The sequence below is a fragment of the Ursus americanus genome, chromosome 1 (assembly GCF_024610735.1).
Source record: "Ursus americanus isolate L20-20 chromosome 1, mUrsAme1.1.p, whole genome shotgun sequence".
Lineage (NCBI taxonomy): Eukaryota > Metazoa > Chordata > Mammalia > Carnivora > Ursidae > Ursus > Ursus americanus.
In genome coordinates this window covers 43032348-43104436 of record NC_142127.1, presented here as the reverse complement: position 1 = coordinate 43104436, position 72089 = coordinate 43032348, and positions in this window count along the sequence as shown.

Sequence of the window (72089 nt, the reverse complement as noted above, 5' to 3'; positions counted from 1 at the left end):
TGGTCAGCTACGTTTGAGCATGCAGACGAGGGCACAGCCTAGGGGAGGGAACAGGAGCAAAATAGAAATGTGTTAGCCCAGGTCCTCCTGAAGGCACACACTGAGAGGGGATTAGATGTGCAAGAGATTTACTGAAGGAAACCCTTCTGAAGGAAAAAGGGATTCTGAAGGAATGAGAAATGGGCAGGGAAAGTGAGACTTCGTATGAGAGATGGCAGGCACATTCTTAGAAAGTTTCAGTAGAGGTTACAAGGAATCATCTCGCTAACGTTGCCTGTTAGACCCATGCTCTGCAGGAGAGGGTTTGGGCTGGTACTTCAGTTGTACACAGTCGTTGGTTGACAGCATCCTGGGGTAAATGTGGCCTCCATGGTGGCTGATCCAGAGGGTCACAGCTGGAGTTGTTGGTCAACGATGCTTCTTGCTTCAGGATCTCTGAGTTGTGCAGTTTCACGGCTACTGTAAGAAGGATTTGGGGTCCCTGACTAGCTAAAGGAGCAGAACTGCTTTCCTATTCTGAAACATTTCCCTCCCTCTTTGACTGCCTTGTTAGAAGAAATCAATTTCTATTTTTTTTAAAGCTAGCGTATTTTGGGAACTCTTTGTTACAGCTGCTTCTCCTTGTCCTCCTCATACATGTATCTACTATTTTTTTAAAAGATTTTTTAAATTTATTTATTTGACAGAGATAGAGACAGCCAGCGAGAGAGGGAACACAAGCAGGGGGAGTGGGAGAGGAAGAAGCAGGCTCACAGCAGAGGAGCCCGATGTGGGGCTCAATCCCACAACGCCGGGATCACGCCCTGAGCCGAAGGCAGACGCTTAACCCCTGTGCCACCCAGGCGCCCCTATGTACTATATTTAATTTGTGAAACAGAAAATGAATTCTTGTTCTCATGTTCTTTAAATTGGGTAAGTTAGCCTTGTGTTTTGCTTTGTTTTTTTTTTACTAGAAAATGTGCTTTTGTCCAATTTTGAGGAGAACTTAGGTAATGTCTAACAATTGCACATTAGAAAATTCATTTTAAGTGCTTCCTTGATTCATTATAACAGTTACTTTTATAGTAGAAATGTGCTTGTTGCTTACCTAGCATCAAAGCCCCTCCCCAACAGTGAATAACACATAGATCTTCCTTTGGGTGAGGTAGAAACTGATTGAAGCTAATGCTGTCCAATAGAAATATAATGCAAGCCATTACATGATTTTAAATGTTTAGGTATTAATATTTGAAAATGCAAAAAGAAACAGGAGATAAATTTTATATGTTTTATTTAGCTCAGTAAATCTAAATGATTATCAGTTCAATATGTAGCCAATATAAAAATATTAATGAAGGGGCACCTGGGTGGCTGAGTCAGTTAAGTAACTGACTCTTGGTTTTAGCTTAGACCCTGATCTTATGGGTTGTGAGATCCAGCCCTGTATTGGACTCCATGCTTGCTGGGGAGAATGTTCGAAGATTCTCTTCCTCTGCCCCTCCCCCACTCTCTCTGTCTCTCTCTCTCTCTCTAAAACAAATACATCTTTTTCAAAAGTATTAATGAAATGTTTTACGTCCTTTTGTTGGTATGAAATCCTCAAAATCTGGTATGTCCTTTACACACCCATCACACCTCATTGGATGCTAATTATCATCTGAAATACTATTTCTGTGTTTAGATTTCAAAAAGGTTGTAGTAAAAAGTAAATTTACATACTGATGTTGCTCCAAATATACTTAAAATACACTGAATTTAATATGTTTTTAAATTAAAAAAAAAGTAAGATGCAATAAAATGAAAAAACAATCAGTCCTCCATCACACTTGCACAAGTGGATAGTGGCTTCCATGTTGGATAGTAAAGATAAATTAAGCCAATTAAGGTAATCCCATCCCCTTTGCCTGAGTGGTTATTTTAAGGCAGACCTCTACATTAATGGGTTAGACAGTCAGTGCGTGGCATTTCCTTGCTTTGGAATTATTTTATGGTTGTCTTTTGAAATTGAACTCAGGATGTCTGCTCTGTAGTTGGTCATGTGATACCGTCCCTGCTGCAAACTACTCAATTCTGCCTGCCATTATAATGCAGAAGCAGCCACAGATGATTAGTGGATGAATGAGGATGGTTGTGTTATGATAAATTTTTATTTATGGACATTGGAAAAATTAAGATTTTGTACAATTTTCATATGCTACAAAATATTACTCTTCTTGTGATTTTTCCCAACTATTTAAAAATGTTAAAACTATTTTTAGCTTCTGGACTATCCAAAAATGGGCACTGATCCAGCCTTTTCCTGTGGGTCTGATTTGTAGAACCTTGCTTTATTGTCTTAGAGATGGAAAAAGAGGCAAATATCTTGCAATCTTGAGAGGATGCAACGTGGAGATAAAGCTAATAGTCAGAAATGGGCCAAGGTGGGAGACTTGCAGACAAATGAACTTAGAACCTTTATTGGACTGTGTCTGAAGACCACTTTCCTTTCTATTCTTCTTAGTTATGTTAGTCAATAAAGAGCCTTTATTTAAGTCAGTTTAATTTGGATTTTCTGCTACTTGAACTATAAATAGTCCTGCCTTATGCGAAACAATTTCCTATTTTACTTTTAAGTGAAACTCTAAACAGGTATTTATTATACTTAAGGAACTTAATATTATTTGATGTACTTAGGATTTTTAAAGTGTTACGGTACCACCAAACTTCTGAATGATATGGTAGTATGTGCATAATATGTATGCTGTATGCTGTGGCATATAATGTATGAGATGCCATTTACTCTACTGAGAGTGAAGACTAGTGAAATAATGAGCTTAGTCATAGCCTGAGTCTTCTTAAAACTAACCTGTAAGTTTTAAAGACATATCTCCAAAATTAGACAATTTAATTAAAAGTCATTTTTAAAAATTCAGATAAATAATTGAGACTCAGAGGAGTTAAGTGAATTGCTGAGATGACATTGCTTTCTGTGGCTGATTGGGTTTTGAACCACCATCTGCTTGTCCCCTGAAGCCCAGACTCTTTTTAATGTACTGTGCTGTCACATAAATGAGTAACTTCTGAGATGGATCTAAGCTTTTTATTTTTAATTTACTAATTTATTACAGTAATACAAAAAATGAATAACTGGATTCAAATTTGAGGTAGAGAAGAATAAATTCTACTTCAAACCAAACTGATGAATTTTAGAGTACAGAATTATGTGTTGAGCTATTGTTCAAAAGGTCAGAGGAAATTGAAAAATTGTCAAGATACATGTTAAAAATTTATTAGAATAATGATGACTTTCTCCCTTACCAATGCTTATCAAAATTAAAACAGTATATTAATTTTCAAAGTTTTATATCAAATTAAAAATAGGTTGAATGAGTCAAATGATCTAATCAACATTTGCATGAATTCCACTCTATAAATTCTTGATAAAAGTTATAAGCATATTTTTGTCCTTTAAGATTTATTTAGTACAGTAATTTTGCTGCTTTTTTTCTGATTTAAAATAAAATGACTTCTACTCTCACAATATATTTCATATACTATTAAATATTTTTATGTTTTTATTTGAACACTAGCCATAGAATGAATATTCTAAGTCATACAAACTGTAATAGTAATGCTAATATATCTTTTTATTTTCTCATTTGAAATAAAATTTTTACGGTTATCTAATAAAATCTTGAATATACTGAATATTTGAGTTTTCATAGAGATCAGCCCTGGAACTAAAATCATATCTATTTTCTTGGTAACAGAACTCACTATCTAATTCAGTTCTTACATATATTATATCTCCATACATACTTACTGAGTCTTTAACCGTAATCCTAGTAAAAGCAACTGTGAATGTTTGGGTTGCTAAACTGAAGGAATATTTTGCATTATGTTGAAACGATGTATCAGTTAAGGTGAATGTCCACTGTGACTTGTAATGTCTGTTCAACAATACAACCAGTTCATGTATCCAGACAACTTTAATTTTAAAAATCTTACTTATTTATTTCATATTTTATACCCAATTTAACATAATGAATTTCACAATTGTCAACTAGTTTCAAATTGTCACAGTTCAAGTTATATCCCAGTTACCGTACCGGTCCATAATGCATAGCAGACCATGGTCCAGAATTCTGGATAAGAATCCAAGCCAGTCAGATGCCACTTTATGTTTTTCAGCAACATGAGGGTATGCTCTACATGGCCTTCTGCTTACAAGTTTTATTTATTTGCCAAAATGAAGGGAGCAAAATAATCCCATGTATACTGAAACCATTAAACCATTGAAATAAAATTTGTGTCTTGAGGGGAGTCACCTTCATTCACTGTTCATTTGCTCCATGTTTCAATGAATGATCTAAATAGTACTGTAAAATTAAATTTTTATTTAGTGCTGATGAAATATTTATTTATTAAAAATGTAGTCATCTGCAATCAAATTTTTACTTCAGTCTCTATATTTGGAATCTGCTGATAGTTACTGGAAGCTGTTTGGGGATTGGAACACTCAGCACTATTGTATTGTGATCAATAATTAAATTTAGTGCTGACATGCATCTAGTTTATGCAGCAGTCTCTGACAATCCCATCTTGCAAAATTAATCCTTTCCAATTTATTTAATAGAGGACATGAACAATAAAATAATTCAGATGAGTACCAATGTAGGATTATTTCTGGTCAATATTACTTTATTATAAATTGGGTCCACATACTCATTAGTAAATTAACTGTCAAATCTGAAAACAGCCTTTTTTTGTTTAAAGGTAATTATTGGTACTGAAGACAAGAAGGCACTTAACCTTGCTGTACAGTTGTCCTTACCACAGTGTTTTTTATTCCAGGCTATAACTAACCCATCAAAGCTGCAGAGGGAAAATAATTAGTGATATTAAATGGATAGAATTTTAACTATTACAAAGCCATCACTGTTTAGAACAGAGAGTAGAACCAGACAATGATATAGGCTTTTATAATTATTTGAAGTCTGGGTTTATTCTGGAGATATTTTAGCTTTTGCCACCTGAAAACTCGAAAGAAAAAGAATAACATTGTTATAGAAAGAATTTTAAGAAACATAGGTTAGAAGTGGCTGATTCTGTTCATAAAAATCTTATAAAAATTGCTTCTAGTTTTCTGTGAGGTTTGACAGTTTGCAAGTTCTTTGGAGAATATGTCTTTAGGAAAATAAAGTCTCTCTCATGTGATGTTTTCTCAGTTTCCTAATTTTTCACCAGATTAATTAACCAGTTCAAGCACTGCTTTTATTCTCTAAGTTATTTTAAGGAAGTACCTTACACATTTGTGTAAGCTACTAATTTTTCTACTTTGCTTTATTATATGCACACAAATGTAGAAGACAGATATCATCCTAGCGTATCAGTGCAGGGAAGCACAATGAACATAACTGGATTTTAACTACTGCTCTTGTAAACAGACTTAAAAATGCAAAACATATGGCATCTACAGCATAACTGGGATGGATACTCTCTTTCATTATACATGTTTCTCTATGAGGCAAGTAAGAGGTGTTATTTTTCCATGTTTGGACGAAATACAAATGCGATGGAGAAGTGCTGAGTCTTGCCGTATTGACCGCTGCTACACCTATCAAAGAATTGAAACAGAGTGAAGAGAAAGTGGCATATATTCGTTCTATTGATGTTGCATGTTATCAATAATCTGCACCTCAAGTCCCCAAATCACATTTGTTAACTGTTTCATCTATTTATTAAATGGTTCAGAATTCACAAAGAATGCCAATGTGCTATTTGTATCTTGGAAATACACTACACCTACATCTTGATCACTGAGCTTGTATTCACACTAGAAAGTTAATGAGCTAAATGATAAATAATGAAAAGTTAGCTTGTGAAATAGTACACTGTTGACTGGAATACAATGGTTCAAGTTTATTCGTCTTACCCATTCATTCTCAGAAATAAGATGAAAAGAAGATACCCTAAGAGTGCCTTGTAGTTATCAAAATCATTTTTATGACCGAATGATGCTTTAAAATATCTTCATTATTGTACTACTAAGTAAGTGGCTGCATATTTGAGGTCTTTAAGAATTACCATTATTTTATTATGATGGCTCATGCAGAACACTGCTGAGTGATCAAGGGCTTGGAAACATTTTGTTTAATATACCCTTGCATAGTTCATAATGTACATTTTACTTCCCTTCTTTATCCGAGCTCAGGCTTCCCTTGTCACTTTTGTGATGTGGTGGCTACAATGCTAGAGAGAGAATCAGCTGCTCACCACACTTCAAGAAGTCATGCAGACTGCAATTCTTTGTGCTAATACGTGTTCTTTTCTTCTCTTTGGTTCTGTGCGCTATGTGCTAGCTTACACCACACCTCCTGCTTCTGACTCATTTCCCCTGTGATTTCTAATACCATCTCAGCTCATTCTTTTGCGAGAATGAGAAAAAAGTCATCTGCTCACCAGGCTTAAAATTAATTTCACTATTTATTTGTGATGCTTGCTCAATCACCGTCGGCATCATCAACATTGTAATACTTATTAACTAGTTCCTTGCTCATGACAATCTTATATCGTTCTCCAAATCAGTGAAACAGCCTCTGATCTCTACAAATTTGCCACTTAAAAGATCAATGTGCATAAATAATGACTTATACCATTGCAATTTGCTGAGAATTTGGTGTAAAAGGAAAACCTAGAACATAGGCTTTGTGACAAATGAAAGGGAGAGACATATCTGTGGAAAATGTAGGGGAGGCATATATGGCCTCCTCTCCCATTCAGTCAGGGAAGGTTTCACTGGACTTGGTCACAGACAATCATGTGTAGAGCAGTGGCTCTGTCCAGCCTGGAGCTGCGGAACCCTCTGGGAATACTCAAGAAGGGAAGGGTGTTGGCTTGGTAATTACTGTTGACTCCTTTTCTTTACTGGCTAGGTTTTCACTTGCACCATTCGGGGATGATGAGAATCCGCTCTGTGTGAGCAAATCAGGAAGGTCAAGCATTTTTAGGGTCGGGTTTGTGCAGAACATAAAAGCAACATTACATTCAGTCATAGGGTATAATAAAGTTTTGTGAAGTTCGGTTGTTAATTACCAAGCTGTACAACTAGAGTTTGGATGCTCAGGAGAAGTATCAAAGACAGTCATTCTAGAGAAACCATTTCATGCAGCCTAAAAGCCAAAATCTGTACGGGGCGGGGGGAGTTTTCCCATTCTCATGCTGGCATTTCTTAGTGGTCCTCAGTGCTCCTTGCCTCGCTGGCTCTGCCCCAGCTGCACCAGGCCCCTCACTCTCCTGGTCACCCCAGGCATGCTCCCATCTCAGAGCCCTGCAGAGACAGAGTGGTTTACTCTTTCACCCTCCACAAGTCCTGTTCTATTTTTCCTCGATAGCACCTTTTATATAAACTGTATTACATATAGTTTATAGACAATAGTTTATATATAGTATGAGAGATGTAATTACATATTTGTATTAAATATCAACCCCATGAGATTTGAGATTTCTGCAGTGGCGGGCCAGTACATATTTAACAATCAGCTCTCAGGGCAGGGGGAGCACTGATATGTAATATAAGCCAGTACCTGTGGTATGAATGTTCCCATCATGCCCATTTCAAGCTGCCGGGTTTTAATGAGCAGCTTGCAAAATGGCTCAAAATGTAAAAATAAGCTCTTGCAAACTGGTGCAAGCTGGCTTTAGCATACTATTGGATTTTTGTCTGTTTTGCTCTCGGGTGTATTCCTAGTACACAGAACAGTGCCTACCTCTTTATAGATGTTTGATATTGTTGAATGATTGAGTGGAACCTAGGAATTGATCTAAAAGCGACCAGCAGAAAGCATAAATCTGGCCATGATAGTTCTGCTTAAAATCCTTTTGAGTATAACAGTACGATGTCAGCAGGTTGCATAGAGCCCGCAAGATTTGGGGGTTGCCTACTTCTGCAGCTGTCATCACCAGTCCCTATGTTACATTTTATGAAATTGCTAAAGAGAAAACGGTGATCATTCCCTGTCCATCCTACATGGCTTCATTCCTCTGCAACTCTGCACATGCTTCTCCTAAAACCCGAAAGAGCTTCAATTGCCCTCATAAACAACTGAAATTCTTGCAAACGTACGTGGGTGTCACATTCTCAGTAAAGCTTTCCAGAATGCTCTCTACTCTTTTCAGTGTGCAGAGAGAATCAAACAGTTCCTCATCACTATTCTATTCTTTATGCATATGTCTTCCTGCAGTTCCCAATTATTTCCTCTGCACAGATATTTTTTCCTTTTTGTATTAGATTGAGTTTGAATGTTCATCTTTGCACCTTAAAGGTGTCCAAATTATAAAAGTAATACATTCTCTCTTTCAAAAAGTGCAAAAAAAGAGAGGCATATATAAATTAAAAAGCAGAAATTTCCCTTAAATCCTGTATACATTCACATCCAGGGTTAATGACTGCAAAACAGTTTGGTATCTGGATTATATCTCCAATATTCAAGAAATGATATTCCACTGTAATTCCATAAATTTGCATATATCTCTGTCACTAGACTGTGAGCATCTTGAGAACAGGTTGCATCTTTCCCATTTCCTGAGGCCCTAACACAGCACTTGGCACACAGGAAGTCAAAATAAATGCCTGGTAATGAGACCAGGACAGCCATGCTTGTTAAGACCGCTGCTGCAGAGAAGAGTCTGACTGTTGATGTGTAGAGGTTATTCTGGAACGATTGTAGAATGACCTTCAGTAGCCAGTCTTAATTTTTTTCCAGACCATAAAAGATACAGCTATAATAATACTGACTTTTAACTGTCTTCTAGGCTCTCATTAGTGGAGATCTTGTCCGAGAACAGTTTTTAAGTGTTGTTGATGAAGTGGGTTCAGAACCCGGATGTGAAGTCTATAATGCAATGAAAGTATGTGATTCTTACACTTGCTAAAATGTTTATGGAGGGTTGCTGGGTAAAGGTACCTCATTATACAGAAACTGTGTATCACAATTACTGGCTGCATAATGCATACATGAAATCAGTGATTAGACATGCATAATCTTAAGATTTAATTTACAGAATTTAATGTCTGTGGAGAGACAGAAGCTAGACTCGGGGCTTGAATAGCTGGATTTGAATCATAGTTATAATCCTTAATAGTCATAGGAGCTTGGGCCGGTCCTTTATCTCCTGAAGCTACACATTCTTACTTTTGGAAAAGGAAGACCATCTCCCTCAAAGTGTAAGACAAGTACTATTCCTTTAGTTTAGGTTTTTCCCCCACAATTACCTAGTACTGTCTATATGCCAGACACCGTAAGCATTTTATAAACATTACCTCATTGATTCGTCTGGATAATCCTCTGAGGCCTGTACAGTCACCATCGAGTCACTTTACAGATGAGGAAACTAGAACATATTAATAACTTGCCCAGAGCCACACAGCAGAAGCCCCAAGCCAGCCTTTGGACCGAGGCTGTCTGTGTTCTGAACTACCCTGTGATCATATTTTTGCAAGTATTTTATAAGATATAAAGAGCTTTGTAAATGAAAAGTGTGTTATTTCAAATTAATTTTTCAGTATCAGTGTTTACTTCCTTTAAGTTGCTTTTTTTTTCCCCCTTTGCTAATAAGCTGTAGGGCCAAACATGAAAATAACCCTAGCTACTGTGATTTAATATTTTGTGACAATATTGTTGTTATTACAAATAATAAAATGTTATGCGAAAAGCAGAATTTATCTTTGCCCAGAAGTAAAGGGCAGAGGGTAAGTAGGGGTCAGTGTGGAGAAAAGTCCAAGCTGATTCATAAACCTTTAATAACATTATGCTCTCAAGCTCTTGCACCAAGCTTGGGATTGGGAATTATTTGATAGTTACTAGAGCTGCTCATTTCCAAATTCCATTTGTGTATAAACTGAAATAAAACAGGCATGCTGCAAATTTGGCCTGCATCACACTTATTGTCTGTGTTTCCCTGAGCATCTTATATTTGAGAATTTAAACGTTTGGAGAATTAGCAAAAAAATTTTGCTGATATTTAAGACTTAGAAATAATCTTACTTAGTGACTTAACATGATCTGCTGGGAGGACTTTATCTAACAGATCGCAACCAGGTAAGTCAATAGGTACACATTTCAGGCAGTTCTTTTTTTTTTTTTTATTTTAATGATTTTTTATTGTATTATGTTAGTCACCATACAGTACATCCCCGGTTTCCGATGTAAAGTTCGATGATTCATTAGTTGCGTATAACACCCAGTGCACCATGTAATATGTGCCCTCCTCACTACCCATCACCAGTCTATCCCATTCCCCCACTCCCCTCCCCTCTGAAGCCCTCAGTTTGTTTCTCAGAGTCCACAGTCTCTCATGGTTCATTCCCCCTTCTGTTTACCCCCCTTTCTTTATCCCTTTCTTAGTTCTTATTTTTTAAAGATTTATTTTTTTGAAGGAGAGAGAGAGGGAGAAAAAGAGAGAGAGAGAGAGCATGAGGGGCAGAGGGAGAGGGAGAGAGAATCCCAAGCAGACTTTGCACAGAGTGTGGAACCCTACTTGGGGCTCAGTCTCACAACACTGAGATCATGACCTGAGCCAAAATCAAGAGTCAGACATTTAACTGACTGTACCACCCAGGTGCCCCAGAAAGTTCTTATAAGAATATCCAAGTAAATAGTAAGATGACAAAAAAGTAGTTTAACATAGAGAAATACAAGATAAAATGTTGAGAATAAAATAATCCAAACTAGATTTATAGAATCCTGGGCTTATAATGAGAGTCAAAAATTACTAAATTCTGTGAAAAATCAAGTTTAATATGTTGCTATGATTAAAAAGTCTAACAGAATGTTAACCATAATATAGAAGGGCACTGGAAACAACAAAAGAAGTCCAATCGCACAAGATCCTGGGACTTAACATCTAAGGTACTACTTGAAATTGTTGTCATTATATCTCTAGAAAGACTTAATAGAATCCTAAAAGGCACAGGGAAGAGTAGCAGAAATTATCAATGGAAGTGAGCCACTGAGGCTGTGGGTGTAGGCCACCTAAAGCGGATTAGCACACAGTAATCATTGCAAAAAGGCTAAAAAGTGATTGAAAACTACAAACCCATTTAAGGAAGAGGGAGAGCAAGGAGTGTACCCCTTGAAGCTTAAGAAAAATAAATTTAGGAAAGATAAAAGGAAGGATAAACACATAGGTTGAGAAGAAATTTAAGGAACTTATTGTCCAGATGCTCAAAATTCAAAATAGATTTAGAGTAATCTTTTTTTAAATTTTGTTTGAAGATTTTATTTATTTATTTTGGAGAAAGAGAACGTGAGCTGGAGAGAGAGAGAGAGAGGGAGAGAAAATCTCAAGCAGATTCTGTGCTGAGTGCAGAGCCTGATGCAAGTCTCCATCTCAAGACCCTGAGACCATGCCCTGAGCCGAAACCAAGAGTCCACCCCTTAACCGACTGAGCCACCCAGGCTCCCACCATGTAGATTAACCCTTAAGTGAGAAGCCTAAATTGGATTGCTGTAAGAAATGAAAGTATGGAAAAGAGGTATTTTTTAAATTTTGTAGAAAATGGGTATAACATATTTGTACATGATATCTCAATTTCTGTGTAAGAAAAATAACCATGGGTCTAATTTAATTAGGACAGGCTGGAGTTCTTTCATTATACCAAATTGTTAAAATATTTTTATTCTTTTCTTTTGGTACATATGGTCTTTATTGATTGGACCCCAGGGCTATTTTGTATTACAGTTGGTTTGAACTAGATTTTTATGGCTAGGATAGATTTATGACATAAAATTAAAACAAAACACAAGCACACACACACACAAATCTTGACAGTTGATACTATGAGATACAAGAAATGTTCCTCAATTTTGAGGTGAGGCAAATTTTATGGTCAGGAGTTAAAATAGAAAGCATTCGAATGAGAAAAATAATTTATTAGGGAGAGAAAGTGCACTGGCTTTGGAGTCATAAAGACTTACATTTTAATTTGTCATGTACTTCTTACATATTTGAGCTTGGGCAAGTTAATTAACATTCTTGAGCCTCTATTTTCTGATCCATGAAATAAGATGATTATTAGGATTAAATGAGAGAATCTATATAAAACACCTACCCCAGTGTCTGCTGCAGAGTAAACACTCAATAAATATTGGTTCGTAATCATATTAATGACACTAAGCATAAAAATAACATCAAACAGATAGACATTTGAGAAGAGAGTGGCAAAGAGTACTCCTGAGTGCTCTGAGTACATGAGTTGTATTCAGAGAAGGGGCCTTAGACATTGTCTGTATTTGAATATATCACTTTATAATCAAGGAAAATGGAGTCCATAGAAGTTGAGAACTTTTCTTCCCCTTTCGTTAGGCATTCACTCAATGTCAGTGGTAAAAGCTGGGAATCCAGAGACTTAGGTTTTCTAAATTGTTCTCTGAACACAACCTGCAGATGCAGTTGATGCATAGAAATATAATTTTAGAAAGAAAGCAGATTTGGTGTGCTTGTGCTACTATTAATTGTTATGTCTTTCTTAAAAAGATTTATTTATTTATTCGACAGAGAAAGAGAGAGAGCATAAGCAGGGGGAGCAGCAGGCAGAGGAAGAAGGAGAATCAGGCTCCCCGCTGAGTAGAGAGCCCAACGCGGGGCTCAACAGGGCTCGATCCCAGGACCCCGGAATCATGACCTGAGCCAAAGGCAGACACTTAACCGACTGAGCCACCCAGGCGCCCCTAATTGTTATTTCTTAATCACATATCATGTTCCAGTTGCTTTTTGCATGTGATTTTTTTTTTTTTAATCCTCACAATGACCTATTGAGACAGACAGTTGCTTTCCCCATTGTACAGATGGGGGGACTGAAGTGTAGTTCAGGTTTAGTGGTTTGCTCAAGTCTTACTTCTAGTAAGTAGTAGAACAAGATTTTGAGTCTAAATCTGATTGACTTAATGATGCTCTTAACCCATGTTCTACACTATTAGAAAGGAAAGAGATCATCTTGGGAAAATGTCATTTTTTCAGGGTTATCCATACAGCCAACACTTAGAGCCAGGTCCAAATAGATGATGTAGGCATTCTCTGTCAGACAGGGACTCCGTTTCCATTTTATTACAGTGTAGTGAAAATATCTGAGTAGAGCCGTGCACTTTATTGCCATCTGCCTCTTTCCCTCTCTGTAAAGTATGGGTAATTATACTTTAGCAAGATGTTTAGGAACTTAATTAATATTATTGGTAAGTGATCTTTAGATTAACGACCCAATTTTGTTCGTAATAAACACATCTGGACCTGTTTTGCTGAGCTTACATGATTCTTAAAAGAAGAGATCTTATTCATAATAACCTATTTATTTTTAGTCATCATCATAATTAAATATTTGTTTTTGCACTGACTGTGTAAACATCTAAGCTAGGTACTGGCAGTTCTAACACATCATTCTTGTCTTCAACGAGCTTATATTTAGGGAGATGAGACCTTCCAATATGTAAATAATAATTTTAAATAACAATTGACAACATTCAGATAATTGCAATCATAAATGAAATGTGAGTTGTTAAGATGGCACCAGCACAACACCTACATTGGCTGAGGGAAGGAATACGCTAATTAACAGCTTATCAAAAACAAATTGATATTTTTGCCGAATAAGTGTACAACACCATACATTTTTGTATTATTGAAAACAGTATTTTATTAAATATGTTATTTTCAAAAGCAACAATACATTTTATATTTTATTGAATTCTATACATTTAAAAACTTTTATTTTTAATTGAAGTATAGTTGACATATGATATTAGATTAGTTTCAGGTGTACAACAGAGTGTTTTGACAATTACATACATTATGAAATGCTCACCACAAGCGTAGTAACCACCTGTCACTGTACAAAGTTATTAAAATATCGTTGACTCTATTTCCTATGCTGTAATTTTCATCCCTGTAACTTACTTATTTTGTAATTAGAAGTTTGTACCTCTTGGGGCACCTGGGTGGCTCAGTCAGTTAAGCATCTGCCTTTGGCTCAGGTCATGATCCCAGGGTCCTTGGAAGGAGCCCCATGTTGGGCTCCCTGCTCAGTGGGGAGTCTGCTTCTCCCTCCCCCTCTTCCCTTCCCCCTGTTCATAACCTCCATCTCTCAAAGTCTTTAAAAATATATTTAAAAAAGAAGTTTGTACCTCTTAACACCATATACTTATTGTTAAAAGAAAATATAACTCTGTCTTAGGATGTTCTATTTTATTGAAACCATAGGATATTTTTAAATAAAATCCACCAACCTGGAATGTCACTTCAAGGCAAGGTCATTCACTGTAAAATGGGTGATACATCAACCAATAAGATTTTTGTGTTTTGCAGTGAGGTAGCGGGAAGAAATTGAGAACAGGAGGAATTATTCCTAAAGTGTGTGATATTCATAAACAATAGTTGTGATCTTGTTTCAGGTTAGAAACTTTAAAAAAGAGAGAGATTATCAACAAGAGAAATGAGTCTGATACATAACCAGTGCAAAATTTTAACAGAATCTGGGGCACCTGGGTGGCGCAGTCATTAAGCGTCTGCTTTCGGCTCAGGGCGTGATCCCGGTGTTCTGGGATCGAGCCCCACATCAGGCTCCTCCGCTAGGGGCCTGCTTCTTCCTCTCTCACTCCCCCTGCTTGTGTTCCCCTTCTCGCTGGCTGTCTCTCTCTGTCAAATAAATAAATAAAATCTTTTAAAAAAAATTTAGCAGAATCTGAGAATGTGTAGTCCCAAATATTTGTTTTCCAAAATTTTAAAATAAATTCTCTCCAAGGATGATTTTACTATAAACAAGTTATTAGGTTTTGCACTATTACTCTAATTTGGGATCCTATTTATAATAGAAAAACCTTAAAAAATAATTTGTTCAATTAACCCAATTCTGATATATGTGGGACAAAATAGCAACCTAGATTATACATTTAATTCTGCATTCTTGAAGGTGGCAGTTAGGCCTTATACTTAGACCTTCATTTATTACCATTGTCTTCTAACTAATTCAAAGAAGTAACATAATTTGAAGATCACGATCTCTTGTGCATTGCTGCCAAATTACATCTCTTAGTTGGCAACCATTGTACTTATCGTTTCCAACATGAAAATGTGCTATTAATTAGATCACTGAATCAACTCCCCTGTTGAGAAAGAAAATGATCCCCAGGGAATACAAAGAAAACTAACCTGTCACTGGAGCACATTTAATATGGGAATCCATTTAGAAGGAAACTATAGACCAACCCCACCCTGGCTGCCCTTTCCTGGAATTCCTTAGAAATGGAAGGCTGCCTTTTTAAAGAAAGATCTAGATGTACTCATGCTTGAAGGGACCACGAGAGACAGTGCATTTTTTACAATTTACGTATTTCCATTTTGGTATAATGTGCATTTAGCACGCCATTGTTCTTGTTTGCCTGTCTCCCCAGCTGGGGATGTGTGTTCTAAGAAGGCGAGGGCCAAATCGTATTAATCCCTGTATCTCAGCACTTGGCACGATTTCTAGCATATTGCAGGGATTTAATAAATGTTTGTCATTAATGCCTTACTTCCTTATAACTTTTAATGTGCTATGTTCCTGTCTAAATAAACCATTGCTTAGGAATGGTTTTTGTATGTGATGTGAGATAATGCATACTGCCCATGACTATACTCTCACTTTTCTGATTCTCAGATTATGTAATTTTCCATATCTATATAGAATGTATTTTTAATTTGTATTCTATATTATATGGTTTATAATACATAGAGTGAATGACTACATGCTTTAAAAACAATCTTTAATCCAAGATTTCCTCAAGAGCTACCCCCTCTTTAATGTCATCTATAATACCAAAGTCAAGATATGATTAGATCATCCAAAGGCAACTTTTCCTCAACCACAGATTTGCCAAATATGCCTCTCTTAATTTTACTCATAGAGTACGCCTGTTGTTATAGAAAAGAAAATGGGAGTTCTCTGTGCCTTACAGGAAGGGTTAAAGCACAGTCATTAAAATTTAAAAATAAGAGCAATGGCTAAAATCCAAGCCAATAAAAAAGTTACATGCTCTGCATGATTTTTAATGGCGATATAGTAACAAGGAGGCTATTCAATTATGGTAATTTTAATATATTTGGTGTCCAATCTCTTTTGCTTCTCTTATTATCAGAGACTGTTATCAATTTAACATAGTATTTTTTCCATTTCAAAAATTTCAAATATATTTATCTCTTCAAAACTTCAAATGAATACTGAGTATTATTTTAATTACCAGTGGAGATCTATTAACTTTACTTTCTCATGTCATGGTATCCTTGATCTAGAAGGCTTGACATTATCAACTAGTTGGAGACCACTGCTTTTGGGTAAATCATGGTTATGTCAGTTTTAGAGATAGGACACTAAAGCCCAGAAAGATAACAGAGCTGGGAAAAGAAGAGAAATTAGATCTCATGGGGAACTTTCTCCCACTCTTCTCTACCTGAAAGTCTCTTCATTACCTATCTTACCTTCCTCTGAAGCCTCAAATACTCTTTTTTAAATCTGTTCAGATCCCTGTGATATTTGGTGTGAGGCGGTGTCTATCTAATGCCACTTCTATGGCTTAGGTCTTCAATCTTCTTTTTAATTAAACCAGAAGACAGAAAGAGAGAATGGAGTTTATGTTTCACAATTTATATTCCATTGTCAAAGATTCAGAGACACCTGCAACCAAGGTCCTAGACATTTTAAGTTACTAATTTTATAATACCTTACATACTGATAGTCAAATGAAGATGAATAATACTGGTGATAATTCCAATATTAACCATCATTTTGTAGGTATATATCACTTATAACATTGGAGAGAAAAAATAAAGAATTGAAAGTACTCATAAATTCTCTTGGAAGCTTCATGTAATTTTTTACCTTGATTGAAACATGATGCCACTTCAGAATGGCATTAAAATATTTTTCTCTTGGATAAATATAGGGAATACAGGGAATAAAATCTTCATAGTCTATACATACTGGTGATGGTGATGTCTGTCATGGCGAAAACAACGTACCTGAGATGGTTTCATGTAAGCCTATGATGAATGGCCACTGAGGTCCATAGGAAGGATAAAGTCTCTCCCAACATTAAGGAAAAGGTAGCAGGTTTGGGTGCGTGAGTGTCTTCACATGTACAAGCACACACCCACCCACTGAAAAATGCTATGTTCCACATGTCCTCATTAGACTGTTTTGTCTAGAAAATAACCGAAAAGGTAATAAGTTCTCGGCAGAATACCCATGTTCTTGGCTCCGACCTTTAGATTAGTGGGTCCAGATATGTCTAGGCTTAGAGTAATTAAGTAGAATTAAACAAAGTCAAAGAGAGGGAAGTATCATCCAGGATGTCTACATAAGGAAAAGCACTTAGACCGAGGCCAGAAGCCTGAATCCTCTTACCCTATCAGCAAGTCCATACAGAATGTCATATTATAATTATGGGAAATATGAAGTCAGAGCAAAGGGATTTGGTTGGATACTTCCCTTTGTGTGATCATGACATGCCAAAGACAATCACAATTAGATAATGCTGAAAATATGCTGACATATTCTTGATATTTTTTCAAGGATCCATGTTAGTTATCCCCTTATGTTAAAAATAATGCTTTCTTCCACATAGCAGACACTGTCTCTGCCCTGCTTATATCCTAGGATCTTAAATCTTTAGGAGTCCTTACTGACTCCAATTATAAGTATGTTGGAGACTTGTTGTGATGCTTTACCCCAGGCAAGCTGGAAGTCCCAGGGAATCCCAACCAATGACTGATATAATTGGTGTATAAATACTGTAGCTTCTCTGTCCCACATGTTTGATAACTCTAAGAGGTAGGGGTGTGTGCGTGTGTGTGTGTGTGTGTGTGTGTGTGTGTGTGGTGTTTATGTTGGTTACTATGGCTTTCTGTTAGGTTTAAGCTTTAGTTGCTCACTGTTTTAGCTGGTGGTGACTGTTTCGTGGTGGTCCATTTATTGGCTGTCTTCCTGTCTGGCCTCACTCCTCCCTCTTCCTGCCATCAGTTCCTACCTTTTCCAAATAAAATATTTGCACTCCAGTCTTTGCTCAGAGTCTACTTCCAAGCAATCTAAAACCCTTTGGAAAGGTAAGACATATATTAAAACATATAATGATTTGGATACCCAATTGGTCATATTTTTCTAAGAGTATACCTTGGTCACCTCAACTTGCCATTTGTAAATATAATCCTTAGAGTAGATTTACTTCTACAAATGAGTGATCTATTTTATGACTTATTGATTTTCCTAAATAAATACTTAGATAATGACATTCATTCTAATTCTGATGAAGTTTCACTGCCAATCCCTACATTTACTGCATCTCTCATACTATGTTCTTTTTTTTCAAGTATTTATACTCAGTGTCCAGGTGTGAGCCCACTTAGTTTTCCCTTTTCTAGGAGGCATAAGTCCTATACCCCTTTGGTAAGCTTCAATACCTTTGTGAATAGCTTTCTACCTAATATTTGTGATAATTACAACATGAGTCCTCATCAGTTTGGCCTCCCTCAATATCTTATTCCTCAAGTTTTTTCTACCTCATGCCCGGCTAACTGATCTGTTCTTTCAGTTTCTCCATGTAAACCCAGAGATTCTTGTCCCCTATCCATAAATTCCCAAAACTCATTTAGTCTAATCCCTTTGATCAGGAAAGAAATGCCAGGAATTTTTTGTGATAATTTAGCTATTGCACAAAGATGGCACATACCAGGAAGATGTGGAAGTGGATGACTTAGAGCCTAAGGTTCATTTTAAGACTTAATTAGGGGAAAAGGCTAATCACTGAATCGGTAAAGATAAAACTTGTTGAGAAATTCTGTTAGAAACAGTCTGGTGTTCAAGCCAATCAGGAATGAAACAATAGAAACCTGGGGACAGTGGATAGAACTCTGAACCCGGTTGAGCCTTGAGAGCCATGGCACATGCCCTCTCCTTACTTTACCCCAGATTAGGGAAGGCTGGAAAGAACAGCGGCCAGTATGATGGAGGAAGAGGAGTGGCCTTTAAGGTGAGAGAGCAATTGTGGAAATATTTAATTGGTTCTCTGTTTAATTTTGACTTGAGCTAGCATTAATACAATTTTGGTTTCTATTGGCATATTGATAGGTAAGACCAGAAAGGAAAAAAAAAAATCCTGATTGTTGGGAGTTTATTTTCACTTAATGTAGAACTTCTCAGTCAGTCAGGATAACCCCAGTAATGAGGGGTCATTGACCCCATAATGCCTAATAGAATATAGCCCATAATAGCAGACCTTGTGTTAAAATGCAAAAACTTATGTACGTTTATCTAAAGGATGAGTTTAATATTGTGAAATAGTAAATATCCTGGAGTCAGTTACTTCTAGACATGGGACATTGCTTTCCTGACCCCATCTCCATCTGCCTATCTGTCCATCCCTGTGACTGCATGTACGTGCACACACAGCCATCTTGGTATATGTTATGTTAATCAAATACCATAATGAACTATGTCTTCTACTTTTATGATACTTAAATACCATAGATGCATAAAAACAGTTGTGGAAGAAGATAATTATACAACTTAAATAATCTGATATATTTCTGGGATTCCTTAAAATCAGAATCAATAGATACAGTATAAAATGACATATTAAACATATTTATCTTCCACTGAACACCAGTTACTCTAAATTCCATTCCGCATTAAGATAGTTTACTGGAAAACTCAATTTGTATATTAACTAAAGTTGTACATTAATTTAGTCTATAAAATCACTTTCACTTGGCTGTAGTTTAATGTTTTCTTTGACTTTTATGAGTTGCTTAATAAGAAAGAACCAGATAAAACTTGTTTCCACATTAGTTATAAATCATTGTCAATGCCATCTTATAAGGTCTCATATAAGAAACTTCTCTTATAGTTTACTGCCAAAAAAATATGACTTTTGTAAAAATTTAGCGTTCTTCTCTGTTACGTGTACTTGATGTATTTCCCTTTTTGCCCTTCCTTTATGGGAGCTCAAACGTTTAAATTCATACAAATTACAGTGTTAATATTATTCTTCTTTAAAGAAGCAGATAACAGTAGAAATGTTGTTTATAATAAATGATTTTGCAGTATTTTTCACAATGTTAACAAAGCAAACCTGATGTTTTTTTAGAAGTTAATACATCTTTCTTGATCGTATTGGTAAGCTACCTCTTCTGACGGAGCTGTTACCAACTCTCTTGTTTGAGTCGGCAGCACTACAAAACAATAGCATTAACCCAGGTGTCATGTTTAAAAACTTTCATTCATCTTAGTGGGAAATTAATTTTAAGCTTACTTGTAACCATTTAGAGATTTGCACTCCTAGGTCACTTGTCCAATATGCCAATATTCTGCTTGAAGAACTGAAGCTTAATTATAAGCCTTCTTGGATGTTAATCTTCATTATTTAACGAGTCCCAAGTCTCAGAAGCAGGGCTTTCTGATTGGCTGCTTCAGAAAGACTAAAAGACAAGGAAATGTGGAAGAATAAAGATAATCGTCAACAATTTCCCAGTTGATTACTTATAACACATAACTTTTTTTCCAGCAATTGTATTATTTTTTGAAACAAATAAATGATAACATTCGACTTTATTCCTGACAAACCCTTTATTAAAAGTTACTATCTTCATTAACACTTTACACACAAACACACTTTAAATGCTTGTGTATGAGTAAGAGTAGAAGCTTTTTCAACTGAGAAACATATTATCACCACTGTCCCAAGCAGTTAGTCAAGAGAATGAAATTCTAAGTACAAAAATGGAAAAGGAGTGCCATTATTATTTTAAATTGGTACATAAAAACATTAAAATAGCTAAAATAAAAACCATAACTAAATCTTCAGTGCATTGTCAAGACTTCTTCGTTTTCTTTTTCTTTTTAGATTGATTGATTGATTGATTGATTTATCAGAGAGAGAGAGAGAGAGTGAGAGAGCACAAGCAGGGGAAATGGCAGGCAGAGGAAGAAGCAGGCTCCCCGCTGAGCAAGGAGCCCAATATGGGACTTGATCCCAGTCCTGGGATCATGACCTGAGCCGAAGACAGGCGCTTAACTGACTGAGCCACCCAGGCATTCCTGTCCAGACTTATTCTAAAGGTTGAAATTTTCAAAAACCCATTATTTTTTATGTACCATCACAGTTGATTCTAGGTAGTGTTACAATACCTTTTGTTTAGGATAATATTCAATTTACACCATCTATATCCATTCCTTAGAGGGAATGTTATACCTTTTCCCGTTTTTCATTTTTCTGGTGTTTGGTGTATGTTTCCAAGTATGTTAATTGATTTCTTGGTTGATCTACCATAGATATTACTGATTACAACTTGCTATAATAGATGTTGATTACCTATATCACCCCTACTTTCTTTTCCTACATTTTACTAATGGCAATATGACACTATTTTTGGTAACAGCTTTCCATTACAATTTTAAATACCATATTTATATTTGTGTGTGTGTGTGTGTGTGCAGATTGAACAGAAGTAGCATATTTTGATTTCCTTTAGAAGGAATTAGCTGCCATAGTTTCCCTATCTTCTTGACCTCTTATATTTGCACTTCTGTCATCTGTTCACAAATTGCTACATTGCTAAGTTTGATGCTATTTAAATGCATTGTATAAACCACTCTATGTAGAATTACTTGCACATATGCACACATGTACGTGTATATTGTGTAATTACTAGCAGGATGTTCCACCATGTTCAACTGTGATTATTTCTGGTAATGGTACTTGACATGATTTTTCATTTGTTGATGATTTGAAAGAAACTATTCAACAGTGTATTTTTTACTTCAGGCCTTATAATTCTATTTCTAGAGGCCTGATTTGAGTCTTTTTTATATCATTCATGCCTCTACTTAGCATGTTCAATCTTTCTTCTACTTTGTTGAATATATGGAATACAGTTTCAGTATTTTTAAATATTTGTGTCTACTAATTGTGTGTGTATGTATGTATATATATACACACATGTATATATATACATATATATATACACACACATGTATATATATATACATATACACTGTGCATTTGGGGGGCAGTTTTGGTTGACTGATTTTTCTGCTTATTCTGTAGTGTTTTTTCTTCTTTGCATGCCTGATAATTTTTTAATTGGATAGATGGCAGTTAGTGTAATTTTTACCCTTTTTTGTGATTTTTATCTTATATCTCACATAAAAATTTTTGTGTATATATATTACATATATTTTATATACATAAATACACATATAAAACATATACATTATATTTATATGTATTCAAAGATAATATTAACTATATATATACAAAGTATGATCTGTATCACACAAAAATCTAAAAATAACAATATGCATCATCTATCATCTATCTATCATCTATCTATCTATCTATCTATCTATCTATCTATCTATCTATCTTTTATTCTTTTTCAGCTTGCTGGGACTTTGTTCTGGAATGTAGTTATTAGGAAACAGTTTGATCCTTACAGATCTCTCTTTAATCTTTGTAGACAGGTCCTAGAGAGGTATGGTAGTGGTGACTACACATCAAAGCACAAGATGCAGGGTGTTGGTGCAAGAAATGGTTACATCAGAAGATTCTGTGAGCCAGGAGGGCCTAAAACCCAAGTGTCTCCATCATAGAGAAGGGTATCAATCATTTCATGGCAAAAAGCATCCCCGTTGACGGTTATGATATTTACAATGGTGGTCAATTAATCCTTCATATTTCCCACTATGTCCATGGAGTCCATACCACTGGCCCACTTATCTTTGTCAGTCATGACCAAGGCTACATTCAAGTGGTCTTCATTGGAGGTCACTCATTTACCTTCATGAACATGAGGTGAGAGAAGAGTTGCTCCAATCAGAGATATTATTTTTCATCAACTTTAGGACAGCTGGCTGCACATACAAGTTATTCACTGGGATATCAATAAGCTCTGAATCTTAGAAACATGAATATCATGACAATGATATGATCAGTGTCTGCAGTGCATAACATATTTGTAGCAAGTTTGGTCAATATGGGGGCTTGGCTCTTATTTTTCTTGTTCTGCCGGGTCTAGGGGAAGTGTGGGACAAATAGAGTTGGCTGCAGCAATTGTGCAGACATTAATCATGATTAAAGCTCCAATAGATTATCATTGATTTTGCCTCCACCACTGAACAGCATAAACCTCCTCCTGTCCATGCACACTCTTCCCAATTTCCACACCTGTCTCTTAGTTGCTGAATTTTTCACTTAACACTTTGCCTAATTCCATTCCCAAGGAGTAGGCAATTTTCTGAGATGAATCCTGGTAAGAACTACAGCTAGAAGTTTTGATATTTGGTATTTTGACCATCTACCTTGGCAATGTTTTACTCAGGTAACGCTGCTTTTGATGCAGACAAAACCAAAGTCATACCATACACTAAATTATTAATTGCTTTTCTATTGTTTTCTCTTGTTTATATCTTGACTACATGATTATTGTGTATTGTGCATCAAGTAGCATACTACTATCATATCTCCTTTTGCTTAAATTTGTTTTTCTTTGTTTTTAATTGATTTTAGATTTATATAAAAGTTACAAAAATAGTATGGAGAATTACTGTACATCCTTCACCCAGATTTTCCTATTGTTAACATCTTGCATACCCATTGTCAATGATCAAAACTAAGAAATTAACACTGGTACATTATTATCAGCTAATCTACAAACTTTATTTAGATATATTATTTTTATTGAACAGCATTTTCCTTGGTTTCTTAATGCCTTCCTTTTTTATGCATTTTTGGCATACTTAAGGACTTTCAAATGCATGTTTAAGGACTTCCAGTTGATTGAATATAAAAATTTTTGACATTCCCTCTCTCTTTCTGCTTAGAAACCTCTCTCCTTCATCTCCTCTTGGGACTAAATTCTCTCCAGGCCTAGGCACATCAGGTCATCCTACAACTTGTCTTTATTGATCTAATTTTTACTCATTATTTCCTGAATGCCAGATTATTCATATTTGTGTGTGTATTTTTTGCCTTTATTTATGTAGAACAATTTTAAATAATTTCAGAAGAAAGAGTTAGGAGGTACATGATGATTTCTTTCACATCTGAAATTATAGTTATTTTTACCCTCACATCTGAATTATAATTCATCTGGGTATAGAATTCTAAGTTGAAATTTATTTCCCACAGAACATTGTAGTTTTGTTTTCTTTCTCCTGATATCCATTGTTGAAGATGGTAATTCTGATGCCAGCCTGATTCTCATTAAGAGACATATTTTTCTTTCTGGGGGCTTTACAATTTTTTTAAGTCTGCATTTGAAAATTTATAATAATATGTCTAGTTCTGGTTCTTTCTCATTAGCTGTGCTGGACACTTTCAATTTAAAGTCTTGTGTCCTTTGGCCTTGGGCAATCCTTTGTTAATTGTTATTTAATTACTTTCTGGAATTCCTAATAACATGATTATAGGTTTCTGGACTAATCCTCTATACCTTTACAATAATTTTTACTTACATTTTCTGATTTCTGTTGTTCAACTTCCTGACTATTGATTTTTCTCCTCAAACCCATCTATCAGATTTTTTATTTTTGTAAAAAACAACACAGTTAAAACACTACCGATTTATTCCCTTCTCACAGTTGTGTAGGTCAGAAGTCCATGGGGCTCCACTGGGTTCCTTGCCTCTAGTCTCACAAGGCTGAAATCAAGGTGTTCAGCAATGCTGGAGGCTCTAGGAGAGAATTGTTTCCAGGCTCATTTAGGCTGTTTATTGAATTCTGTTCCATGCGGTTGTAGGACTGAGGTCCCTGTTTCTTACTGGCTGTCATTGGGGAATGTGCCAGAACTTCTAACAGCATCCCTTCAGTCCTTCCACATGGCCCCCTGCATCTCAGTATCTCAGTGTGTTGGATTCTTCTTGCACTGCTTCTTCTCTCTGACTGACTCTTCTGCCATCCTCCTCTATTTTGTAAGGGCTCACGTGATTGCGTTTGTTCTACCCAGATAATCTCCCTATTTTAAGATCAGCTGATAACTAATCTTAGCTCCATCTGCAACATCCCTTCACAGAACTTCCTAGATTAGCCTTTGACTGAAAAATTAGGGGGCAGGGATCTTGGGTAAGTGAGGGTCTGTAGAATTTTTGCTACCACTGGGAAGATGACTGAAAGGGAAGTATAGGAGATGACTTTCAGAGTTCTAGTTTGGATGACGTCACTTAATTAGGTTCCTCAGTGTGAATGCTTGAAGGATCCTTCATCTCACACACACACACTCAGCTTACAGCACGAGGAAGACTCTGCCAAGTGCAAAAATTTTAATCTTGTGTAGATTTCTCTCCCTGAATCAGTACCTGCTTTTTTTCCCAATTAAACTGGGACAGGAAAGGTATAATAGAAATCTAAGAAAATAAACAAGCAAGCAAATAAACAGAGTTTTAAGCTTGGTAACTGACTCAACAGCTTTCTCTAATCTGGCCCTTCCCCTAAGGCTCCTTAGCTTTGTAGAATTACAGGGCGTATCCCAAGCAGAAAGCAGTCCCAGAGACAATAAATGAGAGAAGAGAAAATGGTACGAGTACCAGATTCAAAGTCCCCCAACAGCTACCAAAGCCTGCTGGAGTCTCACTGCTCTTAGAGAGTGATCTGCTGTCCCTTCCACTCAGAAGGTAAGGACTCTTCTACCTCCACTCATCTTCTGATTTCTGTGCTCTGTCCTTCTCTCTCTCTCTGTCTCACCTCACATAATAACCTAGAGACTATCAAGCCCTTTTCCTGGGGTGGATGGGCTGACAGAAAGGAGGATGAATGAGAACAAAAAGAAAAAAACCAATGTTGCATGGAAACAAAAAGAAGAAAACAATATTGCTGAAATAGACATTATTGACACATGCTTTCTTTTCTACATGGCTACATAGTTTCCTTTAAGACACAGAAAGACAAAGACAAAAGTATGTCTATACCACTTTGGAATTCAAGAAGTTGCCCCTGTGTATGTGTGTGTGTGTGTGTTTGTGCAGGCGTATACTTGTAAATTAGCATTGTGTCCGTAGATATTTTTGTAAACCCTGTAAAACAACGTATCTGGTGGGCTTTGAGAATAGTCGAATAAACTGCTTTCTGTAAACCAGGTATTGTATTTGGTAAACATATAAAAATAAGGCTTGTGCTTTCTCGAACAATGGTACCTTTGCTTTTCACAGAGAAAATCTCCCCAAGGAACCTGCCCCATGCCAAGACACAGCCCTCTCTGTGGACATGAGATTGCTGTTCTCTGGATGTTTTTAACAGGGCTAATTAAGTTCATTCACAAATCCTCTTTATTAAAGATTTCACACTGAAATATCTCTAAACATGCAACAGGACACTATTATTGAAAAGTCTTTGTTTCTAATCACAATACCAGGGTGATAATTAAAGACATTAGGAAGTGCCCTCATGCGGGTAAGGATTAAGAACACCCTCTCTATGTGCTAAAACCTTGCGAGGGGACATACTTGGGGAACGGTGCTCTATCCGCACAGATCCTAGGAGTGCTTTTTGTCAAAGTCTAGTATCCAGATACTATATTGTGAAGTTCATAAATGTCTTGGCTATTTAAGCCTTTTTTGTTAATGCTATTCAGAATACAAATGCATACAGATTATGTGACAGAGCCCTACTTTGAACAATACTCTGTTTACAACTGCCAATTAATTTCTCAGGAAAAAAAATCAGCCCGTGAGGTGTTTGAACTGATCCTTGCGTTATTATTTAAAAAGTGCTATGTATGTGTGATGCTAAAATACTTGCCGAGGGAGAGCTATTGTTGAAAAATTAGTGTGCTGGCTCACATGAAAATATCACAAAGCCGTTTCTTGAAAGATTTAGAGTGGGCAAATAAAATATATCTTCATTGGAATTTGCTATTAGATTTTACATGCCTCTTCTAAAGTCATCTTTTCCTCAGTTTTTAAATAGAGGAATTTTGTTTTGATACCTAAGAATTTCAGACTAGGCATTTTCTCACGTTCTCTGTGAAGTCAATTTAAAAGTACATTAGCAGTACATGTGGATTTAGTCAGGGAATCAAGATGTGAAATTTTGAACATATTTCTCCAAAGGTAGACTCTTCAAATGATGACTGTGAAAGTAATTTATTCCAGCCAAACACACTTCCACATATTGTTAACAGTACTATGTGCTTCAACTCATTTAACAGCTTTTTAATTCAGTAGTTATTCAGATTTAATAGAGCCATTTCTTCATCATTTTGCATTTAGTGATAAATGGTGCCAGAATTTATGATAAATTAAACTGCAAAGGACCATGTTAAAGTTATCTTAAGGGTTTCACATAAAAGGAATCAGCACCTATTTTGTTCAGAACAGCCACCTGAAAGTTCACGTGGTGAAAAGAGCTTCTTACTGGGTATAAACTATGAGCTCTATTTGAAAGTTAAGTTTTAATTATACTTTTCCCTCACCACTTACCATTGGCAGTGGCCATCCAGCTGGGGGACTGGCAACACAGATGCTTTAAACTAGGGGTTCTTTCTTGTTTTAATATTGATTTAACAAGTGGAAGAACATTCATGTGGCAGCTTTGATGAAAAATCCTTACATAACAAGCCACCAGATACAGGGGGCAACTTTGTAAAAGTTTGGTGAGGAGATGAGGCATCAAGGGGCTATGGGAGAGATAAATTGGGCAGGGCCAAGTGCTGGGAGAGAGGAGAGGTGTAGTTGGACAGCCCTGCCAATTACTAGCCCTATTATCCTTTTTCTTTCCTACTAATGCACTCGCTTAACAGCTACCACAAAGGGAGATGAGGAGCTGAATTCACAGGCCTCTCCCTTCTCCCTTTTTCCCATAGGCACATTTTGAAAATGAAAAAAAAAAAAAAAAAAAAAAGCAATCCCTTGACTAAAGAAACGGAAATGGTCTGCCACCATTAACTCTACAATTTTCCAGACATGTTAAAATGTATAAACTAGCTTAATTAGAATTTTTTTCCCTAAGCATCTGGAGCCGCAGACAGGCAAGCTGGGCTGGTGAGTCAAACAAGGGGCATTCTCTCAGGATAGAGATCAAGATGACACGATGCAAATGGAAAACTCTGTCCTTAAGGTTAAAACCCTTTAGGTCACTCTTGGTAAGCAGTGAGAGACGAGGGAGAACCTGCCCACAGCACGTTCATTTGAACCGAAAGATACGGTTCGGCTCCCAAGACAGTCGTGAATGACATACCTGTGTCCATAACTCTGCAAGCAGACCATCTGTGAGTGAGGAATGTAAAGTGCGTATCCTGGTCACTCACATTTGAGTTTTCTGAGTTAGAACTTTCCTGTTACTTGTTTGCCTATCATTTTATTCATCTGTGAGGGAGCGCCTTTGTTCAAGAACCTATTATATGAGAGGTGCTTGGCATGCAAAGGTGTAAGACGGTCTCTTCAGTGGAGAAGCACCCACACCGGGTATACGATGACAGGGAGGGATCGCAGGAAATTCTGCTCTCACCACGCTGGCAGAATTCTTTGCAAGCTGGCTTAGCGTTTAGCGCCCCAAACCAGCATTTGTTTGATAACTTAAAGGAAAGTCTAGAAACTTTTGGAAAGTAGCCTAATGCTCATCAACCTTACCCTGTACCTCTGCTGCTGCTCGTCTTACCGTCAGAGTTTGAGCATGTGTTCCTCTGTGCCCAGCTGTGTCTCTGTGCCTCTCTACCTGTTGCTCTTCATATGGCTTCAGCAGCAATTATTAGATGCTACCCCTGTGCCAGGCGGTGTACTAAGCACTTTATATACCTCATCTACTTTGTAAAACTTTACAAGTAGTGGATCGGGAGTCTGGATGCTCTGCTCACAAAACTGGAGGTAAATCTATTCATGTGTCTACTTGAAGTCTTCAGGATGAGGGGAGTTTGCTCTAAAGCCCTATCTGGCTGTAATAATTTTATAATATTGTGATTCCTGATGCCTTCCTAAGTGCTTTGTGAGGGCAAAATTAATGACTGTTTTGGTTAGCTCTCTCACCCCCTCTACTCTATGGATACCTGATAAGAGGAAAGGAATGGAATTACAGACTGCTTAAAGAAATGAACTTCATTTTTTAGCAGATGGGCTAGACTTGGAGACTACAAATGTACTAGTTCTTTCTAAAAAACCATAAAACTGTATGTGTGTAAAAACACTTTTCCCAGATAGAAACATTTTTGATTTCTTACTAATTCCCCAAAGGTGTTTCTTTAGCTGCAACTTTTTAAAAGATAAATATTTAGCTTCAACAGTATGATATTAAACCCCTCAAAATAGAGGTACTCCGAAGCTCCTACAAATATTTTTAACTATAATGAAAAGGCCCATTTTAGGAGCATCCATATACATACTTAACCTGAAAATAGCACACTGAGGATTTCTACTCATTAAATCGCGCATTGCATTGTCCAGAGCCACTTGTCCACTTTCTTGTTGTGTAGGCTGCTTGTTATCTTTTTTTCCTGGGCTGTTTATTCCGCAAAGGGCAATTGCAAAAGAGTTGGAAGCACTTTTTAGTGCTCAGCCATTCTCTAGCTTAAGTTCATGCCCCTTGGTTCTCATATTTAACAGAAGCTCAGATAGCCTGCAGCATCTGTCCTTTTGGCTCCCTTCAGGATTGTGTACATTTCTTTGTCCTATCGTCATTTCTCAAACCACAGAGTTTCTTTAAATAGCAGCCCTGTCCCAGTAGAATTGTGGGGAACGATCATGCTATAATTTGAAGAATATTCTGCTTCAAAGTGGATGGTCCTAATTGACTAAAATATTTAAGACATATGTTTTATCATGTTTGTGTTAAGAGGACATGGAATATGGCCACGTTTCTGCAAGGAAATTAAAAAAAGAAATATTCTTTCTTTTTGCCCCTATTTGGTTAGTGTGATCGATTTCATTGATGGAGTAATAATAGCCCCCCCCCCCAGATAATCAAAACACAAACCAGGAAATTTGGCTACTTTATAAAAGACAAAGAAACAAAAAACTGAAAAATTCGGCCACTTATTTACAAAGAGTGGTACTGACAGATATTTTAAAATAGCAGCATATTGGCATATTCCAAATAAATGATAAATACATGCATCCTCCATCAATGAATAAAGAAATAAGCCACAGTTTACGTCTCTCATTATGTTTTTCAAAGAGAGAAATTCCAGAAACATGAAATTCACTCTCACCTCATTTGTCCCTAGATTTAGAAAAGCTATCTCTCTGTAAAGATGATAATTCTAAAAGAGCTTCATTAGTATTACATACTGTGTTTGGACTTAAGGAAAATTTGTCTCTGTAATAGTTGTTTAGATTTTAAGGATCAGTAAACTCTTTCCAACTTTATTTTTTTACACACGTGCCAAAAAATATCTATAGAAGATTAAACAATGTTTCAGTCTTCATGTGGAGGCTGTGATGAAGTACCATCGGATCTGAAGCCGGTTCCTTCTTCCATGTCCAGTGTTTCTGAAGGCACGTTTGTGAATGGAGAATTCTTTTGAGATTCTCCTTGTTCACTCTGAGATTCTTCCTTTTACAGTGAATTGCAAAATGCCAATTTACTTCAAGGTTTCTCATCGGGCAACTGCACTACTACCCACCTTTTTATTGACTGCCTTTCCTTGGTTTTTTGTTTCACCAGCAAGATTCTCACCTTGCTGCACATTCTTTCAACTTGGCCATCAATATATAAAGTAGAGAAATCTTTCTAAGTCCTGATGCTTACAGCTGCATTCCACTTATCACTTCTTTCCATCTTCAAAGGGGGAGCTCTGTCTGAACTGCCTGAAGTGGCTGTTGATGGTGTCTTGACTGCATTTACGTGGAAGCCTATTTTGAATACTATCACTGAAAGCTTCCTGAAGCTCAGCAAAGGGCTGTCAGGTTGGATCAGCTCTGTTTATGTTTCTTTGCTTCAGTATCTATCTCTCCCTCCCGGTTCTGTCCTCTCTTTTTCCCTTCCTTTTAAATTTGTGACAATGAAGTTGGTAATATTTCGACAGGAGGCTCACAAAGATGTATTCGAATAAATCTGAATATGTTTTGTTCTGGTTCTACATTCTAATTTATGTAAATTACTGTTGTTCTTGACCAACATCATCATTGAATATATATTTCACTTAGAAATGTATATACATATCTGTTTATAAGATATGTAAACATGTATATACATTTAAAAATATATATGCATGTTTCTGCTAAATAAATGTGTGTACATATATGTATATGTATATATGCATACGCATGTATATGTATATTTATATATGTGTTAGGTATACATATGTGTATATGTGTGTGTTATACATACATATGTATGTATATGTATATATACATGTGTGTGTATGTATATTTCTATCCTTGTAGGAAGAATGTTTTTTTAATCAAAATTAGTCAATCATCTCTACTAAATATCAGGAAAGTGCCTCATACAGTAAGAGTTAAGAAATATATAGTATATGAAATAAATTTATAAAATACAAAATGTATCTGTGTATGTATACATATATATATTTGTGTATTTCATTGTGTTGTGTATTTATTGTGGTATGTATGTCTATATGTATATGTGTGTGTACATATATGCACATATATAATATGAAAGAAAAGAATGCAGGTCCTTACTTTCTCCAGTTGGAATTTTAGTTTCTACTGACACAGTCATGTGTTTCAATACATTTGTGTAACTTCTGCAAATCTCTTAACTTCTTTTCATAAATCCCAGCAGAGCCAAAACTGGGCTTGCAGTAACACCCTAAGGATTCATAGAACACAGCTGCTTTACTTTCCCCTTTAGCCAAGTTTGCACTGAAGAGTTTTAAATAATCATGGAGTAAATAGATTCATTCCTTTGTGGCTTTCATTCCAGAGCAGTGTTTAATAGGAAGTTACCATGGTATGGAAATAGTAAATAGAAGCTCTATGAGGAAAAAAGAACACACATTGAGATTTTCTCAGAAGCTGCTTCCATATAAAATAAGATGTTAGTAATCAAGCTATTTTTTGTTCCGAGACTGATGAGCTTTTGGTTATTTCATATGCTAAAGACAATGGTCCTTGAACAGTGTATTAAAAATATCTGATCGATCAATATGTGTATTAATGATGAAAGTTACTACTGTGTCCTTCAACAAATATCCTTATCTAATAGCTAGACATCTTGGTGTCAGATCCATGTTTCAGGGTTAAAAGAATTTCGCTAGGGCTCATATGATGTGAGGATTTAGAACAGAATCACTAAGTAAAAAAGGCGCATTGTTTTCAACCCAGTTTTCTTTAGTAGTTTAGATAGGAAAAAAATAATCAAAAATAAAATTTAAATATGTCAATAAACAGTGTTAATTTTTAACTTAAAACTATTTAAATGTATTGAAATATGATATAATTTAAGAAAATATTTTCTTTCAGACCACTGTGAATATTTGGTCATAAAACTATCCTTAACCAGAAAGGTAGAGATTAATTTTAAAATGCATAAAATATACTCTCATGGAGATGAAAGTCTGACTGTAATATAAATAGCCTAGGCTTTTTCTGTTTTTCTGTGATATTCAAAACTAGTTAGAGAGAATAGAATTTAATTAATTAGGTATTCCCAACTTATAAGTCTTAACCATGAAACCCAGCCATTTAACTTAAGAACAAGATTTAATCTTTCTTAATGATTTTTGTATCAAAATATTTTGAACAAACAGCAAAATTCAGTGAGCTAGCACTTTTTTTTGCCCTGAATCCAGTAACAAGGAGTGGTAAATTCAAGGCCAGTTTACATGCAGTTCCATTTTGTATGTTTCCAGCCAATTCTTCATTAACTTACCATCAAAATGGTACTTGGGCACCACATGACATTATTTACTTGATTTTTAAAATTTATTTGGTAAAACGTGTTTCTGAGTTTTTATCACTAGCTGGAGATGACGAGTATAGATGAAACAGCAATGTGTCAGTGGTATAAAGCTACAGAATGGAGGAATCTGAAGAGGAGAGAAAGTACTTGAAATATATGTAACATTCCTGTCTTTACTCCTTCCATCTTGCATCTTTCCACAGTACTGTGGGGATCAGACAAAAATTTGATTTACGATTTCTTTCAAATTTTGGCTGCTGAAACTACCACCTATTCTGAATGGTACGAACAGTAAAAGCATTGAAAAGGATGCACAGTCCTTTCTATGCTGTGAATTTTGGAGCCTGTTTACGTCAAGATGGTAAGAAGCGAGTAATTGTGCATAAAAAGACATTGGATCAGAGAAACAGTGAAGACAGAGGCTTCAGACATGGTTTTTTTGTTTTGTTTTGTTTTGTTGTTGCTGCTGCTGTTTTTTTAATCATAGCACTTGGTCTTTGAGGATCAGAAGACCTTTAAGTCATCTCTATTTGTCCTGATTGTGGGGGAATGTCCCCACCAGGACAGCCCCTGGCTTTCATAAGTAGGTTTAATGATTTTTGCTTCCAGGTAGACTCCAGAGGGGAAGCACTGAAAATTAACGAATAGCATGATCGTGTCATAAGGAAAAGTTGTAAACTGTGGTTTATAATGAATTATCTATAAATAAATACCCATGTATCTATCGGGAACACTCTTAAATAACAAAAGCAACTTGCAGTTACGTGCACTGGAATTGGAGCACTGGCTATGGTTCACAATAGTGCATCTTCTTGACTGAAAGTGAATGACAGAAAACAGAGCTGATTGCAGCCTCTGAGGCAAACACTTTATTTGCGGGAGACTATGTAATTGTTTTAATTCCATTTACCAAGCCATTTGCTTTGACATTTTTCGTGATAGAAATGAGATGATTTAGGTAAATAAGTATATGTGATGGATATTTTGAAGAGGTTACCTGACTGGTACAAATATATTTAAATTAAGGTTTCTATATGACACTTTGCATATAGGTAAAAAGATACATTTATCTGTTTTATTAAGCCCCTGTTAAGTTTTCTTTAAATACTAGATTACAATGTCAATGATTTGCTTACATGGATATTGTTCCTGTTTTCCTCCTAACACAATTATATTAAATTTTAATGACATCAATTGTAATATCTAACTGGTATCTGGAAGCTGCGGAGAGCCCAAAGCTTTTATACAAATTTATATGTATAAAGCTCTCACTGATATACTTTGCCAGTAGATATTTTACCTTGAGTAGTCAGCTCTGCAAATCCCTTCCCACAAAAGATTAAAAACATCCTCCTATTACATCTAGAGATTTCTTTTTGTTATTCAAAGCCATGAATAAATTTAGGAAAAATGTATATGATTTTAATGCCTTAAACCAGAAAGCTTCCTTGATTCCTATTAAAAAATGGAATATTTAATGTTTTCCTTCTTCTGTGGTACTTTTTTTTGATATTGTAGCAAAGAACAAAAAAGAATTCTGAGAACATATAAAACAAAAAACTGTGTTTGAAGTATTATAATAAAACAACCTTCTTCCTTTAATGCTAAGTCCCTTTTTAATGAAGATCTTCTGGCAGCTCTTGAATGTATAACTAGTTTATATCATGGGATGAAGCTGTCTGTTCTGATGATTGACATGAGCCCACATTACAATGTGATTCTGAAAATTAGTCCATAGAGGTCCTTTTCAGGTACTTCTCAGACTGAGAGCTGCCCTCCAACTACAGTAGAGCCTTTTTAACCCCACTCATTGGTATTCTAATCTGGAAGTGCTGTCCTGCCTTTTAAATAACTCAGGCATTCAGGCTCGTACCCCCCTTGACACATTACTTAGCCAAAGGATTCAAATGAGATTCAAGAAACATGCAGTACAGCACAAAGGGATTGGAATATGCACAATTAATAATCACACAGTTAATTCATTTTTAATGCAGGGAGGATTTCTGAAATTTCACATTGAGATTTGTAACACAAAGTAGTAGCTGTCTACCCTGATTACATTTCCAAAATTCCAAAATATAAGCACTATACTTAAGTAATTATTTTCATTTTAAACAGATTTTCCTAAAGGTATAGCTTGAAGTCATATTAAGGTTATGACACAAACTGATGCAATTTGAAAATAAGACTCCTTACTGTCCAGTTATTGCACAAATAAATAAACACATTAAGAGTTTTTACAAGAATGGGAAGCAGGTACATCTTTGATTAGGAAGGGTTGTATTGGGGTTTTGACTGTCTTGGGTCAAAGCCAGCCAAGTACATTACACAATACAATGTTTTGTTCCTCTCATTGTTTTCTTTTAGATAAGTATTGTTATATATCCTATGCTAAAGACCTTGCTGCCGGTGTTTGAGAGGTGTGTATATAGTTCGTGACAATAAGGATGTCAGTAGAACCACAACCGTCTGAAGGTTTTAGAACCACAACCAAGAGTACAACCAACCATCAGGTCAATAAGCTAGACTGTATGTATGGATAATCAGTAAATGCATTTATTCACCATTTACACACTGTATGTCTTCTATATGCCAGACAATGACGATGAAAGCAGGGAACAGGAGAGACAAAATTCCAGCTCTTATGTAACTTATATTCTAGTATACAAATAAATGGACATGACAATTCAGAGAACAATAAGTACTATGCAGAAAAATAGAGCATGGCAAGAAGATCAAGTGATAAGGGGGTGGAAAAGAGGGAGCAATCACTAAGAGGTGGGGTTTGGATGAGAGATCTGAATGAACCATGAGAGAATATGTGGGGAGCATATGAGGCAGAGGGATGAGGAAGCACAAAGGCCTGAGGAGGTCATGAACGTCTCAGGTTTGAAGAAACCCAATATGGCTAGAGTAAGACGAGACTGGGCAGAAGCAATGTCTCACAATCAATCAGTTCATCACTTCTGGTCCTGAATGAAATATTAGAGTGGTTTAACTCATTGCATAATCTATTTTAATCCATTGTGCTTTTCCTTACAGAAATAGCCTAGGAGTCAAGCCAGAGACAACATACAGAAAATGTAGTAAATGTATGACTTTGTAGGGAATTAGATTAAGTGTTGACATCTTTCTTTTAAAACATTTATTATCAAACAGCTGCATTAGCTGCCTGGGATAATTATTGTGTAACTTGTAGCTTCAACATTATCATGCATTTTTAAATCATTTATGGTTGACAATAATGTGCAATCATACCAATGGAAGCTTCACAGAGAATCTGAGTAATGCAATTGGGTCAGTCATCAGAAGATATCTGTACTAGTACTTTGCCCAAAGATTCAAAACCTCTCCATTACCTTCCCCTCTCTCCTCACCAAACCTTACCACCTTCTGAACTGAAGTAAAAGGAGGAAATCTATTTTTCATGGGAACCAGACTGTGTCCAAAACTCTAAAGATGGTTGGTGTATCCCAGTTCTAAGGAATAGTGGAATTACGTGTTATATGAAATAGCTTTTTTGGTGTGCACACAAATGTCTTCAAACTTTGTTTTGGAAACTATTTCCAGCCAGGGAATCTGATGCTAGCTACCAATTTTCTCTGCAATCAATTCTATGACAAGTGCAGATAGATATTTGTGTAAATGCTTTAAAGTTTTCTCAGCTCCTTCAATGCAGGCTGCCTTCTTTCTGTTCTATTTTCCATTATTCTTCTATCCTTTCCTTTATTTCTTTTCTTTACCTATGAATTATTGGGATGGGCACATGACCTTAGCCTGGAACACTAATGCTAATTTTTAAGCATGACTAGCTTTCAATCTCTAGACCACAAGAGAAAGACAAACTAGTTTTATTTGATGTCTTACTTTTACTAGTGTCCTGAAAGGTGAAATCATTCATGCATAGGTAATTGCTCTAGTGATTTTCCTTGATCTGTGTGTGTGATTGTAATTTATAAATACCAATTGGGTAGTTGCTGGGAAAGGTTTTAAAAGCAAATGTTTCTAATGTGTAGTTGACACAATGTGTTCCCAATTGATTATATTATTTACAATATTAATGAACCTGATATTTTTCTTCCGTCAAGGGCAACATTAGGTTTACCTAATGCTCAGCGGTGTGACTGGTGCATGTTTTTGCTTAGGAGAAGGTGGGGAAGGAAGGTTAGCTCTCTTTCTAATATGTTATCCTTTGCAGATCTATGCACAACCCATATGCTGGTCTGGTGCACAGAGCTCAAATTAGGTCACAAGCATGAATGCCTAGAATACAAAAGTTGAGAGATATTTTGGTATTAAACTCTCAATATCATTCCCCTTTAACAAACTTGAATCGTAGAAGATGGCAAAAATTTTGTAGCAAGAAGCACACAATACTCCTACATTCATTATATCTTTCAGAAGATTAATCCATTAAAAATTGTTGCTATTAGTGGTTTAGAAGGGAATAAGATAAAATCCTTTCAACAGAAGTTTTCCAAGGCTGTGTCAGGCCTAAAGTCAAAGAGAACGTTTATATTCATGAATTTGTGCTTGGCATTTTCATTGTCAAATATTCACAACTGGATGTTACAAAAACAAAACACGAAAAAGAACAACAACAAAAAACAAAACCAAAACTCTATCACCTCAGTGGATGAATGGTTCATTTGGAGAGGAAATGAGAACATTATTCCAAAGTCAAGATGCAGATTTCAATAATATCTAATGTAATTATACCCTTTCCTTTTGGGATACACTCCCAGAGGCCTCCAAAATAAGAGAGGAAAGTGAAATTCTTGTGGCTCTCTGTGGAAGTTTAATGCTCCTTTTCTCAGTCTCGACGTAAGTCCAATTACAGCTTGGGAATCAAAGAGTAGACCCACAATGCATTTCAGCCTTGTGGCTTTGCCTCTTCATTCCTCAAGTGTGTTTCATAAGAGCAGATCATAAATGCCTAGGGAAGCAGAATGAAAGCATCTTTCTACTAAGTTGTGATTTGGGGCCCTCAGCCCAAAATGAAGGCACAGAGGAAGCCCATGGTCTTGGAGGTCTTTGCAACAGCAGTTTACCCCCTCTCCCTCCCACATGTTTTTGAAAGAAAGAGCTGAGTTGAATGAAAATGGGCCTCTATCATTCCAGATATAGAGAAGAGAAGGAGAAAAAAAACTATTTGGATTTTTCCAGTTTTAATTTCTCTACCATTGGGAGGAAATGTCTAGAAAGACAACACAACTGCACTGGTTGTTTATATTTAGGTTAAGTAAGGATCACTTTAAGTGTAGCCTTCCTAATTATCACAACATATTTAATAATGCATAGGCTCACAAATGAGCTGGCATCGCATACAGATTAGAAGGGAATCCATATTATAATTAAATCCATTTACAGATCTCTATCTGAAGGAGAACTGCACCATGAGATAGTAAGGATGTGTACTACCACACTCCATGTGCTGATAAGGATTCCGTGTGCTACAGAAGACTAATTAATGCATTTGAGTAAGAAAGTGGAGATTTTTTTAATGAGAGGGTGTAATTTTTCTGGTCATTTAAAAAAATACCTCATCCATTCTTTCTACTTCTGCATTTGCTAAAGAGAAGAGGACTTTAGGACAGTTCACAGACATTTATTTTCTGATCCTCTTTATATTTATATTGTGCTTATTTTCTATTTCTTTCAAGATTTATGTTGTCATTTCTCCAAAGATCTCAAAGTACTTTCCCAAAATTTATGGAAAAGCAATGAACATCAGTAACAGGGATTCGAAGGAAGGAGAACAACTTGTGAGGATAGTAGTAGAAAGACATTCACCAAAGTACCTGACTGAAAAAACAAATAATCTTTTCTCTGAATTGACCCATTCGCCGTTCTTCTCTCAGACATTTTAATCAAATAGTTTAGCCTATACACTCCAAATCTTAAACATTTCTCTACCATAAGTACTCAACTGTGAAATGAGAGCTACCATCTCTGTCAGGACTGGTTCTAGGTAGTTAGAGTGGGAGGCTGATTTGTGGTTCATCACAAGTGGTATAGCAATGCCTTGATCATCAAGTACTTCTCTCTTGCAACTCCATATTTATAGTTGCTTCTGTGGTTTAAGGCAGTGGTACCAATAGCCTCCTGTTATCTGAGAGAGATATTAAAATAATAATTTAGATTTCATCGATACATTAATTAAAATGCAGGAAGTACTTAGCCTGTCCTCAACAAAATACTAGGTACAACAGTATTTGTGAAAGGAATAACATTTCATCAATAATTCAAAAGTCATGTGACCTAGTTTTTCTCATGAAATAGCAAACATAGATAACATATAGGCAATATAAAATATTTTAACGATGGTTTTCCATTTAATTTGTAGTTTACATCTTTATCGTGGTTCTTTGTGCCTGCCCAAGGTTTGAGAGCTATTAGCTCATGCTATATGACTACTTAGATTGTATTCAGCTGTTTGACCTGTTTTTGGGTGATTGTGAATGTAAATGGGACATAACGGAATAGGTGTTATCTTTGGATTATCAAGATTTCTGTCCTTAGCAGCAATTGCAAGTAGTGCCTGTTGCTCGCATTTAAAAATCACCTTGATTTGATGGTACTCTTGGGTACAATTTCTACTCTCCCATTTTGGAGAGCTTTTTCACCATAAATACATTTTAAAACACAAAATGAGGTGATTTGGCCCATTTTGCTATGTATATAATTTAACCTTCAAAGGATTATGGTCTATGGAGCAAACAGGTTAATAGGAAGGTTTTAAAAAGACATTTTTTCATCTGATGGGACATAATCATACCTAAGGAGCTGTTATGGTCCATTGTATAAATCCTTCAAATTCATGGACTATTGGCCCAAAACACAGTAATGGGTCCTGTAGAGCATTGAAAATCTATCATGTTAATATAGCTGCTGCATAGACAGAGTATGAAGTTTATTCTCCTATCCACGCCTTGGGAGATGTGTATGTAATTCTCATATTAATAGGCCTGATTCCTGTAACCCAGATGGGATGCTTTGCCAAGCCCTTCACATGTGAAGTAAAAAAGTCTTCTCAGGATTTACACTGAAACCAATGAAAATAACATATTCCTATAAAACACTGCCACGTCTAACAAAAATATTTGCTTGTTCAGAATTCCCAGAGGAATCACACCACTTCACGTTTGTAAAGCAACAAAGAGCTTTTTTAAAGTTGTTAGTTTACAAATCAGCACCTGAAAAAATTCAATTGTATCCAGCTAAATGCCAAGGCACAGTCCCTTCAAAACTCCTTTCATTGATGTTGGCAAGAATGGTTTTGTTCTGAACACATATGCATATTTCTACTTTTAGAGACGGAGGGCCCTTTGGAACACCTAAAATGCTCTCTATCACAACTTTTCAGTTCCTCTTCATCTTATTTTCTTCCTCTCCCCACAGAGCTGTGAAAGCAAAGGCTATTGGCAGCACTATTTTATGATCGCTCAGAATACCAACCCGCAATGTCAGAGAACCCTTGATCCTAATCTCTGTTTCTGTCCTTAACTGCACAGAGATAATGGGACTAACAGGCTGGGGCCGATGCAGGGTATAATCCAGCCTGTAGGGCCCGTTTGCACCCAGCAGGCCCTGATGGAGTGGTGGTTGTGGATGGAGGGGTATTTCTATACAGTTTTAATCTAACTAGAAAGGACAGAGGAGATGAAATAATGTCTTCCCTCTGTGTTAACAATGTTAACCCATTTTCCAGACACATATTATTATCATGACTTTCAGTGCCAAGTCTGACAAGTTTTTAATTTTTAAAATTTACCATGACAAGGGCTTGGCAAGTACGTTTCTTCATTATCCTCTTTATTACCTTCTGTAAACTGTGTCACTGTCACAGGGGACTCTTAAAGGAGTCAAGTGGAGCCCCTTTCCTTAACTTTCAGAATGCTTTGTTGCAATTTCTGGGAATTGCCAAGGCAAAAACAAAGATATGCCAAAAGAATGCTATCTCAGTGCTGAGAACCTCACTGAGGTTCAGAGAATATAATGAACATAATGTAGGCTGCCACGTAGTATGATGTCATAAAATTGCTGGCTGCAGTTGATAGGCTCAGGGAAGGACTCTTCACCGAAGTAAAACAAATTGCAGTCCTTTCTCTAGTTACTGTCTGCTGGCTACAAACAGCTGTCCAGCAGTTTGGGTACTTTACCCAAGCCAAGCCCATCAGACTCTAACATCATTTTAGAAAAAAAGAAAGTGTCTGCAAAATCAGTTTCTCTCTGGGAATTTGATGCTGTGCTATATACAATTCCGGAGAAATCAACAGCCATCTTCTCTGCTCGGGAGATGAGAAGAACAGCAATAGTTGGTCTGCAAAGAGAAAGAGAATAAATTGAATGTTCAAAGAAGCCAGATATGAAGGGAGAATCCTAATGTTACTTGTGTCCTTGAATGTAGTTGTTACTTTGTCCTTGTTTTGTGAAGATCATAGTATCCTTAAAATAAATTCCTCTTGTCTCTTAAATCAAGATTTGGATTTGATTTTTGTTACATGCAATCTAAAGTCCTAGTTTATACATAAGTGCATTTCCTAAGAATAAAATAGATTTCCAAGTAGTAGAAAAATGTATCTTGGGTCGCCTAGGTGGTTCAGTTAGTTGAGTGTCCAACTCTTGATTTTGGCTCAGGTCCTGATCTCAGGGTTGTGGGATTGAGCTCCAAGCTCAGCAGGGAGTCTGCTTGAGATTCTCTCCCTCTCTTCCTCCACCCTAAAATAAAGAAATAAATCATTAAAAAATATATACATATATATCTTGTTTTATAATAATTATATAATTTGTTCTATTTGAAATAAACTAATGGTTGCAGTTGATTTTAAGAAATAGCTTCAGAAAAATGTAGATCTTTTCCTAAGTTTTTAAATGTTTTACACAGTACTTTGAGTTGTATCTTAAATATAGAACAATTTTAAATTCTGAGGTTAAATTGACAACAAAAAGCTAAGTTTTATATTTTAATCATATTTAACTATGTTGACTTTATCTATTGTTTCTGTTCATTTTAAACCTTAAAGTAAACCTCAACAGCCTTCAAAGCACTGGGTCTAAAAAGTATGTATTGATTGAATTTATTTTGGAGAGAAAGGTGAACCCCAAAGTGTTTTATGCCCTCCATTTTTTTTTCAAATGGTCTAATGGTAGATAAATAAGGGACCAAAGTGAGGGATGTAGTAAATTGAGATGATCATAAAACACATCAATGAGGACAAGTCTTCTGTCACATGGGATGTGAAAAGTTTTGCACTGTGGTTTGGGTGGAAGACCACCTCTTAAAAACTGCCTCAACAGATAAAGGTATACTTGTCCACCTGTATCCTTCCACAAGCCCATTTAAACTTGAGATCAGGAGATTTCAAAAACAAAAACTTGAAAAGAAAAGTAGCATAATCCTTTTATTAACTATGGACCAGATATTGAATACTCTTTAGATTTCTTAGTCTGAATGACCTATACTGGCCAAAAAAAAAAAAAAAAATTAAATTGAGGATATTGAGGACTTGTTCTGATTTATTATCACCTGGGTCATTTTCACAAGTTATTTAAGTTCATTAAATTCTTTTAATATAAGACTCATTGATTTCATGTGAACATAGAATTTTATTTATTAATGAAATTGATTTAATAGAACATGTTCTTTAAAAATTATACTTTAGTTTTAAATAGAATTTACAAAAATTATTCAGAGCTATTAGTGTCAATAAAGCATTCTGAGTCACCCTCTTCCCATGGTCCAAAGAAAAACATTTCTACAAGTGTGTTAAAAATGTAGAAGTAACAGCTAAAATAATGGAAATGGAACCCATAACTTCCAAGGATGCAGAGGAGACGAAAAATCAACCAAGCTTTTTTTCTAACAAAGGCACGAGAGGAGAAAATTATGAATTAAAAGAAAGCATGGCCAATATAAAATATAAAAATAAAAACACAGGAATTATTTCAAATATTTTAGCCATAATAAATGAAATGCCTTAAACTTACTGATTAAAAGTCTCAAAGTTTCAGACTGGGGTTTAAAAATCCAATCCAATAACACTAAAGGGAAAAAAATGATACACCAGCAAAACAAATAACATAAGAATGTTGATGAAGAAATACTAATATTAACAAAGTAAGAAACAAAGCAAATGCATCAATAATTAAAGAATAACAGTAAGATAACAAAAATAGCCAGTTCACTAAGAAGATATTCAAAATTCACAAATTTGTATGCATCTAAGAACATAACCTAGAAATAGGTAAAAGAAAATGTGACAGAATTACAAAGATAAATTTGAACAAATTCAAGTCATAAGTAGATATTTCAGACAAAAAGTTTTCAAGGATGTTAATTACTTATAATGTATCAATTGTGATATATAATTTAAAATGTATATAAATATGATATAAATATATCTAAAATATTGTGTCTGAACTTTATGCATAAACACACAAAATCTTACTATGACATAAAAGAAGATTTAACTGGCAATAACTCCATGGTCACACATGGGAATATTTCATTCTTACTGGTGTCAAATATCCTCAAATTAATAAATATATAAATTCAGTCGAAGTCTAACCAAATTGTTTTCATGGAATTGATATTAAACTTATATTACCTGATACTAAAATGTATCTGATAGAGTAAAGGTTAAAAATTGCACTAAGATATTTTGATGAAGGGGGTGCCTAAGTGGCTCAGTTGGTTAAGCATCCGATTCTTGGTTTTGGCTCAGGTCATGATCTCAGGGTGGTGAAACCCAGCCTGGAGTCAGGCTCTGTGTGCTGAGCACGAGTCTGCTTGAGATTCTCTCTCTCTCTCTGCCTCTGCCCCTACCCTCTGTGCTCTCTCTCTCTCAAATAAATAAATAAATCTTTTAAAAAAAGATATTTTGGGGGTGCCTGAGTGGCTCAGTCGTTAAGCGTCTGCCTTCGGCTCAGGGCGTGATCCCAGCATTCTGGGTTCGAGCCCCACATCAGGCTCCTCCGCTGGAAGCCTGTTTCTTCCTCTCCCACTACCCCTGCTTGTGTTCCCTCTCTCTCTGGCTGTCTCTATCTCTGTCAAATAAATAAAATCTTTAAAAAAAAAAAGATATTTTGATGAAGAATGGGATGGACAACATAGAACGACTCATTGAAGTATATATTAGGACTCACAACTGTAACAAGAGGACATGGCATTGGCATAGGAAAATGTGAAACTAAGTGGAGACCCCTGGAAAGACTTGTAACAATGATAGAATATGTAAAACAGAAGTGGTAATCTGAATATTAAGTCACAAGTTGGGTGTTTGTTGTTGTTGTTGCTGCTGGTTTTTTCTGAAAGGAGAAGCTAACATGTTTTAGGTGCAAGATGTTTTTTAGGATCAAAATCTGTAAAGATAGGAAGTTAAAGGGAAAGAAATGGGGTTGGGCAGAGGGAGAGGTCAAACTGCCAATGTAGATGAAACAAACTGTTGGCCAACTGTTGTGGGTTGAATTGTGTCTATCCCCTCCCTCCAAAAAGATGTTGAATTCCCAGACCCCCAATAACTGTAAATATGACCCTTCTGGAAAAAAGGAACTTTGCAGATGTAATCAGTTAAGTTAAAAAAAGGTCACTACTGGACTATGATGAGTTCTCAATCCAGTATGAACGCTGTCCTTCTAAGAAACAGTCATGTGAATACACGGAAACATGGGGGAATTCCGTGTGAATTTATAAGACTACAGTGATGCATTTATAAGCCAAGGAATGCCTGAGGAGACCAGAAGTTAGGAGACAGGCATGGAAGAGATTTTCTTCAGAGCCTTCAGAAAGATCCAACTCCACTACACCTAAATTTTGGACTTCTAGCCTCCAGAACTTTGAGATCATAAATTTCTGTTGTTTTCAGCAGCCCCAGGAAACAAATACATCAACTGAGCATGGAATTTTGGAGCAAGAATTGCCCATCAGTGTCTTGTGTTGGGCTGAAATGATCAGCCTTGTTGCCTTGGCCTTACAGCTACAGGCGCTCTTGGAAAGGAATGATCTTCAACATGGCCGTGAGGCAGACCCTAAAGGACCTGACAGTGGCAGACTGCTTGAGGCAATTCTTCCTCAAATGCAGATCTAAGAGATACATCTCTGCGTCTGTGACACACAATTCCTTGTGCCACTTCAGTCAATATCTCTGTACATAGAGGGTCCAGCAATCCTTAAATACTAGACTACTCCCTTTTCCCCAGTGAACAATTTCCCCAGTAAATGATTCAGTCCATTGAATACTCTCCCAGTTCTGTTGCATAGGCAGGCTAGGTCTTACGGTTCTTTTGGAATACAGTTTCATCCCTCTCTTATCAGACCCAGTAAGTCTCTAGCGGACTCAACCTTACATAAGACTCAATAGCTAAAAGGGGAAGTGGTGGCAGTCTCTGAGAGGGACCGTGATGCCTTGCAGGGGATAAGCCTCTGCATTGCTTTCCAGTGTATGGGGACCATTGTTTCTTGACAAGGACAGACAGGATATTCCTGCAGACTAAAAGGGTTCAGAGAAATCTGGAACCCAAAATTGTGGGGGATCCACCCAGATATTCTCAGCTCCTATGTCAAGGTCTCAGGAGTCTACCCTGATACTGACATAACAGAGCTGCCTTGGTTTGGGGGCTGAGCTGTATTTGAAGTTCAGCTACTAGGAGTGGTGCATCCTGAGCTCATCCTCAGCCTTCTTTCCCTCCAGTTGGAAGTGATGGGAGCTTCTTTATATGCAACCAACAAGGCCTTCTGGATTTGACACCTCATCACACTCTACCAGCTCTTTATCATCTCTCACAGCATCAATAGGGCTTAGCAGCAGCCATCCCATCCCATTATCCCTATAGCTACTATTTTCTTCCTACATCTTAAACAACTGAGATGTGTGCTCTTAGTCATTCTCTTCCACCAGCAGAAGTGTTAATGATTGGAAGACTACCTCCTGTCAGTGGCTGCCTGTGTTCCATCTACTACAAGTGATGGGTCCTCATGGCCAGCTGGGTAGGGACTGATCAAATTCCCATGAGTTCTCAGAATACTCCTGATAAGCACTGTCACTGGTTAGGTTCTCCAGAAACCAAGGAAAGACAGGGATGCAGAATGTTTGTTCGGGATCAACGTGGGTTAAGCAAGGAAGAATAAACTGGAACTGAGCAGAGGAGAAAGTCGCTGTGATGTAGATCTGACAAAGCCATGGGCTGCATTGGCAGGGAGATATGAAGCAAAGATTGCTCTTTGTAGTGTCCTCGGCTGGCCTAAATGGCCAGATCTTTACATTTCCACCTCTTCCCATCACCTGGACTGGCTTCCCCAGGAAAGGTATAACCTTGGGTGAAAGCGCTCTCTGCAGCTGAGACAGACCATTATAAGGGTTAACAGCTGCAGACCACAGGCTGACAATACTCCCCATAGTAAAAAGAAAGTAGAAAGTACTTCCTTGAAAGGAGATCTGCACAGTGCATTTCTATGTCTTCCTCATTACATAAGAGAATTTATGGGATAAAGGCAGTACTTTACCCAAAGCAAATGTATAGCTGGTGTTTCTTTCATTATTTAAGAAAGGATGAAAATATATGAGTCATAAATTCAGTTATGGGTCTGTTTCTCTCCCTCCTTCTCTCTCTCTCTCTCATCTGTCTACCTATCCGTCTATTTATAGCTCACCTATCTGTATACTAGGTGAACAATGAAATAACTAATAGAAAGCAATGTAGAAGGAATGGCAATTCAAATATCCACGGTAGCAAAATTGGCTATTTAGAAAAGTAATCAATTTTGATATGCAATTTATATCAGTCATTCAAAAATTTGAGATAATTCAATGTTAAAATTAAACCATAAAAATAAAGTATATTTTAATATTTAACTGTTTTTGGAATAGATTTGCAGCCTCTAATATGTGTTGGAGTAAACATTTCACTACACTACTTAATGTAATCATGACTCCCTATGTGTTAAAAAATTAAGAATTCAAAAATGAAATAAAAATAATTCCTAGATATTAATATAAGAAATTATGAAATCAAGAAATCTCATAGTGAGACTAGTGTATTTCACTGTTGACTTCGTAACTGTTGACTATGTCTTTAAAAGTCCTAAAATGAGGAAAAACTGACATGATTTTCAAGGTCAGCAAGCACTTGAGAATTTCTTGAATGCTTTTTTTGGGAAACCACAGGACATACTGCCATGAAGATGGTAATTCATTCTCTTTCTCTCTCTGATTCTTTTTTTCTCTCTCTTTCCCTTCTCTTTCTTCTCCTTCCCCCCTTCCTCTCTTTCTTCTATAATTCGATAGACTCTTATCTGAATAAGACTAGTTTCTAAACATGAAATTGACAAAAAGAACCAAAAAGGAAACATCAATATATTTGAAGTGGTCACCAAATTGTAGGAGAACCCAGAGATGGTTATGACAAAGGTGACAAAGCAAGTTTTAATTGTCTTAATATGCAAGTAGCTCTTCCAAATTCATAAGCAATAATAAAACCCAATTTTATTTTATTTTATTTTATTTTATTTTATTTTATTTTATTTTTAAAGATTTTATTTATTTATTTGACAGAGAGAGACAGCCAGCGAGAGAGGGAACACAAGCAGGGGGAGAGGGAGAGGAAGAAGCAGGCTCACAGCAGAGGAGCCTGATGTGGGGCTCGATCCCGTAACGCCGGGATCACGCCCTGAGCCGAAGGCAGACGCTTAACTGCTGTGCCACCCAGGCGCCCCTAAAACCCAATTTTAAAATGGGAAGAAGACATTCAGTTAATAATAAAATATTTTATTTTCCTTCTTTTATTGTTATCAGTATATTTTGTTTGTCCCCTATTTTAGGCTAAATATTATACCACAAGTAGCCTCAGATTTTGCATTCTGTGTAACTTCTCTGGCATCGTTTCCGTATTTTCACCAGAAAAGTGAAAAACTCTTATGACCCTTCACTCTGAGCTAGTATTGTGACTGGCTCATCTATTAATGTTTACATTTGAATTAATATTTAGATCTGCAGCATGTAATACCACGGCAGAGTACACTTTTACCTACACATCTTGCTCTATGTAATTATAGCAACATAAGCAAATCTAAATGGTCAGGGACAGACACTCTTCATTCACGATCAGAAAGCACTCTGTCTGACGTGCCCAGGTAACTTTGAGTTATCCAGTTAATTTCTTAAATACTTCCTTTCACTTTGTAATTTAGCTTTGGATTCCTACTGAACAAAAATTTTTTTAAATATTTTATTTATTTACTTGACAGAAAAAGAGAAAGAGAGCACAAGGCAGAGGGAGAGGGAGAAGCAGACTTCCCACTGAGCAGGGAGCCCAAAGCAGGACTCGATCCCAGGACCCTGGGATCATGACCCAAGCTGAAGGCACATGCTTAACTGACTGAGCCACTCAGGTGGCCCCTCCCACTGAACAAAATTTATCGTCTAAATTACGAGAGAACAATAAAGCCACTGATAGCAAAAGGACCTCCCTTTCTATGCGCTATTATACATTCAGATCCAGACACGAGAGGAATGTCAGGAACTCTTCAGAGCTTGGCTTGTTCACTTGGCTTCTCAGTCTTGCAGTGTGTTCCCTTTATTTCTTGTCTCCTCACACGCAGAAGCAGGTAAGGCACTTTTTATCTGGGCATAATGCCAGCTCTCCTTTCAACTGCTTCAGAATAAGCTGGCCGTCTCTAAACCATGGCCCCTTGGTGGGACCCAGAAGCTGAGCCTATAGGAATCCCTCTCCTACGGGGCCCTGAGCATGAGCTCCTCCATCCTGGCTCTTCCCAGACTGTGGTCGTTGATCTTGTCAGCCTAATGCTCTGCTCGGAATTGTCTTCAGGATGTCATTTTCCACTGACTGCAAGGAGCTTACGTGCTGTTACTTATTTGGCAATAAGGTCGTAAGCACATTTTGCCTGTCAAGCATATGTATGATCAAAAAGGTGCGCCCCCTGCTCATTTACGTTCATGCTGTAAATCTGCTTTCTGGCCTTCGCGCTGATCTCATCAGGAGTAAACCCGGAGCAGCACTTCCAGACAGTTAGATTGAGATTGTAACCCTGTGTGGCGTCTTGGCCTTTGCTTTGGTGTGCCGGGGCGTCTGCACCGCCTCAGCAGATGGAAATAGACAGTTATGGAGACCAACAAGATCCCCTTTTGCAAGATGTCCAGAAATTGCCTACTTGAAATATTAAAAAGGGGTATTTTCATTGGCCTGGTATGAATCATTTTGTTGTTGCTGTTATTTCTTTCTTTCTTGGTAACTGTTTAAAAAAGAAAAAAAGAAAAAAGAGGATTCTTACTGAAAGGGAAACTATTGTTAGTTTTGGGACAAACCTCTTCAAAGTGGCATCTGGGCCCCGATGTCTGCTCTTGTATGGTGTGTCCTCAGCAGTTGCGACATGGGCATCAGTGGTACCGTGGATGAGAATCTTTAGCTTTATGGGATGGCTTTGAACTGTGTCAACTTAGTTGAGCTGAAACTTTGTTTCCCAGAACTGCCTTTCGAAAGATGATGGTATCTTCAGATAGTCACAGGAGAACTCTGTGTGCCAGATCTGGAAGCTAGAAGGAAGGGCATGACCATTGCCGCACTCGGACATGTGAGCAGACACTGGGGCATACTGTCCCCACCTGCTGACTCCCCGTCCTGGCATGGGGCAGTAGCTGCGCTGGCCACTCCTCCAGCTCCCCCAGAACCTGGTCTTTTGCTTCTCTGAATCCTGGACCTTGTGGTGAGCAGCTGCAAGGTGCAGAGCGCCAGCTTCTCCTGGAGGTCACCTGCGTCATCGAAGTTGGAGGCAGTGAGAGCCAGATGTGAGTTCCAATTTGTCCTTGCTCTTCACCACTTCCTGTCCATCATTAATTCCCACCTGTCTGCCTCTCCGATATCATGTCCAGCACCAGATGCAGAAGGAAGAGTCTTCCATAGATGGCTTAACGTGCTTCCAAAGTGCATACAATTCCATCTCTATAACAAATCCTTTAGTCTGTTTTACTCATAGTGTTTCCATGTTTCTGGATAGTCAGTAACTGATGCATGTGGTTAAGAGCTCCTTTGTCATCCATTCTATGCCTAAGAACCAGAAGGGCAAACATTTTCCTCTTTCCCCATCCAATGGATGAACATGTGACTTTTTTTTTCTCCTCGATTGGGAAGATAAGATTTTAATCCGTAAGAGTTCTTGTCCCTCCTGCACTCTTGTGCTTCTGGTTAAGTAGAGACAGTAACTATTAGTCCCTTGGTGAATAAAATGCCAAACCACACACGACACCCACTTTGCACTCCCTATTAAAATTTTACAGGTCAAAAATCCAAAACCCACTTAATAAAAATTGTTCTTCATCATAAGTGACAGGAGAGAACAGGTCAATCTATGGAATAATGGAGCAGTAATTAGAAACTTTGTAGTTGATAAAGTGTGACTGCTAATCAATGTTTGGCTAATTAATCAATATTTTAATCATTAGACCTTTTAAATTTGTTTTAATGAGCATTTCCCCTAATTCCCCTGATCCCATTGCTTCCAATGCTTCTATTATCACTATTAAAGAACAAAGCAAGGATTTGTCTGTTCAGTGTCCAGCATCTCTAAAGACTTTGTAGAGTAATGCGCCTCGTGTACGTAGAGATATCCAAGAATGCCCAGATGTAGGTGATTAAACAAGAAAGGTATAAAGTCACCACATTATCATGGAACATTTGCTTAATGGCAAAAAGTTATGATTTAGAACATCACATTAAAACCATCATAAACTTTCCCTTCTCAAAGGGTGTTTGGGAAATTGTGTGCCTTTCCTTGCTGTTAGGATTGGATGGTGTTCGTGAAAGCTTACTGTCTCCTAGCCCGGAGTCCATATTTGCTTTCATGCTGTGTCATAAACTTCCGTTGGCAAACACGTCCTCATTTCTTCTCCTTTCCTTCACCTTCCTTCTTCTTTTCCTCCACCTTCCCTCTTCTTTTCCTCCTCCTTCCTCTTTCAACCTGCACCTCCTCTTATCTGTCAACCCTCTCTCCTCTATACCTTTTCATACCCAACACACCACCACAGGAACAATCACATTTCAGATTTATAAGAACACTGGAAACAAGAACAACATGCATGACTCCTCCCTGCTATTTGACGGGAAACTCAGTGTCAGTGAGGTTTAGAAAAGTTAAGAGATGTGACCAAAGGACACAAAGACTAAAATAGAACCCAGGTCATTTACGTGTTCCTTTTCTGTCTTCAGTGTTCTTCTTAAAATTGACTTAGAAATTGAACTTGGACAAGAGACCTTTCCCAACAAGTTAGACAGATAAAATCTCTCATTTCCCTGCAGTCTTTGTGCAGCCGCTACCATTTCCCATAATACTCACTCTAAATCAATGTCACAGCAAATAAAGACATAAGTAAAGAAAGTAATAAGAAGTACTTCTGTATGTGCCTTTAAGACTTCCTTAGGAAAATGTCATAGGGACATCACAGCAGCTCAGGCTGGGCACCTGTGAGAATATGGGCTGACGGTGCTGCCGGTCTTCCCAGATGACATTGTACGCTGTGTTAGTACGTGGCCGTGACTGACATGAACAGAGCAGGGGAATCACTGGGGCTGTACAGGCCTCAGAGACTCTGCAACACTAAATATTAAACACTGCACCATCCAAAAACAGGATGATGACATTCTCCCTAGACTCAAGTACGTTTCAATATCCTAATTATCCTGGAAATTCAGGGCATTTTTGTAAATTACTATGGGCATCAATGGCAAACACATTTAAATACTTGAGAAGCAGTATAACTGCTTAGCTCTGGAATTTTGGTAAAAACGTGTGAGAGTCAGTAGAGCTATTTCTTCACACATTCCGTTCTCCCCTCTTTCCAGGCACACGGTAGCATTATGCTACCCGCAGCCTTTGAAGCAGGCGCAATCATCAATTTGCTTAGGCCAGAAGTGACATATGTCTCTTCCGGGAAGAAGAATTAAACACTGGAAGGTGATTTCCCATCTTCCCTTACCTCTGTTGAAGAGATCATGGAAGGTGACCTCTCTGTCAGTCTGGGTACCTGCATGACTACAGGGGCCGAAGGGACCCCTGCAGACTTGACACTGGATGTGGGCCGGGCGTGTAGCATCATGGAACGCGTCTCCGTTGTGCTCAGCCTATCCGACTGATGAGGTGTGTTTTGGAAAAGTTGTGGGGTGTTTAGCATTGCCCTGTGGAAAGTTCTTTCTTTTTGCATCCCTTGGAATGACAGCCCTCTGCAGTGTCATGAGAATGGTACATTCTTCTCACATATGGGTATGACACAAACCAGGGAGCTTGATCTTATGTGTGGCTTTGGGCAACCAATCTCATTATTTATGACAATACCTCACAGGATCTATTTCATGTCAGGACCATAGTTTTTACTGAACTATTTTAACTCCTCCCTCTTATTTTAGCCACAAACTCTCATTCTCTTTTACTTTGCTTATTACCCAGAGTTCAGTATAGCTGATCTATCTATCACTGGTGAAGAAAATTCACAGAGGCAGTTATAAAATTCATACAGTTATATTGGGATTTATTTTCATTTTCTGAGTGAGGAATTAACTGCCATTTTCAGGGGGAAAAATCTCATAAACACATCTTTATAATAAATTTTTCTTTCTATTACCTATAAAAAAAAGCAAAAACACTATGTTCCAGAACAAAGGCTTGAGACTGACATTTAGTGTTCATATTTTTATCATTTTGGCGCTAACGTGTAGGTCTTAAATCAATTAGTTAGCATTATATTTTGGCAGTCTTTGCTGAATGAGATCTTGTGACACAGAAGGCCAGGAGTTCTGGAGGTAAGCCATTAAGATCCTGAACCATCAGACAGTAACAGATTTTGGGTTTTAGGGGGTCAAAAAATAACACCACCGTTCCCAACCTGAGATCAGAACCAATTTACAGAGAATGATACAGGAGTCAGTCAGTTAGAGATCAAAATGTCAGCTTTATTACTGATAAAAGCAATAGTGAAGGACATAGCTTAGATAAGTCCTAATAGGCTTGCTGAGGCTTCTCTGAATTAAAGTCACCCCTCTTCCCGTGACTACCAAACAGACAACAAACAAAACCCGGCCATCCGCAGTGGTACCTGCACCGCCCGTTGGACCAACTCTATCACGTGACTGACGGCAGGTGCGAATCCACCTTCTGTAGGCTCTTGGATTCCAGAGAGAAAAGTAAAGGGACAGATTACAGTAAGCATGTCCAGTTTATACTTACAAACCAAACAAGTCACTCTTCTTCTCTGAGGAAGGGCGATATTAGGCGTGGTGAGTGGACCTTACTCTCAGGCAGAGTTTCTCAACCTCAGCTCTGTTGACATTTTGGGCGGAGTCATTCGTTGTTGTAGGGGGCTGTCCTGCACATAGTCGGATCTACCCAGTAGATAGCAGGAGCGCCCCCATCAGTTGTGACAACCTGAAGTATATCCAAATATTACCAAATGTTTGCCTCAGGGGCGGAAGTATAAAATTGCTCCTGATTAAGAACCACCCACTAGGAAATGTGAGGAAAAAGCAGGAAGTATTCCCCATTAAAAACTAGCACTTCAGTGGAATAGACCACTAGATTTTAAATTCTCGGACTACTTCTTTGAAAAGGAAAGCCTAGTAAAATGCCTTTCAAATTGGCAGTGACACAGTGAATTCTAACTAATGATAACTCAGGCTTTATCAGAAGAGAAGTCAATGTTGTTACTTGCTGAGAAGAGGAAAAATTATTATTTCTGCTGATCAGAAAACACAAATATTCATATAAATGTTATTAATAAGAATTAGCAGGAGATAAAGACAAAAAGAAAAAAAAGCAAAAGGGAAGAATATGACCAAATTAATCCCCCTGATATTTACATATTCCCTAGTTAAACAGAAGTCTTCTAGATGTTCGAGGGGATTATAAAATATACCTAAATATGTCATCTAAACTCTGTCTTCCCTGTCATGAAAAATATGGAGATTATGACACACACCGTAGAAGTTCAATGTCAATATTATGCAGCATGTGATTCAGTGCAATTCAGGCCTCTTCTTCTGCCTTTCAGAATCTACCTTGTAGCTCCTTGAAGTGAAGAAAGCCCTGGCTTTGTTTCTGTTCTCAGTCTGCAAGCCTGATGCTCCCTCCATCAGAGGTCTTTCGTCTGGAGTAGGTGACTTTCTTACATCCAAATAAATCCATTTTCCATGTAGCTACAGCTGCCGTGTAGTAAACTATCAGAAAAGAAAAGAATTCCATCAGCACTTGACTTTGGCTAGCCAAGGGTATGGGACAAGATAAGAAACTCAGAGTAAGACCAGCAAGTGTGCCCAGTGATGGGGGTGTGGGCTAGGCATGGTCACGGGGCCAGAAGCAAAAGTCATTTAAAGATCAAAGTGAAGCCTTGGTCAGAAAATGCTTGGGAAAAATTAAGGAGACACAAATAGTTAACCTCTTGCACCTGTTTGATGTCAGATAGTCCTTCCAGGATCTGATAAACACTACATACTCCGTTCCCAAAGAAATGCATATATATGCACACACACAAATGCGCAGTCAGGCTTTTCCTGAGTTCCAATAAGTAGCCACCTTCTAGAATAAGGTAAGGCTGTTGGACAAAAGTCTGGGTAGCCAGGGTAACTAACTGAACAAAAGAATTCTTCTCAATTGCAACATATGAAATAATGTCTTAAATAAAACAGCATCAGAGTAGACAGTGTGGGCAGTTATATAGATAATTTAGACCCAGAAACATTTTTGAAGAAAAAAATGTTTGACTCTTTGATTATATATATTTTTTAATTTTTATTATGTTATGTTAGTCACCATACAGTACATCATTAGTTTTTGATGTAATGTTCCATGATTCATTGTTTGCGTATAACACCCAGTGCTCCATGCAATACGTGCCCTCCTTAATACCCATCACCGGGCTAGCCCAGTCCCCCACCCCCCTCCCCTCTGAAACCCTCAGTTTGTTTCCCAGACCCTTTGATTATATATTTTTATGGATCAGATTCACGCATCTTCAACTTATATTGCTCCTTTATCATTTTATACCATGTCACTGATACCTTAATTACAAAATTTTAGAATCTGATATATAAGAGAGAAGAGATTTGCTAGGCCATATAGAAATTTAACATATGGTTTAAAAATATTTTTAACACAGATCTCCTTTGTGTTCTTAGAACATAAGTCATATTGCCTGTTTGTTGTAACACGTGTGTGTTTAAGTTACTTTAGACATTCTACCTTGACTTTTTATTTTTAAAAATTCTATTCAATTTTCCCTAGTTCTGGATATAAATGTCATGATTACATTACTCTTTACCTTTGGTGTTGCTGATGCAAAACATATAGGAAACTATAAATTATCTTCCTAAACCTATGCTTGTTCTCTCTTCAACACAATCTCAACTTAGCCCTATGGCAAGCTATAATACGAGTTAACATATTTCGAGTGTCTACTGTATGCCAGGCATATTCTAAGTACCTTATATAAATTATCTCATTTAATTCTCAAGAAATACTATGAATTATTATCTCCATTCCCCCAAATAAAAAATCTGAGGCCTAAAAGGTTAAATAACTTTGATCATCACTGCTAAAAGCAACAGAGCAGGAATGCAAACAGACCTTTGATTCTCGACCCAAGGGTTTCCAACACCACCACTACACTACCCATATGACATTAGAAAAGGTACAATTCTTTAAGTTTTTAGTTGTCTTCTTCATAGACATTATTTTAATTTCTAAAACAGTTCTGTTTCCCTACATCTTTCCAGTTTGTGTGTTTTATATGTAATTTAGAAACGATGTTAATTTTCATATCTCTTGAGTTGATTAAAGGAAAGATGGCTGATTTCACACTGCAGGGCATAAGGGCAGGGATGCACAATCCCAAAAGAGAGTTGGTTGGCCTTTCTGCTGTTCTGTTGTATTTTAAGCACTTACAAAATTTTTGCTTAACTTGTACTTGAAGCTTGTTTCATCTACTTCCAATTTTTTTCTTCCTATGGGTCTGAAAAAATAATCTACTATAAAATACTTTTTTTTTAAAGATTTTTTACTTATTTATATGACAGAGAGAAAGCCAGCGAGAGAGGGAACACAAGCAGGGGGAGTGGGAGAGGAAGAAGCAGGCTCCCAGCGGAGGAGCCTGATGTGGGACTCGATTCTGGAACGCCAGGATCACGCCCTGAGCCAAAGGCAGCCGACTAACAACTACACTACCCAGGCGCCCCTATAAAATACTTTTTAATTTGATGCCTTAATTTTTCTCTTTCTTAAATTTTCTTCTCATAAAAGAAAGAAACTTAGTCAAGTGAAGAGAGTGCTTTAAGGGGGTTCAGAAGGCTGAGATTTCATTCCTGACTCCGCTACTGACCTGTTATATGCCCTTGGGTTTAACCTCACTGCACCGGACTTAGTGAAGAGGTGTTTCAGCTTCTCTGCTAACATGCACTCAATGGGCCAGATCCTTCAAATGAGCCAATTGCACTTGGGGATTAAGTTAAGCCATTTGGAGGGGCATTAACCCTTTCTGGGCAATGAATTTTTTATGCATGAGGAGAAAAACTTACTAAACAGCACCTACTGTCCTTCATTACGCACTCCTTCTCTCCCAGTTGCCTGACTTACACAGGAGGTATCACACTCAGTCAGTAACTAAGCAATAGTTGAGAGAAGTGCTGAGCAGTGGGAAAAAGGAATAGCAACTAAATGAAACGACCCTCAACAAACAGGTGCACAAACTGTAGAAATCAATGACATGAAAATGGACTGCTTTCTCCTCCTCATTGAATTCAGCAGTTGCCTGTTTGTGTCTTCTCCCCTTTGCTGGCCGCAGCATTCCAGGGGTAAACGTGTCACGGACCAGCCCTGCATGGCCACTGCGCTTCCTGAGAAACAGCCTGTTCATTAAGTTCCGGGATGGCATCCATTGCCCTCTGGATCAGAGATAAACTCCTGATTGTTGCCTCCAGAGCTCTCCATTAGCAGGACTCACTCACGTATTCGTTCTAACCTGGAGCCTGTCAATGACATTCTCTCCAGAGCGGAATCACAGTGAGATCTTCCATTGCCGCCCCCAGTCTTTCTCCTGAGACTCTCCAGACACATATCCTGCCTCCTATCTTGCAGGTTCACCTCGCTCCCCCCTTTCACACGAAGCCCAAGGCTTGCCTCCTCCAAAGCTCCCCACTGTCAGTTCTCTGGGGAAAATCCACAATGAAGCCAGGGCTCTTGAAAGTGTAAATGTATTTTCCTTTATTGTGGAGGTGGGGTAGTGATTCTATTACATTTGTATGCTTCTTGAGTCCTATGATCCTTTTATTAAATTGATAATTTAGGTGTCCAGTCTGTGGTCAGGAAACTTGTTGATAGGCTGAAGTGAAAAAGAGAGAAGACTAAATTTCACAATCTGGGGACACAGCAAGGCCCTTATATAGTGTCACAGATATTGTGAACATCCTTTTTCAGTTTGGATTGTGGAATTGTATTTACATATCTATTCACATATTATGTGTGGGTCCTTATCACAAAATAAGAAGAAAAATCTCTCTAAATAAAAGCAAATGAATTAGAAAGAGGAAATTACTCTGTTTTGTTTTTCTGTTAAACAATTCATTTGAAATCTGGAACTGAGAGCTGTGGGTTAAGAACAAACAGATGTTTAATAATTTCTGATTCTACTTTATTATAGATCAAACTTGAATAAATATACCCAGTCGTGTGACCTTGAACAAATTACCCAATCTCTTTGAGCCTTTGTTTCTTCAGCGTAATACAGGGATAATGTCACTTAACTCTATGGTTGAATGAAAATAAGATAAAAGTAAATCATATAACACTATGCCTGGCACATAGTATGAACTGAAAAAAAAAAAAAAACAAACAACAACAAAAAACCATGTTCTGTGGCTCTCTTCCTTCTCTGTCTTTCTAGTTTCTACATGTGCTCTCACACTTATAACTTTTGAATATTGCTAAGAAGGGTAATAAGTTTGGAAAAATAGAATGGAAACAAATACAGAAAAAATAAAATTAAACCTTCACGAGTGATTAAATAAGTCACTTTAAATGGTAACAAATGGAAGTTTTAATTTAAAATGGATCCTCTGGCTGACTGTGTAGATGTAGCCCCTAAAATATCTAAGCAGATATAAGAAAATTAGAAAACTCATAACAAAACTTAAAGCTATAGCTGATTGTCATCTTGGTGCCCGAATCTGAAAGAAATGTCCCATAACATTAAGGCTGGTGAAACTGTACCAAAACAAATGATTGATAGTCTTTCTTGGTATAATTTAGAAAAGTAACGGTCCTGTTTTCTTGGAAGTTGTCAGGAACACCTTTCATCTCTCTCCTTAGACTCTATTTCTTGGTTCAGAAATACAAGGTCAGTGCCAACCAAAACAACTATAGAGGTGCTTTTTTTTTTTTTTTTTTTTTTTTTAAGCAGCTAGAGTTCTGGTGCACTGTATCCTGGCAGCTGTAGGATCTAGAATAAAATGTTAGGAAGAGAAAAAAATGGATATACAGCTAGACTGGGCCTTGGAACATAATATATACTAAGATTGTAACTTAATATGTGCTCCATCTGTACAGAAGGTTGGCCAACAAGAGTTTAGGAGTTTATGTCTGGTCACTATAATCTCCACTAACTGAATATATTGCAGCTGGTGGAAGTTGTGATGAACTTTGTGCACTTCAAAGCACTGACCATATCCAGATGTGAGAAAGGGAGAGCATTTGAATTTGTTAGACTTGGGGAAAAGTGTAATACATACAACTCAGTGTCTTATGATAAACACCGGGTTTGGGTAGATCACTGTTCCATTGAGGATGAATAAAGAGAAAATGACAGGTTAAGGGGGAAAGAGGAGAGGAGTTGGAAGGCCACAAGGCCATGCAGATCCAGGGTGAATCCTAAAAAAATTTTACATATCCACAAGATAATTTTATAGAACTCTTTGACATCTTTAATTAAGGTCACAGCACCCACTGCCCTCAGGATCAAAGATGAACTCCATAACATTGTTATTAAAGCTCTCCATTGGTAGAAACTCACTAACGAAGCAACAATTGTAAAACCCCTTTATTAACTACGAACCAACATCTATAAGAAAAGGAGAGGATGAGATGAAATCACAGTGGAATGAGATGAAAAGGAAATTGGATATCATAGGAACATATAATAATGCTGGAAAATACCTAGCTAGGTTAGGCCATAGAAATTCATTTTGTAATCTACACAGATGATTAATTTTCAGATGGTGGTTTTATTCATTCATTCATTAACCAAATATTAATTGAGTGCTTCCTCTGCCAGAGACTTGTAAGCAGTGAACAGGATATAGCAATAAACAACAGAGTTTAGGTCTCTAATCTTAAAGTTAATTTGAAGATTAATCCCTAATCTTACATGGCAATGAGTAATTCAGACAAAAATTCAAAAAAGAGTTAATAATGAAAAGTACTAGGAGAATTCAAGTAAATTGTATAATGGAGAGTAAATTAGTAACCACTCTGAACATTGAGTGCCTAAGGGAGATCTCTCTGAGAGAATAATGTAAAACTGAGACCCAAATGGCAAAAAGCTGGTCTTTAAGAGGGAAAGGGGGAAAATTCTAAGAGAAGAATATTTTAGTGCCTGAATGCTTTTGGTACAAACAAGCTTGGTGTGTTCAAGGAATGAAGAGATGACTAGTATGGCTGAATCCTAGTGGACGAAGAGATTGTGTTAAAACAATTATCATATGGTTTCACTCATTTATGGAACATAAGTAGGAAGATCGGTAGAAGAAGAAAGGGAAGAAGGAAGAGGGGGTAAACAGAAGGGGGAATGAACCATGAGAGATTATGGACTCTGGGAAACAAACTGAGGGCTTTGGGGGTGGGGGGGGGATCAGGATAGGCCAGTGATGGGTATTAAGGAGGGCACATATTGCATGGAGCACTGGGTGTTATACACAAGTAATGCATCATGGAACTTTACATCAAAAACTTGGGATGTACTGTATGGTGACTAACATAACATAATAAAAAATTATTATAAAAATATAATTGGAGCTGAAGTCAGAAACATGCTGAGCTTTGTAAGTCAGATAAAGTAGCTGGGATACTATTCTAAATGTGCTGGAAGACAGTGGAGGTCTTATTGAGTGAGTTGATCTGGGTGTTAGCTTGAATTCCACAGAAAGCAGAACTTGAAACAAAGTTTAAGTGTGGGTGCTTTTTGGGAAGAGTTTGATCCCAGGCAGCAGCTAGGAGGAACATGAGAGCAATTCAAAGAATGAGGTAGAATGTAGCCACTTGGACATTTTATTTTTTAAATTTTATTTATTTTTATTTTTTAAAAGATTGCATTTATTTATTTGAGAGAGAGAGAAAGTGAGAGCATGCATGAGTGGGATGGGGGGCAGAGGGAGAGGGAGAGAGAGAATCCCAAGCAGACTCCCCACTGAGTGCAGAGCTCGACGTGGGGCTCAATCCCAGTACCTTGATATCATGACCTGAGCAGAAGTCAGATGCTTAACCAACTGAGCCACCAAAAGGCCCCTCCACTTGGACATTTTAAAACATTACTGATAGCAAATAACAAGCTAGTTGAAGAAGAAACTACTAACACAATTACAGAACAATTTATAAGATAGAGAAACTAAAACTAATACTTGCATAAGGTGAAATAAAACTAAAACTCTGCACATAAAGAAATTTCTAGTGTTAGAGGTTTCTATTTAAGAACAAATTAAATTATTCAACGTAAGGAGCCATTATGAAAGCCCTCAGGAAAGTAGCTCTAAAGAAAATAGGGTTTGAAAAAAGAAATTAAGTAAGGAGGAAGTGGAAAATCAGAACTTTTCAAATCCAATATCTGTTCTTCTAAAACAAAAATAAACAACAACATGGCAAACACAAAACCCCAAACAACTAAAGAACCAAAACTACATTAAAATTGATAAGACCTAGTCTTTAACTCTTGCTCATGAATTTGGTTTACCATCTGCAGTATTTAGAAGACCAAAATACATTTCTCATGTATATTTGGTCTTAGTCCACAGGTCTTATCTCACAGCTCCCAAAACACTGGGAATTTCGTAAAGGAGGTGACCTTTGCAAAGTTTCTAAGGATGGGGGCTGGTTGCCAGTGAAGCAACTGTGTGATTAGAAGTCTGGAACTTTCAGTCCCACCTCCTGAGCCATAGGGAAGGGAAGAAGGACTAGAGGTTGGATCAATCACCAATGGCTAATGATTTCATCTGTCATGCTCATGTAATGAAGCCTCCATAAAAACCCTTCAAAAGCAGGATTGAAGAGCTTCTGGGTTGGTGAACATGAGGAGGTTCCAGAAGAGTAGCATGCCTGTGGAGGGCCTGGAAGCTCCTTGCTTTTTTCCTATATGTTGCCCTATGCATCTCTTCCATCTTGCTGTTCTTCAGTTATATCCTTTTATAATTAACTGGTAATCTAGTAGGTAAAACATTTCTCTGCATTCTGTGAGCTATCCTAGCAAGTTAATCAAAGCCAAGGAAGGAGTTTTAGAAACATCTCATTTAGAGCTGGTTGGTCAGAAATACAGGTAACAACCCGGATTTTCAGCTGGTGTCTAAGGTCCAAGGAGGAGGTTAAGGAAACATCCAATCTGTAGCTGGTTGGCCAGAAGTACTGGTAACAATCTGGGCTTACAACTGGCATCTAAAGTGATTGTGGAGTTGAAAGGTAATCTTGTAGAACTGAATCCTTCACCTGTAGCCAGCCTAAACAATAATAAAAATTTAAAAAAACAAAAAAATTCTGATCAAGGACATTATAGGATACATTCTGCAGGGGAAATAAAATTTGTAAAATTAGTCCATCCAAGTTACTGAACAAATAAACAAACAACCAAGCAAACAACAATTCCTGGGAGGATCAGTACCCAGTCACCACAATGTATTATCCCAAAATGTACAGTTTCTGGAAAAAAATTATGAGCATGTAAAGAAAAGGATTCATGACCCACATACAGGGGAGAAAGCAAGCAATATAAACTGCTTTTGAAAGGCCCTTGACTTAGTAGACAAGGACATTAAAGCAGCAACTATAGATACAGTCAAAGAAGTAAAGAAAACCACCTTAAAGAAATATAGAAAAGAGAGGCGCCTGGGTGGCGCAGTCGTTAAGCGTCTGCCTTCGGCTCAGGGCTTGATCCTGGCGTTATGGGATCGAGCCCCACATCAGGCTCCTCCACTATGAGCTTGCTTCTTCCTCTCCCACTCCCCCTGTTTGTGTTCCCTCTCTCTCTGGCTGTCTCTATCTCTGTCAAATAAATAAAATCTTAAGAAAAAAAAGAAATATAGAAAAGAAGATGATAATGTCTCATCAAATAAAAACTATTAGTCGAAATATAGAAATTATTTTAAAAAACTAGAAATTCAGGATTTGAAAGACACAACAATCAAAAAGAAAAATAAAATGTAGATTCTCAGAAGTATGTTTAAGCCCGCAAAAAAAAAAAAAAAGTAGACCAAATTGAAGACAGAACAATAGAGATTATGCATTTGGAGAACACAGAAAAAAAAAATAAGTAAAACAAAGCAGAGCCTCAGAGGAATGTGAGACTCTATTAAGTGGACCAACATTTCTGTAAGGTGAGTATTAGAAGAGAGAAAGGCACAGAAAAAATATTTGAAGACATGATGGCGAAAAACTCCCCAAATTTGATGAAAAACATTAACGTACATACCAATACAGTAAAAAAATTCCAAGTAGGATGAACACAAAGATATCCACACACAGTCACACCCCAGTCAAAATGTTGATGCCAAACGCAAAGAGAAAACATCGAAGTTACAAGAGGAAAATGAGGCCTCATGTACAACAGAACCCCAATAAGATTAACAGTTGAATTCTTATCAGAAATAGTAGAGACTAAGATTAGGGTGACATATTCAAAGCTCTGAAGGTAAAAAATTGTCAACCAAGAATTTTATAGCCAGCAGAGCTATCTTTCAAAAATGAAGGAGAAATTTATTTTTCTTCATGAAAACATATTTTCATTTCTCTAAGAAAGAAAAAGAGAGAATTTGTCATTAGCAGAATAGCTTACAAGGACTAAAGAGAGGTAGGTAAGCATGAAGCAAGTGATATCTGACAGTACTTTGAACAGTGAAAGAAAAAAGAGAGAGGAATATAAAGGTAATTATGAGATAATATACAATGGTGGTATAATTACATATTTTGTATTAATTTTTACTTCACTGACTTAGAAAGCAATTGCATAAAACATTAGGTACATAACTGTATTGCTTGACATTACAGAAATTTAATGTATTTGACAATAACACACATGGGTGGTTGGGAGCAAAGCCGTATTGCAGTAAAGAAATAACAACACACAGTAACTCGAATCCACAGGTAGAATAGAAGAGTATCACAAAGGATAAATAAGAAGTTTCATATATAGCAAAGTCTATAAATATACACTTGCTTATTTCCTTTCAGCTTCTTTCAAAGGGAATATACTGTTGAGTTGTAACATATAGACATAAATAATGGTAATAACACAAAAAAATTGAGGTGGGGTGGAGCTATATAGCAGTAAAATTTCTATATTGTACTGAACGTAAGTCAGTATAAACTGAAATAGATTGGTATAATTTAGAAAGTATATTGTAAACCACAGAGCATTCACTAAGTATATAACTCAAAAATAGAATTTAAAAAATTACAGAAGTTAAAATATTACACAACAAACCTATGCACTTAGTACAAACAAGATAATAAGGAGAGAGACGAGAAAAATCATGGGACACATAGAAAACCAAAAGCAAGATTATAGCTTTAAACCTAACCATATAAATAATGATATTAAATCTGAATAGATTGTTTAAGCAATCCACTCAAAATGTGGAATTTGAGAGATTGGATAAGAAAAAGATCCAACTATATCTGGTTTATGGGGGACACATAAACATACAAAGGGATGGAAAAAGTTACATTTTGCAAATAATTATAAATGAGCTAGATTAGTCTACATTAATATCAAAGAGACTTTAAAACAAAAAATATGTCTTCTATAAGAGGAGGAAACACTTCTCAACTCATTTTATGAGGCCACAATTACCCTGAAGCAAAATGACAAAAAACATCCCAAGAAAATTATAGACTAATATTTCTTATGAATGCACATGCAAAAATACATTTGCAATATACTAGCAAATTGAATTTAGCAACATATAGAAAGGATAGTATACCATGACCAAGTGAGTTTTATGCCAGGAATATAGAATTATTTAATAGCTGAAAATCATGTAATATACCATATTAATAGAATAATGGATAAAATTCATATTATCATCATAATAGATGTTGAAAAAGCATTTGACAACATCTAATAGTCTTTCATGATAAAAATAATCAAAATAGAAGGGAACATTTTCTACCCGATAAATGATATCTGTGAAAAACCTAAAGGTCTCATCATATTGTTGGTGAAAGATTTCTTCCAAAGATCAGAAAAAAGCTAAGGGTGTGCACTCTTGCTACTTTTATTTGATATTGTACTGGAGATTCTAGCCAGGACATTTAGAGGAAAAAAGCAAAGCAAACCAAAGCAAAGCAAAGGAAAAGGAAACAGAAAATGCATCCAGACTGGAAAGGAAGATGTAAAACTATTTTTATTTGCATGTGAAGCAAACTAGCATATATAAAATCCTACTCAAACCCCTAAAACGCTATTAGAATTGATAAATCAGTTGAGCAAGATATAAGATACAAGAAAAAGTACAAAAACCAATTGTATTTCTACCTACAAGCAATTACATTTTGAAAATTAAAGATAATTCCAGTTACAATAGCATTGAAAAATAAAATAATTAGATACGCATTTAACAAAAGAAGGACAAAACTTGTACTCAGAAAAATTTGTACTCAGAAACCTTGTGGAAAAAATTAAAGAAGACTAAGTGAATGAAAAGGCATTCCATGTTCATAGGTTGGAGGACTTAATATTAAGATGGCAATATTCCCCAAATGGACCTATGAATTTATAAATGCAATTCCAGTCAAAAATCCCAGGTTTCTTTTTTATACAAATTGACAAGCTGATCCTAAAATAAACAGGTTACTAAAAAGCATCAAAAATAACTGATTTTTACCTCAGTTTTTCCCCAAACTTTTCGAGAATTGATCATCTCTATGCTATAAGAAATTATTCCACATGTTGGAATATATTTACATATTTCAAACTTATTTTGTGCCATATAATTTAACTGCTAATACTTAACCATGCTTAGGGGCGCCTGGGTAGCTCAGTCGGTTAAGTGTCTGCCTTCAGCTCAGATCATGCATGATCTTGGGGTTTGGGGATCCAGCCCTACACCAGGCTCCGGCTCAGTGGGGAGTCTGCTTCTCCTTCTTCCTCTACCTTTCCCCCCTGCTTGTGCACACACTCTGTCGCAAACAAATAAATAAAATCTTTTAAAAAATACTTAACCATGTATAAAAAAATAAACTATTTAGTTATAAAAATAGATGTTGAAATCATAAAAGAAACATTAGAAAGGAAATTCAACATTATATTGAAAGGATACTCCTACACAAGGAGATATTTTTCAGAAATGCAGAGTTGCTTCATATTTATAATATATCAATATCATATGACAAATTAATGTTATCATTGTACAAGGGAGAAAAAGCAAAGCATTATTTGAATATGATGTTTGACCAAAATTGCCACACTTCTGGGGACAAAAGAGGTCTTAGCAAAGCAATATAAAGTCATTTCTTAATATGAGAAACTATATATGACAACAGATAGAAAATGTTTTTTGGAATGTGAGACTCTAGAGTCAAATTTACTGAAATAATTAGAATTATAATAAAGATATTTTTGTCCTAATTATCCAACTTTGTCCCAGATGTGTTCATCTGCATTATAAGATATTAAACAGAAATAAGATACATAGGCATAATGAGATCAAATTATCATTGTTTGTAAAAAAAAAAAAAGCATGGACAGGTTTTTAAAAACTCAATATAGCGGGCATATGCTAGCAATCACTGATTTTTACGTGTGTGTATATATTCTATTAAAACAATGACTCAGTGAGAACAAGCAGGATTTTTTTTTTTAGCTGACTTTTATTTAATTGACTCACCAGATTAACCCAATACTACTCATTCCCTCCAAGCCATGAATTGCTGAATTGCACCACACGCTAAATGCTAGATGCTGCCAACAGCATCAGCTCACTACATAAATGTTCAGAGATCTCTTTATGCTGTTTTAACGTATTATTGCAATTAAATAATCTGATTAAATTTTATATAAACTGATAGAATTAGAGAATGAAAAGTAAGTGCTATTCTGCAAAAACAAAACTGATTACATGGAAAAACTGAATGCATATGAGTCTCTAGAAATAGACTGCTATTGCGTTACACACAGGTGAAACAATGTGTAAAAATTTAAAATAATTCACACTCAGATTACATACATCTTTAAGTTTCCATACCACTTTTAAGAAGCTTGAGGGGTGCCTGGGTGGCTCAGGCGGTTAAGCGTCTAACTCTTGATGTTGGCTCAGGTCATGATCTCATGGTCCTGAGATCGAGCCCCGTGTGGGGCTCTGCACTGAGTGTGGAGTCTGCTTAAGAGTCTCTTTCTCCCTTTCCTCCTGCCCCTCCCCCCTCCCTCTCTTTCTCTCAAATAAATAAATAAATCTTAAAAAAAGAAGAAACCACTACTTGACATTGTAGGACGGATTGTATGAAAATCCCTTCAAAGATGTGCATAGAAAAAATTTTGGTCGCATGTCAATATATTTTCAAATGCTTATGCCTTTGTCTTTGTTTTCAGTGAAAATGAATTGTTTTGGCTCTGTATGTGTCATTTTATGATTCTCACTCTTTCTGATTTTTCCTGATCACTCTTCAGCAGTATCCTATATGATCAATAACAGTGGTGTGTTAGGGCTGTGTGTAACCAGAGAATCATGATGGAACTCTAGGGGAGGAGGATATTTGAAGAAGAACGAAGTCATGTTTGTCTGCCTGCCAGTCTGGTGAAATGGGGATTCAAAGTCAAAAAGGGAGAATCGTTACACAAAAAGGAGGAGCAATATTTTTTGCATGTCTGAATGTGTGGCATGGAAGAATGTAAATTTTCTAAAATATAAGAGTATTATAAAGCAGTGGGATTTTGAGTCATGTTTATTTTCTCCTTCTACGATTAGCATGCATGACTTTTACACACAGAGGGGAAAAACAGAACCATGTATTATCAAGGAATGTAATAATTTGATTAAAACTTGAACTGTACGGACTGAAATTTAGGTATTTGTGTTTTAAAGTTAAATCCTTATAGCAATATAAATTTCAAATAATTTCTGTATTTCTGACATGAAAAAGAAAGGGCCATGTGTTCCTGCCACGACTGTTTGTGGGTACACATTCAAAAGGCACAGAGGGGAGAGGTTAAGGAGGAGACATGAAGGGAGGGAGAAGAATAAAGCTAATCTAGAGATCAGTTGCCCAATAAGAGAAAGTTGGGGTGGCCCCTCCAACACAGAGAGAGAAGGGCTAGTTTTTCCATTTCTGAATGTTGGCTCATTAATAAGAGTTAGTTTTTTGGCACATACACATTCCCAGAAGATGGGCTATGTCTTTCTCCTTAAATTCATGTAGGCTACCCAGAAACTCATGAATTCCTGGAATTTTTATTAAAATTTTCATACAAACAAGCAATCATTTTGAAATTCCAGTTCCTGGTAATGATCTCCATCGATGTCATCAAAACGTACATTTGCACTCAAAGACAGAAGATGAAAGAAATGGGGAAGACATTTTCTTAAAGATAGATTTTTATTAAAACGCTTATTTTTTCTTTATTCATTCACATTGAGTATTACAGCACCATTAGTAAATTGTTATTTTTATGAGTCTGTTTCACTTAGGAAATTTCTTAATTCATTACATTTTATTAGATCAGCAGTAATGAACCAAAAACAATATCATTTATTTTTATTACTACTGTAGGTTAAATCACAATGATTTATATAGCCAGATTGAAGCAATGACTGTGTAATTACTCTGTTATTGTCAACGATATATTTTTCTTAAATAAGACACTTTAACCACATGTAAAGTCGATAAATACAGAAACTTGGAAGTGGAAATAGACTAGCTACAGCCACCATTTTGTATATAAGGTATGATGTGCATCCATTCTGGATGGTGGGCACTAGTAATGTAAGGAAACAGGCAAAACACTGGTATTGATGGGGTGACAGTGATGGGTCTCTTACTGTCAGGATTTGTGGTTTAGAATGTTACTCACTGTATCATAAATTTAAGGGGCTCATTCCCTTAAGTTTAAACCAAATATGACCATTCCAGATAGACAATTGTCTGCATTTTTCTTCTCTTTCTATTCAAAGAACTATTTTCTAAGCATTTCTGACCATTTTCCTTTAATGTCCTTTAAGTCCGACAGTCATAGCATGTTAGTCAATGTTCTTTCCGGCCAATCTCCTGAAGCCTAATGTCACGTCCATTACTCCTGTCTTCAGTAGAAATCGAGAAGCACTACTCTGACACCTGTACTGTAATCTTTAAACCACTTGAAGACCTACCAAATTTTTTTCTCTTTCACAGTAAATAACCTTAATCCAAATACAAGATTTTAGTAAATGAGTGTTAATAAATCAAGCCAACAAGTTTTGGAATTTTTAGTAATGTATTAATAATTGCAGCTATCATGAAAGAATTACCTTCAAAATATCTAGAGAAGAAACAATTGTGGGTCTACCATCCATTCTCCATAACCTTGTATCCAAAAGCACCGAAAGCCAAAAAATTAACTCATTTGGCAGAAAAACTTGTTGTTGTGTGGCTATTAATAGTCTTTATTCTACTCAGTGAGATTATTCAACTATTTTTTTGCAGTTATATTAATGTGCTTGATTACAGAGTGTTGTCCTAGAATCCATTGTGAGTGTTCCCTAGTACGTAGTGAATGCACCATATTACTTTCCAAAATGGAAAAAAACAAAAAAAAAAACAAAAAAAAAAACACTTTATTCTGAAACACATCTGGTCCAAGGGTTTTGGACAAAGGGCTGTGAATTTGGTTTGGAAAAGTGAAATGAGGTCTCCTAAGTAATTCTAAGCTATTCGCCTGGTTTCACTGATTTTTAAATATTTCTTTATCTGCTCTCCTCTACCCTGCCTGATGGTTAATTCCAAAGTGTAATGAACAGTACAAAGTCAGGTTGTTATGCATCTTGTTATGGGTACTGAGATACGATGAGGACAGCCTTGACACTCCACGTGTAGAGGATACAGCAGATGGTCTTGTGGTGAGCTGCTTGGATGAGAAATGACTAGAAATATCTTGTCAAACAGTTTTGGAGATACTGAGGTCAGCTTAGAGAACCAAAAGGGAAATGAATGTTTTACACGTAGAAATCCATCCGATCATACAGCTTTCTAAGACGTGAAAAAAACATATAATCAGGTTCTTGTTGGATTATAAACTGCCATCACAGTCCCAGAATACTCTAACCTCATTCTGGTTTCTTGTCTACTTTTGACATGGGGCGGTCTTTTCTCAGAGTTAATTTTTTGTTCCAGACTGTGAAGAGTTAAGTGATTCCCAAAGTTTGATAAGTCACTGCTATTTCTCCTTGATATACAGAAGTTTTAATGTTTTGGAAACAGCAGCTGTTCCTTAGCATAAACTAAACTATAACGTAGCCTGTGTCATTACTACTAATTTAGAGCACTCTGAGTGAAAATAAATACAAAAAAGTTCTGGTTCTTCTTCTTCCTTCTCCTCTCATCCATCTCTTCTTCACTTCTGTCTTGCCTGAGCATTCTTAGGGGCAAACAATTTCAATTTCTCTCTGACAGTGTGAATAGGACAGCAGAAGCTAATAAATGTATGCATATTCACTCCCAATGAACACACAAGGACTCAAACACAAAAGTATGCTCATACAGCTGTGAACCATTCACATTTTGGCAACAATGGAGGCTTCGCTTAACAAAAAAGGAAATGCAACCTAAGTAATTTTTTAAATATTTTGTCATTTATGTACACACTATGTCAGACTATAATTCGGAAGTGTGATACATTACAAACTATCTTTATGGCTCTTACTGAATGGTGGTTGCTGATAGCAACAGTGCATTCTGTCATTTGTGTCTGTCTCACACTCTGCTCCCTTTCTCTTTCTCCCTTCTATATGTGTGAGCAAGGGAGCACCTGGGTCTTTAATTCTTCATTTCTTCATTTATTTATTTTTGTGTGTCTAAGTCAGTACTTGTCTTGAGGACCTAACGTCCTCAAGATTAGTTTACTCAAGTGAAAATGCCTCTGTCTTAATAAATGTAAAGACAGAAAGTCACTCCATGTTTTCAGTATTTCACAAGAAACCAATGAGGGGTGGGGAGAAGAGATGTTCTTAAAGAAAAGTTGAAATAATATTTAAGGGTTATTTTGTTGTGCGATATTATTGAAAATGTTTATTTATGAGTAATTCTTAATTCAATCAAGTGCCACAAGTTGATGATCCAAGCATCACAGTTTTGTCAGCATACTCTTGAACTTGTTAGACTAATCTGTCTGAAGTGTGGTTTCTAGTTTAATTTTTTTTTTTCTTAGTTGGTCTATAACTTACGGTCTGTCAACTCATGAAGTTTTGAGGGGTGATACAATCATTATTTGTTGTGTTCATTAAGTTCAATAAGAAAAGATTTAATTTTTTAAAGAGAATAGTCTCAAAGAGAAAAACCCACAAGAGAAGTGAAAGCACAAGCTTTAAAGTAGGCCAAATAAGGAACTTGAGGTGGACCTTGAGGAATCTTAAGGATGAATATAAAGTCAATCCCACTACAAAGCGGGAGTTACTAAGAGAAACAGCATCTCCCATGTGCCGACTCTGTTCTCCTGCTCGTACCCCTCTTTCCCTAGGCATCATCCTTCATACATTAGGGAATGGGATCTTTGCTTAGGAGAATTCACCTGTGGAGATAGAGTTCGGCCAGTGCAGGTATTGATATTATATCAAATGTAACATTTTATGGTACTTTAGGGATCTCTCATTATTTTCTACTGAAAATACCCCTTATTGAATTAACAAAAGCTTTCATGACTTAATTTGAATCTATGATTGCTGGAAGAGAACCTAAAGCCTAAGGGGAATTATTAACAATTTATGAGAAATCTTTAAGAGATTGAAAGGGCTAAGAGATATAAAAGAAAATTTAAGTTAAGATAAGCTGATTAGTGTGAATACCAAAGAGCAAAGTTTATAAGATTTGAATTGTATTCCTTGGAAATTTTTATGTTAATAAGTTCTCTAAGGTGGATAAATAGATAAAATCTCAAAAAGAAAAATTTCAAGACTCCCTCTTTTATCAGTTATTTATCAGTTCATGGTGTATCTGATAGTCTTTTCCCCCCTCTAAAAAATAAGTGATTATTTCAAAAAATAAAGTGTAAGTGGTCAGTGCGTGTAGAATAGAGTGACAGAAAAAAATTAAGAATTGGAAAGAAGGAAAGGCAAAGGGCAAAAGCTTTATTCAACTGAATCAGCAGAAAGTGGGACTTCTTAAAACTTAAAATCCAGAAAGAGTTTGGTCCAATTTTTCTATTTCTTCTTAAAGCCACAGTTTTCTTTTATCCTGGACGTGGAATGAACTAATGGACAGGACCTCCCATTTACTTCAATTCCTTGCCTGCACAATTTGCTGCAGAATTACTTTTTCTCACTGAAATCTATCATGTGTTACTGAAAGAAATAAAAATATTGCCTTATTGGCTGTGGAGAAAGGAAGCAGCATTTTAGAACCAAGACAGAGGTCAGCATTTGTTTGTGCTCAAGCTAGGTGTCACCATTCGAGTGGGTTCCAACTGAATAGTTCTATCCCTGTTCAGTTGATAGCCCAACTCACAAAAGAAAACATCTTATTTCTGATACTCCCCATCTGAGGAGACAGAGGCTGCCATTAACCCATTAGAAAAGCCACTGGCACACCTGGGTATTAACAGAAAAATTTCAGCGTAAACATAGTTTTGTGCAGAGCTGAAAGGCTTAGCCGTGTCAAGTTCTGGTGGCCTGTGTGTCACTGCCCCTCATGTAGGAGGAGAGTCCAAACCTTTAGTTTCTATAAGCGTCTCTAGATTTGTGAAGTGTGCTTTTGAAAAAGTTTTGTCAAAAGCATAATTGAACATTAAACCGCGATTGTTCTTTAAGAAAAAACTTATTTTGGTAAGAACACTTACCA